This window comes from Teleopsis dalmanni, chromosome 2 (assembly GCF_002237135.1).
Source record: "Teleopsis dalmanni isolate 2A chromosome 2, ASM223713v2, whole genome shotgun sequence".
Classification (NCBI taxonomy): domain Eukaryota; kingdom Metazoa; phylum Arthropoda; class Insecta; order Diptera; family Diopsidae; genus Teleopsis; species Teleopsis dalmanni.
In genome coordinates, this window is record NC_051847.1 from 166,059,065 (window position 1) to 166,121,446 (window position 62,382).

Genomic DNA, 62,382 nt, shown 5'->3' on the forward strand with positions numbered 1-62,382 from the left:
ATGTTATTATTATAAGAATATTTCGCAAAATTAAGAACTATATCATATTTTTTTTTTATTAAGAAAATGCTATAATTTTCTTTCTAATTTCGTTATTAAATGTTAATTTTTTATATGTAAAGATACTATATAATATTTATAATTAGCCAGTATAATTATCTAGTCTCAGATTTTAATAATACATTCAACATATTTTTAGTTTATTATTTAAAAAAGACTCAATTTATGTTATATAAATATTATACTATTATGTACGCAAATACAATATATTGTTTCAAACAAATGCCTTTAATAAATATGTATGTTAAAAAGTTAAGCAAATGTTTTATTTTTAAATAAATTTGCATTAATAATGATGAATTATAAAACTGTAACATTGTGGGCCATTTCTACATACAGGGAAACTTTTTTAAAGGGCAAACCAGCATACATACAATTTAAGAGTCAATATTGTTTAACTTAAGTGATTTAAATTACGAACAACTTTTATAATTAATTCCCTTTATTTCGAGCACAGAAATTTTTTTACTTTGTTTAGTTCAAATTATTTTAAAAAAAAATTGACGTCAACTTATCTGCCAATACTGACTAAAAACTCACTGCAATCAATTATAAAACCCCTTTCACCACACTTCGTATTTCGATGTGCTAAATAAAATTAGTAGAAAATTTTTCGAAATATTTTTAATTAAAAAGTGTAAACAAAATTTTTTATTACATTTATTTATTCAAAAATTATTTGAAATGAAATTAAAAAAATATTTAACAAAACAGTAAACATATAAACATTTACTTTTTCTATATTAATTCTTTTTGTGAACGGTGATACTCTGTGCAAATTATTTAAATAATGGAATTATTTTACCAAATTTTATTTTATTCAATTTAATTTTTGTATATTTAGCAATTAAAACAGAACAATAACACAAAACTAAAGATGCATTATAATAAAATATATTATAAAATATAGTTATTGCCTCAAATGGTTTTTTTATTACTTATAAATTTACAAACTGCTTTTAATGTACTCGAATCTATTAAACATATTTTATTGTAAATTATAGATTTATATAATTTTGTGAACAGATTTAATTTATAGATAAACATAAGTTTTATTTTAACCAGTTTTCCTCATTAATATTACTAAACATATTTAATGTACTAAAATGAAAAATAGTAATAATCCTTTTGTGAAATGTATGCAATTTGACATAAGCTTGGTAAAATAACATGCATTGAATGTTATAAAAAATGAATTTTCTGAAAAATTTCTTACGTTATTCTCAGAGAGCAAAGAGTTTCTTTTCTTACACAGATATTCTTTGCTTGAAATAATACGTTCGAGTAAAGTCTGTGTAGTATTTTCAAATTTCGACAGGGATGTTACGCTCTCTCAGATGCTCTCATTTACTCGAAAATTTGCTGGTGGAACGCACTTGTGTATATACAGTGTTACTACGAGTAACTCGTGGAACAGACTTAATGTTCCAATGCTTTACAATTTCTTTATATTTTATGTCTCTTCTTAAATAATGTACATTTTTGCAATATGCTATTAAAAGATTGCGCCTAGTATATATTTAATAACTACAATCAACGTAATTCTATAATTATATATATCTGCAGTAAATACGTAAATATTTTGTAAAGAAATGTGTTAAATTTAGTAAGTCTGGTAGCACTAACGATAACATATTGTTTTGTTTTTAATTGGCTTGATTTTATCGCAAATTTTGTAAAAATATAACATTTGAAAAAGGAGTGAAATGGTACACCTAATATAAAAACAAACATTTAATATATGTAAATTTATTTGCATATATGTATCAGAGTTCAATAAGACTTTAAACAACAATCTATGTGATATTAATACAGTAATGTAGTATGAATAAAAAACGAGAGCGAAGACAAGCATTTTTAATAAATCTTCAATAATTGTTAATATGATTCCAGAAGAGCGGCAACTACAGAATATTACACCGATAAGCATAAATGTACGTGCTAATGATGATTTGCCACAAGTTAAAAATGGCGAAAGCATTGAAATAATTTCTTGCAATAGTTTCAAGCTCCTATCACCAGATATTACTTCAGGAAACAAAATGCAGCAAAGTTACAACAGTGCAAGTACAAATAATACAGACATCTGTATATTGGATACTAATGAGTCTCATTATGATAATAAACGTGATGCTACTCATCTTCAAACGATAGATACAAATGGTTTTACGGTTCTAAATGTCCCTACACGACATGGTTGTAGTTGTGCGTTTGATGAATCTACCGAGGTTTTATTTGAAAAATTTGAATACAATGAACCACCATGTTCAATATCTGGTACAGATTCGGATGTTGAAGTACTAAATGACTCTGATTGGTCTGCAGGTATCACACCTGTATTAGATGAATTAGAACATATTGATGTATCAGAAATATCTGAATCAATAAAGCAGCCTATAATAAATACAAGAAAATCATGCAGTTCTGCCTCTCTTAAATGTGAGGAATCCACAGATCATGATATTTCTATTGAAGAATTTAGTCGCAGCTCTATATCAGGATATGAACACTTGAATCGCTCACAGCTTTTGAATATAATACGTGATCAAGCTATACGAATACGACAATTGGAAATAAGTTTACAACGATATAATACAGTCCATCAAGATTTATATAAGCAAGTAGATGCACTGCGTCATATAGATATCGAAACAAGAGCCTCACCGGAAGTCAAAACATCAAAGACAATCAATTAAAATATTTTTTGCTGGAAAGGAGTTTATTCCTGCTTATTTTATTTAAAAGCAAAAATAAACAAAAATTATAATTTAATTATTGTTTTTATTTAAACTTTATTAATTTTCAAAATTCTAGTATACCGACAGTTATAGTATAATTCAAATATGAGTTTAACCAATCTGTACCATTTGCAGAACTATGTTTTCTTAAGCTGATGAAGAAATAATATCGGTGTACGTTTTAACCTTGGCAGCAATGCTCATGTCAACATACTTATCACCAATTGATACAATTAGCCCCCCAATAATAGCAGGGTCTACACGTGAAGTTATTTTTAAAGTTTGGTTTGGTTTCAAGAATGCCTAAAAACGAAGATTGAACGTTGTAAATTAAATTAAAAAAATCGTTATCTATCTTACTTTAAGGGCACCCTCCAATTGCTTGTTCTGTCCGGCATCAAGTGGTTTGGCAGAAACGACTTCACACACAACTTCTCCCCGATGTGCTGCCATTATTATTTTAAAGGCATTTGCAACTGTGTCTAACTTTTTAAGTCGTCTGTTGTCAGCCAAAAGACCGAGCAAGTTCCCAGTTGCTGGAGCCATACGCATTTTTTCAGCAGTTTGTTTTAGTGCTGTAGCCATTGCGTTTTTGTTAATAATAGGATTTGCCATTAGTTCACGAAAATTTTTATCACTCTTAAGTGTTACTTGAATGGCGCTCAAATCTTTTTCAACTTGCTCAAGCTGATTCAACTTAGTAGCGGCCGTATAGAGTGCGGTAGCATATCGACCCTCCAACCCAAATACTTGTACGGGAAGTTTGACCTTTTGAGTTGTGGAACTCAAACTACGAGTCTAAAATGAGAATGTATAATATATTTTTATCTATTATAATAGAAATTATTATAAATTTTCTTTTAACTGTTTCACAATTACATAACCCAAATGTTTCACACTTCGCAATAAACCACTTATCGGAAACGTAATTTAATTGGTGTCTCATATATTACATGAATTATATATATATATTAAATCAAATAAATATGAATATTCCTACCAAAACTGTTAATTTATTTATTGCTGCCATCGTACAATATCGTGGGCAAAAAAAATCGGTGCTGAAACTACGTAACGGCTTACGTGAATTTTAATGTTCACTGTTACGAGATATTTTAATTGACAAGAAACTGGGTTGCTATAAACAAACAAAAAGGGTACTATATAGCTACATATTCAAGCATACAAGAATTTATTGTGTTTTATATAGTAATATATTTCGTATATTAGAATATATCTTGAATTAAATTTTATTAAGTTTAAAGGTATAAGCAGGTACAAGCCTTAATGTATATTAGGCATGATAAGGATTTTAGAAAGGCCGTGATTTAATAACGGGTTTTGATATATTTCAACAAAAAATACTTTTTGAAGAAAAATTTATTTATTATAACATTTTAACATACATATTGAATACATGTGATCATACCACGATAATATTATATTACTCTCTTTTAGGGTTGGAGTATAAAAATTTGATACTACTTGCTAATCATATGTTTATAGCACATTCACACTGTCTCATTTAGGCACTTGCTCATTTATATTAATGAGAAACGTTCATATTATAGTGAGCTCATTTATGCAGTTGATAGAACTTTTATATGTCAAAAAAGCTATTAAAGAACTTTTGTTTTTTTACGAACGAACGTTTAGCTTTTATTTCCAACGTTATTTTTAGTATATTTCTATACGTATTGCGGCAAATCCGCTTTAACTTTTATTAGGAAAATTACTAATATGAAAAACATCTATGGAATTTAAAAGTTATTGCAACTTTATTTTGTTTATTAAATATCATTTAAAATTAACATTTCTTTTTTAGGAAAATGTGAAACTACTTTTTAGCATGTGGAAGTACTTTCAGTCGAATACCGTTCCTCCTGAAACTCCTATACACTGCTGGTCTTTCCTGATATAAAACAAAGAAACAATTAAATTAAAGTTAATTAATTAAATTAAATAAATAAAAAAAATTAGTAAAATTACAGTATTCAACCTCTTTTTATTGTATGAAATTAACATGTACGTATTAAAAAATAAACAGATTCAATGTATAAATGATCAAAAATCGAATCACAAATCTCATAAAAAATATGTGTGCTTAACCGGGCGACCCGTAATCGTCAAAGTCTTTCCTCCTATAATTCCTCTCGCGACTTTCCGACCAAGCGTTTCGGCATCTCTTCCTTTGCTGTGTCTGAAATTAAAAAAAAAGATTCAATTAAATCTCAAATCAATTTTTTAGATATCTATTGCATATTTAACTTATGGAAAAAAAAAACTTTATTAAATACTAGTACGTACTTCTTTTTGCCATCGACTTTTTGAATCTTTCTGAAATAAATCAACTTCACTTAAAAAAAGCTGCGTTTCAGCAAACAATGGTGTGGATTTTCTTTGCTGAAAATATACGGTCGACATGTGAAAGTGATCATGTGACATGATTGGCAACGCATTAATCATATCAGCTGTGTTTATTTGCAGAATTTTGTTTTGATTAATGTGAATAATTTTGGCATTAAAAGAAAAATTATAAAATCTGCTGAAATGATTGAAATATTAAATGTAGGTTTTTGTTTATTATTAACTTAAAACAATTAAAATTCTGTAGTAAACAATTGAAAATTGTAGATTTTTATAGAATCATTGAGCGATAGTGAAACTGACTTTACCATTCCCTTTTTAAACTCTAGTTCAAGTGTATTAAGCTAAGGGGATAAAGTGCATCAGCATGGAAATATTGGGACTTTCCCGATGAAGATTCTAGGAAAAAATTTTGACTTCAACAATATTCATATATATTTTTGTACCATATGGTAAATACAAACACCTTTTGCGAAATTTTGCGAGAATAATTGAAAGAGCTTGTGCTTATCTTATATCTATTGAACATTAATTTATAAGGTGGTCTAATACGGCAAAAATGGAAGCTATGAATATATTTCCATTCATAATTGGTTGCATAGACAGCACACTTATTTAAATAAGTGCCCCACGTTTTTTTGCTAATATTCGATCTTACTCATAAGTTGATTGCGTGAATTTCAACTTGGAAGATGCTCGGTTATGTGCCCATTGCCTCCGAAATTATGGTGTTGGACCCATATAGGTACACCAGCACCAGTGCGTGTCTCCATTCATTTTTGATCCATCTGTGTACCAAACCAAACGTTTTGGGTCAACCTGCGGACCTCCGTTTACTCACGTTGAGCGTGATAGTAGGTGTACCTACTATCAAATTTTCTACCAAACCAATGGAGTTTTGCTATATAGTTTCCAACGCACTGAGGTATTTAGTCAAGATAAACCTTGCTTATAAGGAATTTTAATTGGAGCGCATTAAGCGCAGCCGCAGATTAAATATATATGTGTAGAGTTGTCAACCCAATTATAGCCTCAAGTGCTACAGTTGGTCTAGTCCTTATAGCACCAGTCATTAAGAAACACGCAAGTCTTTGAAGCTTCGAGCAAACCGTAATGTTGTTGTTGTTGTAACCCGCCGGGACCTGAAAGCAGATAACATGAAAGGATTACAAGACGAATACATGAGATAAGGAATGGAAAAGGTGGGAGTAAGTGTTGGGATGAGGGAGGGGTGGAAATAATTTGAAACTAACCAGGATCCAGTCGAAGAAACCTAGCTACTTCAAGGGGACGAGTCCAAAGGTCGATTGGACTTAAATTTGTGTGTGCGTTGGGGCAAGAAAACAAATGGGCGACGTCGTGGGGCGTGGAGTTGCAGTTTGGGCACACATTAGGAATGGACGTGTTAATACGTGACAAGTAACTGCAAAGCACATGGCTATATCCTGATCTCAATTGAGATAGGACAGTTCTTGCCGTACGAGGAAGATTACGTTCATCCTGAGAAATATTAGGCGGAGGCCTATTGAAGACCTTGTTGGCGGTCAACCTAGGTCTCGAAGAAGATACTGCATCGGTGTGGAGTGCTATAAGTCCACGTTTGTATTCGACCTCACTGATGTAGGCTCCATTGCAATATTGTTCGATATGATTATTGAAGTTGGTAAGTGATCGACGGATGCAACGATCATCCGTCGAAAAGGACGGAAAGGAAAAGGATCGGTGAAAGAACGCTGCCGTGGGGAACACCTTGTTTTAATTTTCTGGCTTTCGACATCTTATCTCTAAAATCAACAAAAGATGATCTGCCTATGGGGTAATTGCAGAGCCATCGTTTGATGATGTCAGGGATAGATGTTTCAGCCAGATCATTTAGCATGGTGGAATGGGAGACTGTGTCAAATGCTCTCGCAAGATCTAGACCTAACAGCACCGTGCGTTCGCAAGGGCGACTTTGATTAAGTCCATTGGTAATTTGAGAAGTGATCTCACAAAGAGCAGAGGTGGTACTATGACGTTTTCTAAATCCATGCTGATGGGGAGCTAGGTGATTATAAGGCGAAATCTGTTTTAGGACTAACGACTTCAGAACTTTGGCTACTGGAGACAGGAGTGAGATTAGTCTATATGATTCAGCTAGGCCAGCCGGTTTGCCCCGTTTCAGCAATGGGATAATTCTACCAGTCTTCCATATATTAGGGATGATGTGAGAACAGATGGAGGTGTTCAAAATATGTGTCAGAACTGAAAGGCCAATGGGCCCGAGGTGCCTGAGCATGAGCATTGAAATGCCATCAGGCCCAAGCGCTTTTGAGGCTTTGGCGTGTCTGATCACGTTATTTACATCATCAGGGAAAAACAGCGTGGTGTCGCCGGAATGTGGTTTCCGAAAAGCGCGAGTCTGTCTGCGAATAGCATGGGAAGCAGAGGCATTGGGCACGAAAAGCTTACAAAATTGTTGTGCGCAATGCTTGGGATCTGGGAAGGTGATCCCATTAAAAGTTATCGCTTTATTATTAGGACGTGAAGGATTAGATAATGCTTTAATGGTAGTCCACAATTTACCATTTTGGGAGTCGCAGTTATCTAAATGTTCCTTCCATTTATTAAGGCGATGTTCGTCAACCAATTTACGGATGTTACTGTTCAGGATAGTCAACCGTAATAGATCCAGCCTGTGTAACATTTTGCCACCAGACTAGGCAACCATATGTCATGATAGGATGTACTACTGCCTGACAAAGTATTATTTTTGGATCGAGACTTTCAAGTTTTTACAGTACCGCGTTGCCCATAAAGCGTTTAGTGCTTGGTGTATAATTTATTTAAGTGCGTATTCCACGTGAGTTTACCATCAAGGATGACTCCTAGGTATTTTACTTTATTAGAAAGAGGAATATTACTGTTTTTTAAACATATAGAAAACAGTGTAAAAGGAATAACAACAGTTTTCTTTCGGGTTTATAAAGAGACACGCCAATATACGTCAAAGGTGTCCTACCATAATCTCAGATAGAGTGCTGCTATGTTTTCCAGACACTATGATTAGTAAGTTGTCTGCATACAAGATGGCGTCACAGATAATATTCTCCAGTAAGATTATGAGCTCATACACAAACATCAACCAGAGCAAAGGACACAACACTCCATTCTGTGAACAACTTTTTGCAGCCCCAACAGCTACAGCCGTCTTGCCTTAAGTTGATGTGATTCAAGGAAATATCGGAATCAATATTCCTGTTACTTAAAGCATTAATAATGGAATCATAACTTGTGTTGTCGAAAGCTCGCTCTATGTCTAGGCTTTTTCGATTTTGCAGGTTAAGTTATGCAAGTTATGCAAGGCCGATTTGGTAGATTACCCTTTAGAGTAAGTGAATTGAGTTTTGTGAAGAGGTTGACTTTTAGACAATTCTGTACGAATATAGAGATCTAAGAGTGTTTCCTTCTGTTTTCAGAAGGAAGAATAAGAGACTAATCGGTCTATACGATTTAGCATCACCGCTTGGTCTGTTACCATTTTTGGGTATAAATACCACGTTAACTTCTCTCCAAGATTTAGGTACGTACTTCTAGCATAGGTTTGCCCTAAAAAGTACCTTTATTGGATTGATGAAAACGTCTACGCCGTTCTGAATTAGTGACTGGAAGATACCATCACTTTCTGAGGACTTGAAAGTACTAAAAGAATTGACTGCCCATCTTAATTTATGTGTCAAATATAACACCAGATTGTGACTTCAATCGTTTGTGTGGTTGTTCATAGCTTAACGTGCGCCTATTTATGGATGCATCACATAAGATCGATCCAGGAAAGCTAGAAGGCCGACACAAAGTTTATCTGGATGAAATCTGAAATTGGAACACAATGAACACTTTTCTTTACAAGTATAGCAGTCTAAGTAATCCTATGTCATGTTTATATTATCAACTTACTCGATTAATGTGAAGGCCTCTTGCATGCCTACCGACTGTCAATGGCTCCTGGATGTGCGCTATGGCCAGCCCTTTTATGGCGAAGGTCCTGCACAAAGTAACCGATGCTCCCTTCGCATTGTACAGGTTTGTCTGTAGCACCCTTATGGTGCTCATTTTTATTGCATGTTTTTCAAAGATTCTTCGACTTCCTTCTGAAGCCGAGCTCATTCTTTTCAGCATTCCTCTAGCGTCGAGGATGCTGAATGGCGGCTCTACTGGTGGTTGAGACCTCACTTGGAATCACAGTAGACGACGATATTAACTGTGAGACCACTTGTTCCACGTTCTGTATCTTAGTGCTTATGTTTAGGTGTTTGCTTGGACCCCAATTTGACCTTTGTTGCAATCGCTGACACCACCATGAGCCATCCCATGCGAGGGAAGCAACTTTCAAACTCGGGTTTAACGTCATCCGAGACTAATCTAATCGCGGTCTCAATGATGGCTGTTCACTTTGTTCCCGGTTTAGGGGTACTTAGTTAAATCAAAAGCAACAAACCCAAAATTGATCTCCTTGGCCTGACTTGCTACTTGACTGAAAGTAGATCTGCTCGATCCCTGGGTCGAAGTATTTTGCTTGGGTTTCCTGCCAGCTGGTCTGGCCAGGTCCTCAGACAAAGCTCTTTTCGCTGCCGCTCGGAGTGAAAGCTTAGACACCATGTCTAGGGCCACATCCCCAGAATGTCCCTGGCTCATATAGGTCTTAAATCTCCTCTTCTGTAATGAGGTCAGTTTTATAAAACCCTTCTGGTCATGTAAGCTGCTCCCTTTCATGATGACATTGACAATGGTAGTCCCCGACTAGTCAAAAAACAGAAACAAACTCCATCAATATCAATTGAGGCAGCATCAGATATGTTATATAAGTTTCTATACTGCTAGCATCAGTATACTGTGGAAAAACATTTGCCACAGCGTGAAAGTCTTTGCAGATGAGTCCAACAGCGCCATCTACATTAAGATCCTGTTCGGCAACAGTAATATTTGATGCGATAAGGGTAGCATCATCCCCTTTTATCAAATTTTTGGATTTATCCATAAGATATCCCACGAATGTTAGGAGAGTATATGGTCACCGTCGGCAGAACCCATTTGCCGAAGGAAGAATAATTAGAAGCGTAGGTCTCCTGGTATCCGCACTTCGCTATTAAGGTCGTCACTAACCCTCCAACAAAGTTTTTACAGTCATAGCTGCTCCACCGTAGAATAGGGAAATTGTTTGGGTCTCATTCACACATGCATACATGTAATATATTTTAACAGTATTAAATGTTTATTAACATGTAATGTTCAACAAAATATAAAGCTTAATAATATATAATGCTTGACAATATTTGTTCGCACATGTGGCGATGAGCAGCCTGAAACTTTACTGAAACTAAACTGCTTCACTCCTTTTACCTGTTGCCCTGTCGCCTAAATACTATACTTATTTACCTAAATACCGCATCATAAATCTTTACTTAAGAATTAAACTAGTATAAAAACAAGACGAAAACTTTTCATACTTTTAGTCAAACTCCCTCTCCTACTAGTTGCCGGCGACTTCATAGCAGCAGAAGTATGACCTTACTATTCTGAGACCATCGATCCTACGAACAACTGCACTTCTATTAAAGGCTGATCGATTCACTGATGTACTTAATGAGCAGCACTAAAATGCAAAAACCCATCTACTCTACGAGACGCTTAAGTGTTAAAATAGGTATTCGAACTACGTCAATCAGCCCACACACAAAACCACACAAAAAATAAACTACCACAGAAACAATAACAAACAATACTACGCAAAAACATAGACTACATGGACAACACAAAACTATCTTAATCCTAAAGGTTGATCTTGGTTGTACACTTTGTTCTAGAATGTATAGTTTCAAATTTATAAATTTTAAGTCACTACCTACACTTAGCAGAAAAACTCTGCGTACAGAAAGTAAATTTTGTTTTAACAATAAAAAAATTATTAAATAAATAGATTTTTTAATCAATTTTATTTTTTATTTGTACTTTAATTCGTTATCTTCATTTTAAGCTAAAACTTATTTCTAACAGATTAGTAGAAAAATTATAATAATTAAAAATGTAAACAATCAGCGCTATCGGTGACAAAGTCTGCGTACAAGAGTTTAAAAAACGTCGAAATATATTATTTTTTAAAAGATTTTACGTTTTTAGTAACTTGTTGGATAAGCTTTCTTTTTTATGACCTCCATAAGTCGTTTTGGTATCGAATTGACCAGCTTTCATCGTTGCTTATTTTGCCCTATTCCGCGTCTCTTACGTTCTTTAGCATTTCTTTGAGGGTTATATTGTATTCACGTACACAACGCTCCAGTAAATCCTACAAATTTTCTATAGAATTCAAATATGACGATTATGTGACGTTTTGATTTACTTGGGCACATTTTAAAGCAACCAAAGCTTTACAACTTCTGCAGTGTGCTTTGGGTCGTTATCTTGTTGAAGTAAGTAATTATTCTGTAACCCCAACTTCTCGGCACTGCTCCTTAAATTGCATTTCAAAACATTTAAATAATCAACTTTATTCATTATCGACTCAATAAATTTCATTTTTCCCACTCCATTACTCTCCATACACCCCCGCACTATTACTCCTCCACTACCTTGTTTAATTGTTAAATACAAATCTTCATTATTAAAGGCAGTACCCGGGTTTCGCCATATAATCGTTCGACCTTCAATGCTAAAGAGACAAAATTTGCTTTCGTCTGAAAAAATTATGCGTTTCCAAAATTCTGGAGACTTATTTAAATACTCCCTTGCGAATGCTAAACGCTTCATTCTAATAGCTTTGGAGATAAGCGACTTGCTTCGTGCAAACCGGCCATTGTAGTGGTATTTTTTTAATATTTCGTGTACAGTATCCACGTGAATTTGCCTCTGGAATGTCTGGTCAATATATTTATATAACAAAATTCCAGTTAGACGAGGATTATCTTTCTCTGAATTAATAATGCTGCGGGTTTCTCTTGTTGACAGCGTGGATGGACGCCCAAATCTCACCTTCGAGGTCAATAACTCTGTTTAGCTATAGTTGTTCACTACTCTTTGGATAGAAGAATGTGACCGCTTAACGATTTGACCAATTTCGCGATACATTTTCCTTTTTTTCCATAGATCAATAATAATACTGCTCTCACTGATAATAATTTCTTTTCCTTTATTGGTCATTATAAATTTAATTACTTTTTTATCATTAAATTATAAAATAAGTGCGTGGGATTGTGTATAATGATATACTGGTTCAGTAAACATAAAGCACGCCAAAGTACCACTGTTAAAACTTCGGGAATTCCCCTTTATATGTTTTGTACACAGACTTTTTCTGCCGCCGATAGTGCTGATTTTTTACATTTTTAATTATTATAATTTTTCTACTAATGTGTTAGAAATAAGTTTTAGCTTAAAATAAAGTCAACGAATTAAAGTACAAACAAAAAATAAAATTGATTTAAAAAATTTATTTATTTAATAATTTTTTATATGTTGAAACAAAATTTACTTTTTGTACGCAGAGTTTTTCTGCTAAGTGTATAGTCTACAGCTTCCATAAGTACTACAGTGTACCAACCCTTGTAGTTGTAATAGTCAATTAATCCTGACTTCTGAGGATGCACTTTAATGTGACAACCATCTGAAACAAAAAAATGTACATAATTATTTCTATATCACTGATACATTATGGGAACCCCAATATATTAAAACCACTGATACAATCACAAATTGTTGTTTCATTTAAATGGCACTGGTTTAAATAAATTGACTAAATTAATTCCCAGACTTCAGTGCAATATTCTTTTAGAATTACGCATACATCTGATTTCGACACTTTGAAAAGATTGCCCACAGTTCTGCACTCCACGGATGAGCCACTGCAATGGAATTGGTTTGCGAATGTTAGAATTTTTTTTTTTTAAATTTTTGACCAAATCGCACAACTCATAAAAAGTGTCCATTGTTATTTTAAAATTTTCCTTGAAAAGTAATGCACCTTTTTGGAACTTCTACTTCTCAAAAAGTAGTTAATCGAAGCTGAAAACAAGTTTTCAGTTTATATCGTGTTAATATCGTTATATATTTTATCTACGTCCAACCTTTTTATTTCTTTTCAAATAAAATATATGTTGACAAATCAGCTGCTTGAAATGAGAAATATGAAATAAATAACAACGAATGTAAACGATTTCAAATCACTGATTTGAAATGAATCATTTAGGGCCAGCGTAAACGTACTATTACTGTCTCAATGCGTCTCAATGCGTCTCAATGTCTCAATGAATATAGCTCTTTTATTTATTTACATTTTACTTATAAAACATATGAAATATATATGAAATTTTTGCCGTTTCCCTTGTGGGAAATTTATTTTTAAGGGTTGCCTTCGGCATTTTTCGTCTTAAGGCTCAGTTAGTTGGTACGTGTCGTAAGAACTTAAGTCAAAGCGAAATGCACAACCAACTGAAATCTGCCAAATGTGATTTTTGATAGGAACAAAATAAACAAAAGCGGCTAACTTTATTTGTTTCGGTCCTACAAAAATCTATCACCCCGTTTACAGGAGCCGTAAAAGTTATTTTAAGACTTTAAAATCAATTTTAAGGTCGTATAAACACCCTAAACTGAATTTTGCTTAAAAGCACTTTAGCTTACTAAAAGGAGTTTAACATCACTATTCGTAAGAAACATCACTTTTAAACACCTTAAAAGCAGTTCAAGGTTTGAATTGTCAGCTATTAACAGTCAATAGGTACAAATAATTTGAATTTTATTACAAATAACACTTTGTCAACAGTATAATAACCAAAGAACTAAAAATATGGAGAAAAAGAGAAATAAAAAGAAAAAATTGGATAAAATAGGAAGAAAAATATTTAATTGAAATATTTACTGATAAAGAAATAATTAAATTGTTGGACGGAAAGAAATATAGAAAGGACACAATATATGAAATAGTGAGAAAGCGGAAAAACAGCGTGAATGGAAAACCAAGAAGCGTAAGCATAATGAAAATATGGTGCATAGTAGCAAAGAGGCGATTGAAACTGCATTTAAAAGCATAGTTGCACCCCACAATCTAAATTAATGAAAAACATTCTTTTTCTATTCTCTATTTTAAGGGGTATGGGATCGAATCAGCATAATACAAAGCAACTGAGCAGCAAAGGGCTAAGTTGGGGGCCTATTCCACGACTCAAAAATTACAATTTCAATGCTGAAGACAGCAGCCCTGTCACCAACCTAGGCTACTTAAGGCCACTCACTTACTGTAGCTGAATATTTAACTTATTAACAGCTCAAATAGAATAATAAACAGAACTGATCTTTTGTTGACCACACCTGCATGCCCACGGCTTTCGGGGGTGCCTAAAATCTCTAGAGCGCGCGTTACAGGTAGCGGATAAGGAATGCTTCCCAGATATGGGTGGTAGGAGGGAAATGAAATACCTCCCGCAGACCAAACAGACCGGAGATGGGAAACTTCGTTATCAAATTCCAGACATAATATACCCCTTAGTCCCAGGTTATGATCGGCGTTGCATACTTGGTGGACAGGAGGATACAGAAGAGAAGGCGGCGGAGAAATCAAACAAATCAACGACTTCTCTCAGACTTCAAAAGCAAGTTACTGTACGATAAAAACAATCCTTGAGCTCATCTCTCTTAAAACCACTGTTCTTTTTTGAAACCTAAATGTTTAATGACATAAAATCAAACATTAACGGAATATCTAATCCAAGTGGTAGCTACAATTATATACTAAATCTCCCTGCCATGGCAGCAAGTACAACGGTTTTGGAGGTGCAAAGTTCAAGTCACGAAACATTGATGAATGAAACCGAAACGATTCGAAGAAACCAAAACTAGACAGGTTTAGGAATAAAAGAAGACTTATATTTCGGAATATGGAATGTGCGAACATTAAATGTATGTGGAAAGCTGGAACAACTACGAAAAATACGTAAACAGTTTAAAGTTGATAGGTTGTCAATACAAGAATATTAATACAATACAATTCTGACAATGAAAGCCTCTTTTATACTCAGACAAAGAAGAAGGAGATATCCACCAAAGGGAGATTGGTATTCTTATGTCCTCAAGTATAGCTAAGTGCATACAGGAATGGCATCCTATCAGTGACAGATTGATAATACCAAAACTGAAAACTTGAACTCGTCGAATGGTTATTATTAATTGTTATACACCAACTGAAAAGGAAACAGATGACGTTAAAGATGAATTTTATAGTCAACTCGATGGAACCATAAATAAACAAATAACAAATAAAAATATGCATTCTTTCGGAAAGCTAAGTATCTCTAAAATCTTTAGCCAAACTCAAATTTGGTCTGGGAATGCTTTCAACTTCTCAATACCCTAGCATCGAGAAACTATGTTACTCTTATGTGGGTACCGGGAGATGAAGAGCTTGAGGGCAATGATATAGCAGACCTCCTAGCAAAAAAGGGTGCCTGTACTGCTTTCATTAGCTCAGAGCCCCTTTGCGGGGTAACAAATAGCTTCAGAAATAACTTATTATGTGAACGGGAGAAACAACAACTACTTGAACACTTGAGAGCCCAAACAGGCATGCTACAGTCAAGAAGATTCATTGATCCTGAACACATCAAAGTTGATGCTATCCTTGGCCTTAACAGAAACGATATTTAAATCCACACTGAACTTCTTATAGGACACTGTAGACTTAATTACTACATGAAAATTAAAGGTGGAAGCGGAATCTTAGTTCCAAATCAAGATTTATAAATAGTCTAGAATTGTTTTAGTTGGGCCTTATAGCACAATAGATCTATTGTTCATAGCCTATTGTTTAATAATAAAAATGGTACTGGTACTGCTACCTAAAATGACAATTGGCAGAGACTTCTCGAGCTATGGTCTTACATAAGCTTGATTGTAGACGGAACATTATTCATTCATAACCCACTTTATAAGATAAATTGGAAATCTCCAAATAGATCTGTGAAAAACCAAATAGACCACATCCTAATTAACAAAAAGTGGAAGTCACCGCTCCTAGATGTAAGAACCAAAAGGGGAGCAGATAATGGAAGCTACCATTACCTCGTACGAACAAACTTTAGAATAAAATTGACAGCCATTAAGAAAAAAAAAAACAAAAGACAAAATAAAAAACAAAAGACAAAAAAAACAACATAAACAAACTAAAAGACCTCCAGCATGCATGCCTAAGAGCCGCCTACGAAGCTATGAGAAGTACAAATAACAGCAATCAAAACGACATGGGAAAGTTGTTTTTGGCTATAACTCTTAATTTATCTTATGTCGCTTATAGTAACAAATAGAACAAATTAATAAGAATCTAATATAATATTTACTAAAATATATCCAAATAATTGTTTTTTTTTCTATTAATTAGTTATATGAGCGAATATGAATTTGCGGTTTTTACGGTGTACTCGGTATTGAGAGAATTTAAATTTGGAGGGTATTGGAGGTTAATTGACGATTAATTTCCTAATAATTGACTAGCAAATGTTAAAAGTGTAATATGATAGCGTAAGAAAACATATGTTTAGTTCCTCTTTCAATAATTTTTCTTTACTAAAAACTAGTGATGAAATTAAAATTTATTTATAATATGGATAATGATAATGGCCTTGATTTTGTACCAAATAAAGACGATGAGTTTGATATTGAAATGAAATGATTGTTGGAATAAACAAAACTTTCGACAGTGAAGACGTCAATGGCGAAGCGCCTGTAATAGAACTACAAAGTGCTGCTTAAGATGATTTTTATGGTAAAGATAGCACAGAATGGTATATTGAATGAAATGTTGGTGCTCTCGTACGCCAAAACAATGATATACGTTATAGTGGTCAAAGAAAATATTCTATTCCAATTCAGATGTTTAAAAAATTACTCACACCAAACACATTATACACATACACATTATCTCTAAAACGAACCGTTACAAAAAAGATTTAGTTTATAAATGGAATTTGGCTTGTTCTAATAAAAAACAAAAGGTTTAGAAAGTTGCTATTGAAACTAAATTAGATATTAGAATAAATACCATATTCAGAGCAGCTGTTTTTTAAACCAATCTGTACATAAATATAATTTATCTGGTTTGATAATAGATGAAACCTTCCGTTCGCAAAGTGATAAAGCTGCACAAAATTTATATCCCATATTCACACAATATCCTTTACAGAAGAATTATATACACAAATAGAGAAAAAGTCAGCTATACCACGTGAAGTGAATCAAATTAAAAATACTGTTATGATATATACATCATCGTAGAGTTCTGCTTGAAGGGAGCCAAACCACTGGCTATAATTGGGCTAACATTAGTTGCTATTGTTCAGTAGAAATCTATTTCATGTAACACATATTTAATCAAATATATTAATAAAGACAAAATATAAAAAGCCAGCATGCAAATGTTATTTTTCTACATTCCATACAATATTTTATCGATAGTTTTATTAGCAAAGTTAGACCAATGTATGAAAACCAATAGAACCGAAAGTAAAAAAAATTTTTTTAATGTATCGTATATAAATACATTAACTCCAAGTAAGTAATATTTACAATACATATGTAAAACGAAATATATGTATGCCAAGACTCATGAGGTACAAATGTAACTATCCGGACCACGTGCCCTATGTAGAGTTAAACAATTTTTAGTAGTGCAGATTATTCTTCGCCATAAAAGAATAGAATTATACGTGATGGGGCTCTAATTTTTATATTAAAAAAACATCCTTAAATTGTGTTTACAACAAAAAAAAAAATTATAATACACATGTTAGCTTCTTCAATGACAGTCTAAATAAATTTATAAAGCAGAATAGATTTCTAGAACTGAACAGTGGATTTTCGGTATTTTAAATTTCTTTTAGCATAAATAAAAATAATGCAAATCAATTATTAACAACCAACTTATAATTAGATTCTTCTAAATATATCTGATTCTCATATTCTACATCAATATATAGATCTGATACCCACATTTTATCCGCCAATATTATAACATTGAATTCTTAACAGATTTGAGTACTATTTAAATTTATTAAAAGTACAATTACAATATATTGTATTAATATCAGATTATTAAGTATACAGAAATCTATACGGACAAGTTGTTTCGCAACAGTTGTTAAAATATTGAAAAAAGTGTAATATACTATAAACTGTTTATTTTTGAAAAATATTTCCTAAAGTTAAAAGGTTTTTTTTAACATACATTTTCAATCTTAATTGTGTTTATAACTAAAGGAAAGTTATGTCGCAATTTATAAATTAAAAGCTGTGGTAAAAGAAAAGGATTGTGTGATTTAATATAAAGTAAATGGTCCTATTTACTTTTCATCTGAAAATAAAAAATTTTATATGAATATTTGTACTACACTTTACAATAATAAAGATCCTACCCTCATCTTCATCATCATCCCCTTCACCATCTTCATCGTCAAACATTTCTTCCTCATTATCATCATTATCCTCATCATCTTCCTCTTCTTGTTCAACCTATAATTAAGATTTATATACAATTGTTTAGGACGTATATAATTAGAATTTACCTCTACATCAGGTACCAAATAATATTGTAGGGGATTTGGCCAGAGGTCGTCTTTTATTAATTCTGCAATTTCATCATTAACAGGATCACTATTATCGGTAAACCAGTCAAAGAAAGTTTTATATTCGGAATTCCTCTTCTTTTTATTGTTAAATGGTTTTGATAATAGGTGTTTTAATAGATTCTTTCCTTCCTTCCAAGTGATAGTAGTACTTGTTGAAGAGGGACATTCGTTATTGTCCGCTGTATATATAAATTTATCATTTCTTAATAGTAATTATATAGTGACTGGCATATTTCACTTACAACCAGATCCAAGATGAAATTCTTTAGAAAGAACTTTATTTTCAAAATAAGGATTTTCTTCAAAATAAAAATGTATGCGATAACCAGATTTAATATCTTCAAACTCTTCAACCTCTAATTTGTTAAGAGCATGCAGGCATTCTTCTTCTTCTTCATCGAGAATACCAGAAATTTGTGGATGATTTATAAACTATAATCCAAAAGAATAATATATTTGTTTTAGCTACTAAATAGTGTATTTCTATCGTAAATTCGAAACACGTATATCACCCCGAAAAAAACAAAAAAATAAAATAAAACAAAACCGGCATAATAAAAAAAGATGGCAATGTAGCAGCAGAAATGCCATCTTTTGTGTGTGTACACAAAGCGCCACGCCGAGTACACACACAAACACATTTACATTGTAATAAAAGAAAAAACGTGCAGAATTATGTATATACAAGAAATAGAGAAAATTTGCAAATAAAATTTAAATTGAAATTAACAAAATTTTACTTGTAATATTATCTACTTATAGCACCTTTGTAGTTGGTACTTATAGTAAATAGTATGGGATAGAAAAATAATTTCATAATTGAGTAACGAACAACTTACCGCTGTTACCCAAAAATTAGGGATTCTTTTAACCAAGTCACTGCGTTTTTCGTAGCATGGCTTGCGAAGTTTGTTGTATTTTTGTTCAACTTTAAGGATTTCTTCACTAGCCTGCTCGTTTAACTCATCAATCTCATTCTGGCAAGCATCAATTTGTTCTAGTGCTTCTGCTTCCTCTTCATTATTTGTTACTGCATCGGCATCATTGGACAACTTGGGGCGCTTGCTAGGTACGCTCGACATATTTTATGAGGATTTTAATAAAATTTTAGATAATTTATAAATATTTGCGTAAAAACACAATTTTCACTATAAGTGTTGGTACAGTTGATTCTCTATAACTTAAACGAATAAAGCGCAATTTGCAATTTTCTCAATCTTTCCTTTTCCTAGAAAGAACCTCCGTCCTCGCACGACTGTTGCAAAGTGCTATCGAGAATGAATGCAAAGTACGATGTAAACCGGCAAATAAAAAGATTAATCATAATGCCAAAATGGCAGCAACAGCAGCTAGTGTTTTTCACACTATATTTATCTCTTACTAACATTAGCTAGCAACTTATTTTCTTTTTGTGTCTAAACGCAACACCAGGCGCCATTTTAAAATTTTCGTGTTTGGCGTTTGTTATTTTTTAACATCATTTTTATTTCGTAGAACTTAAGGTTTCATTATTTTAACAAATAATATGAAAACATATTAATTCTTATAAAAATATTTTATTTTTCCTATTAATCATATATTTAATACAGTTTAATGCTTTACTTGAAGAGAAACAAAAAGCCTACGTATATATATTCGTACACATATTCATTAGCAATTCAACTAAATTACCTGATTATCAAAACAAGTACGTAATATTTTGTTTTATATACTTTATTTTTTATTTTGAACGCAACAAGTTCATTTACAAGTTCAATAACAGTAAAGTATGTAGTTTGTTATATTCTAATAAATTTAATTTGTTAAATAATAAAATAATTAATAATATCCGCTGCTAAAATTCCATCAGTTTAAAATGCATTTAAAACTTTTCGTGAATACCTCTTTTTATAATAGGTTAATTCGTACACGTACATACAGTACAACTTAAGTAAACCATTATTTGAATTTCATAAGCTCGGTATCCCGTATTCATGAAATAGTAAGAAATGAAAATTTGAGAGAACAATGTGTCATTTTGTAATATCACGAATTGATTAAACTTTATTTTTTAAATTTTTTCAATTATATTTATTTTTACTTTTGTTAAACAGGTGATTTATTTTAATCCTTCACATAAAATATACCGCAAAATATTTTGCTCATACTTTTGTAACATATACAGTTTGTAAACATTGTGTTTGCAAAACGAAAAAATGTGATAAATGTTTATTAAATGCACAATAAAAACGATCTCATTTTGAAATACAAAAAATTAATTTTTTTCACCATAGTGAAAATTTTATAAAACGTTTAATAAATTAATAAATATAGTTAAAAACTTTTAACCACAAATAATAAATAAGTGCAATAAATAAATAAATAAATATAAATTTATATACATAATTTTTAATAGCTGGCAGTGCCGCGTTATTAAACTGACAGTTCAAACGCACGTCATCTCACTTTCTCTATACTATATTTTTCTCGTTCATACTACAAACACCATCACCATTGAGGTTGCAATCTTTTACTTTGGCCGCAAATTTTGATGTTATAGCGTAAACGTAGAATAGTGGAATTTTTAGTTAATCTTGTGTGAAACAAACGTCTATATATAATAAAAATGTCTACAGCAGATCATAAAATTGGTGTAAATACAAATTTACAAAAGCAAGATCTTGAAAATTTGGTAAGATACAAACTGAAAATATTGGAAAATAGTAATTCATGGTAGTAAAAGCAATGATTGATAAAAAATTTGTGAAAGTGGTGAGGGGAATGACGCTAAAACTAATGCCAGAATATAATTACGTTAATACAAAATTTCTTATAATATGTTATGTTTAATAAAAGTTTATAAAAAACGGATTTTGTGAATTAGTATATATTTAAATGTTTGATGATAAAAATAGGATATAAACCACATAAAAGGGCAGCACGTGGCCACTACAGCGTAGGGCTACGGCATATACTTTTCTTTCTACTACAAAAATCTGTTAATATATTTGGTGTAAATACCGTTTGTGAAGATCTATTAATCAACTTTTTTGACCACAAATATACAAACAACGAAGCAACGTTTTATATACGCTCCATCTGATGCAATACAAAAAACTAACCTCATTTCAACTTGTTTAATTGTTTCTACATGCAAAACATACAGTTTTACATTCTTTAGAAAATATAAACATTTAATCCATATATCTAAAAATGAATAAAATTTGTTCGGTCAAGTTTTCTTTCTTTGGTTTATGAAACAAAACTAGTAATTAATATAGTTAAAGGAAATAGGGTGCTGATTTATCTGTTGCATGTGCGGACGTGGCTTGTTTATAAGTTATAAATGTGTCTTAACACAACTACCATTTTATTTTAACAAAACTGTTTCTTGCTAAATTATTACCATTTATCTAATATTATAGGACGTTACCAGTCTAACACCATTGTCTCCGGAAGTCATTTCCAGGCAGGCTACCATAAATATTGGTACAATTGGGCATGTCGCGCATGGTAAATCAACTGTAGTAAAGGCTATTTCTGGTGTTCAAACTGTTCGTTTTAAGAATGAACTAGAGAGAAATATAACAATTAAGCTTGGTAAGTTAGAAATTATTTAGTTTTATTTCTTATGAACAAATGAAATGTTTGGTTATTTACTAAATATTATGACTGTTTTTATATTTATATTTATAATTATATTTGCATGCTTATAGAAATATATGTGATAAAGAATTTTTATATCAGTATATATTGGAAATGTTATATTTGCTGTTTTAGGTTAACATTAAATAGGTCTACTCATTGAATAATTATTGTTCATTATACATCAGTTCTTTTCGTTGGTTCGAAAGTCTGGCAAAAAAAACAACAAGTTACTGGCCTATACTGGCCGAAATGCACGCAAAACAACAACACTATTTCCTCTACCTCGGCCAGTATAGGTATACTGGCCAAACACATCGGCCAGTAAAAAATAGATGTTTTCAACGAATAAACGAACTATTGTAAATCTTTATTGAAAATTCCAACGAATATTGCAATCATATGTCAAATATCATTTCTACACAAAAATTCAAACAAAATTGAAAAATTTCATAAATTGAAAAATTTGGAAAAAAGAAAAAAAATTTTTTTTTTTTTTTTTTTTTTTTTTTTTTTTTTTTTTAAATTTTCATCATTTTTACCATTTCTTTAGTTCTGTATTCATAAAAGTAATATAATTCAATTTATATGAATTATTTTTATACAAAATGTAATTTGCTTTTTGCGAAAACATAACACTTGACAGATTGCAACAGTGATACCAATGTCTCGCGTAACCAATATAGGTCAGCATGCATTTTTTGCCATACTTGCGAACCAACGAAAAGGCCTATTTTTGCTTTTCTTTGTTCAACTAACTTATTTTCTAAATATATATTATATGTTGATATAATATATCCTTCTCTATAAGCATATTTTATTAATTATTAAATAACAGGCCAGTATATTATATTTAAATTTGAATTTTTTTATATCATTAAATTAATAACCTATCTCATATTCCAATAAATTTTTGCTATTCGTATGCACCACTTTACTTATTTGGTCATTATTAATATATATAAGCATTCAGGTATAATATTAAAGTTAATAAATAAACTATATTAACAGTTCGTACAGATTATAATTGATTTAATATAATTGAAGTGGGATCTCTTAGATAGATGTATTATTAATATAGAACAGTGAAATCCAAGAGTATGCTGTAGTGCGACCTATACTTATAATAGCGTTTTACCACTGAAACAACTGAATCTCGTTTTAAAATAATATTAAGTTGTAAATTTGTAACAGTAACTGGAGTCTAAAACAGAGTCGTTCATACAAACTAAATTTTTGAATTATGTTTGGGGCCCCTTATCAATCTCTTAATATTATTAATATTAATATACATAATTTTCTTAAAACATAGATATAATATCGGGAATCTATATCACTGAATAATTTTTGATAATGAAGAAAATGATATTCATTAACAATTTTTTTTTTTTAAGTTTATTAAGTTTGGCTTAGATGAAGCTTACTTATGTTTTAAAAATTAGTTATTTACGTTTTTCTTACTGATTTATTTCATTAAATATATTATATGTTTCTAAGAATAAATACACATTTTACATAGAAGGGAAACATTTCCAGAACTTATGTAGTCAGTTAATAGAGATTAAGCATTTATTGTCTTGATCTCAAATAGCTCATGTATAATGTTTTTTGTTCAGATTAAAAACTTTAATTATCAGATAGCATTCTTACAGACTGAAGAACATCGCTGTATCGATATGTTTTCGTGAAAATGATCATTAATATGTATACTTATATGGTCTTCGATAACTTCTTCATCGCATTACAATATGTTAATAAACTTCAGATAAGCTGTATTCAAAATAGTGTGAAGGGTGTGAAACTATTTTTTCAGGGCTTTAATGATGATTAAAAAAGATAATTATTAATATTAATTGGCATATAAGATTGGAAATAAAATTGAAATTATAACAAGTTAGTCAAAAAGGAATAACAATTATATATGAATACAATTAAATTGAATAAACTCTTGCACAAATTAGCTATTTTGTATATAAAAAAAAATGAAATCATTTAGAATTATATATGTTAAAAAAAAAAAAGTTTAATTTGAATTTATTACGACGGATAAGTATTTGGTGCTATACGTTCTGCAATTTCTTCATTCTCTCAAATGTCTTCAATAATTGCTGGTTTTTAGATGCATAATATAGATTGAAATTAATACAAGTCAAATGTAAAATTTCTTATTACGATGTTAGTATCTTTATATATCTTAATTAATTAGAATTCTTTTCCTATTTTTGTATACTCCAGCAATTAACGAATTTTTTATATTTTCCTCTTTATTTTTATTTATCAAAACGATACTAAAACGTGTCCACCACTGTGCGAAATTTGCAGAACGTATAGGCCAGAAAAATCTTGAAGCTTTATTAAAGTCGAGAGAATCACTGCGCGAATATGAAAAACGCGTGGAAGTCAAACTGCAGAAATTGCGAATGGAGAGAAATAGAAGTAGAAGCTTAAGTGTTGATATATCAAATTATGGCGATAATCCTAACCGAATTCATTCAACTAGCCCTAGCAGTGGGTATGAAAGTTTAAATGATACCATATCAAATTATAGTAATGATACTTACCAAGCAAAACCAATAACACGTGCTGGAAGAGATATGCGTGCAGTAAGATTAAGAAAAATACAGACTGAAAATGAAGAAAAAAATAAGCAAAAGTTAATTAACGTTTTCGAAATTAAAAAGGGCCAGAAACGACGATTGTCTGAATTATCTACTTGCAGTGGCGTTGACACAGATACTAGTTCTCCAATTAGTAAGCGTCATAAGATCGAAATCGCCATAAAGAAGGGAGAATATATTATTGAACGTATTCTGTCATTAGAATCAATCAATACTGAACCTGTATTTTTTGTAAAATGGTTAAACTATCCTCATAGCAAAAATACTTGGGAAACGTTCAAGAATCTTAGTGAATGTACATTATTGGAAAGTTTTATTGATGAACAATATAAATATTTTGAAATTGTAATTTCGAATTTATCGAAGGAAATTAAAGTAGAAATTGAGAGTAATGCACTTCGATTTGATATATCCGAAATAAATATTAATGAATTAGATGAGTATGAACCAATATTCATAAAAATTGATTTCATACTACTATCACAATTTCGACAAGCAGGTTCCAAATCTGTGAGAGAACAGGAAAAAATTCGAAAACGTCTTATTCACAACATGCTCTTAGAAAAATATTATATACGACGTAAACAGCAATTACTCAAATTGAAGGCATTTGAAGAGAATGTTAATTTAATAGAACCAAATGCTCCTATTACAGTTGAAAATAATGTGGATTTAGATGTTATTGATCCAGAATTTCATTATATAAAAGAAAGTTTTGCTGGCGAAGGTGTTAATGTGTCAACAGATCCTCCTATTAGCTGTAATTGTGACGGTGCTTGCATACCTGCAAATAAGTGCTGTGCACGTTTAGCTGGTAGTCTATTTGCATACGAAAAGAACGGTCGTCTACGTTTACCTCAAGGTCAGGCTATATACGAATGCAATAGCAAATGCGCATGCGATGAATTTTGTACAAATCGCGTCATTCAGCGTGGACGCCAAAATAAACTTTGCATATTCAAAACATCTAATGGTACAGGTTGGGGTGTTCGCACCGAACGTAAAATACTTAAAGGCGAATTTGTCTGTGAATATTTTGGGGAAATAATTACTACCGAGGAGGCTAATATACGCGGTAAAAATTACGATGCTATTGGGCGCACTTATTTGTTTGATTTAGATTACAATACCGCTGCAGAAAGTGTCTATACAATTGATGCGGCCACATACGGAAATATCTCGCATTTTATAAATCATTCCTGTGATCCAAATATAGGAGTATTTCCATTTTGGGCCAATAATTTGGATGTGAATATGCCACGTTTAGCATTTTTCGCTTTAAGACCGATTGCAGCCGGAGAGGAATTAAATTTTGATTACATTAGTGCAAATATAAGCGAAAATGAATATGAAAATTTATCAAGTGCAGAAAAAGTTTCATGCTGCTGTGGATCGCAGAAGTGTAGATTGTTATTATTCTAATAAATTTATTACAATTTAATGTTAAAACGTTCACTGCCTACAAAATAATGTTTTATTACTTAATGTTTAAGTCTATGTAAAGTCTATAAAATATTTTTTCTCTATAATGTACAAACTATATTGAAGTGATTATAAGACACAATGTAATATATTATTACATACAATTAATAGAGCTTGAATTATTGTTTGAAAACGATTTGTTTGTATTCGTTAATTTTAATAAACTTATAACACTTAAAATAAATAAGGGTAAAAATTGAAGTTATAAATGTACATGAACTTTATTTAAATGTTTTGTGAAATTTAAGAGAAATAATTTTTTTTCTCTTAATAATAAGGGACTTATTCATTAATTTTTTTATATTGTTCAAACTATTGCCAATATTAAGTTAGTCAATATGTTTGTAACCCAGTCAAGGAGATATCAAAGACAGCAGAACTATGCATATCTAGTCTTGAGCATCGTGGTGAGATGAATCAGTTCAGCTTAATTGAATAAAAATTAGTATTGAAACTTTAGAGGCATTCAAACAGATGAAATTTAAATATGAATGAATTGGTTGAGTATCATGTAGCGCGCATACCAAAATAAACTGGTGAATATGCTTATATTTTATTAAATATTAAAATATATTTCCATTTGGTTATACTTTTAAAAGTTTATTAAAGCTATTGCATTGAAGTGTATTGCATCTAGATAAATTAAGATTTTACGTTATATAGGTTCACCAACATTAATAAGTAATTTTATAAGCGTTGAATTTATCAGCTCCAAACAATCAAATTTTATAAAATTTATAGTTTATGCTTAAAATTAGATTTTAACATCTAGGATTTATAAGAATTATTAAACATAAACTAGACAGTCAGCTATATATAATTTATAACAAATATAATAGACTAATACCTTAATATCTGCATAAATTAAATTTTTTTTACCACAATCGTTATGTTAAATATATATTTTTGATTATGTATCATTTATTTTAAAGAAATTATAAAAATTCTTAAATATTTTTGTTTAAGGTTACGCAAATGCCAAAATTTATAAATGTGATAATCCAAAATGTCCACGACCTGCTTGCTTCGTTTCTGATGGCTCTAGTAAAGATGACAGCTTCCCTTGTGCGCGTCCAACCTGTTCTGGACGTTTTAAGCTTGTGCGTCATGTAAGTTTTGTTGATTGCCCTGGTCACGATATTCTCATGGCTACTATGTTGAACGGAGCTGCAGTTATGGATGCTGCTTTGTTACTTATTGCTGGTAAAACTTTCCATTAAGGGTCTATTAACTTTCATATAATAAATAAATATTATAGGTAATGAATCCTGCCCTCAACCACAAACGTCAGAGCATTTAGCTGCCATAGAGATTATGAAACTTAAACAAATTCTTATACTTCAAAATAAAATTGATTTAGTAAAAGAGAGTCAGGCTAAAGAGCAATATGATGAAATAACTAAATTTGTGCAAGGGACAGTGGCAGAAGGCGCACCAATTATACCTATTTCAGCTCAATTGAAATATAATATCGATGTAATTTAACTATAAATATGATTTTTGATGTAATTTATTATGTTTTTGTTAACTAGGTGCTATGCGAGTACATCGTTAATAAAATACCAGTCCCCGTTCGAGATTTTAATGCACCACCAAGATTAATTGTTATTCGTTCATTTGACGTAAATAAGCCTGGCTGCGAAGTAAATGATTTAAAAGGTGGTGTAGCTGGCGGTTCTATACTTTCAGGTGTGTTAAAAGTTGGTCAAGAGATTGAGGTACGACCTGGTGTTGTTACCAAGGATGGTGAAGGAAATATTACCTGCCGGCCTATATTCTCGCGCATTGTATCATTATATGCTGAACAAAATGAGTTACAGTACGCCGTACCTGGTGGACTTATCGGTGTTGGTACTAAAATAGACCCAACATTATGTCGCGCGGATCGTTTAGTTGGTCAAGTGTTGGGAGCTGTTGGGCATTTACCAGAAATTTACATTGAGCTGGAAATTTCTTATTATTTATTGCGAAGATTATTAGGTGTGCGTACTGAGGGCGATAGAAAAGGAGCACGTGTAGAAAAATTACAAAGGAATGAAATTCTTTTGGTAAACATCGGTTCCCTGAGTACAGGCGGTCGTATATCGGCAACAAAAGGAGATTTAGCAAAAATTGTTTTAACAACGCCTGTTTGCACAGAGAAGGGTGAAAAAATTGCATTAAGTCGTCGTGTAGAAAAGCATTGGCGGTAAGTTATAATTTGTAATGTAAATTATATCATTAAACTTATATATTTTTATTTGTTTAGTTTGATTGGTTGGGGACAAATCTTCGGAGGAAAAACAATACAACCTGTACTAGATAGTCAACCGACGAAAAAAAAAATCACAAATTCTGACTAACTTATTTTATTAACTATATATGTTTAATGAATTGTTTAAAAGAAGTACTGTTACTTCACCTAAAGTATATAGATTATATATGTAATTTTTGTACCAAAATATCCAATAGTGAATATACAATTTGGGAACAGAAAGTTTTGTTTTTAGTTTATAATTACATTATTTGAATTCAGATTTTATTAAAATATAACATTTCTATTCTCAAATAATTATGCAGTTGCGTTGTTATTACTTTCGTTGTTTTACATAATTAAAAAAAATAATTAACAGAAATAACAGTAAGATAGTTATCGGTTAATAAAAATGCTTCGAAAAATAACTAATGCAAATATTTGATATATTTTTTGATTGACATATATTATTCTTACAAATCTCAAAATATATTTATAAGGAAATTGGTATTAATACAACTAGTAGCATTATACTAATAAAATTTTATTTTACTAAATTAATCATTTAAAGACCAGTATTTCTATGTTTCCCTCTTTAACTAGCTAGTGAGGTCTAAGTGATTAGTGCTCTTTATTCTGCGTATTGAATCAAATAAGGTGACCAATTGTAAAACTTCTTTATTTATATGTTGAGTTTGTTTAAAAGCATAAACTGCAGCAATCGCTTTTATGACGTCTTGAAATTCTTTAAACGTTTCGCGTACGCTTAATTATAATGACATTACTTTAAGTGTTGCTTTCTCGCAACTGTGTCGTGTGTCCATACAGGTTTTAAAACTTAATTGTGAAAAATAATTTAATTTGTATTGATAAAACTAAGTACATGCCAATTAGTATAGTTCTTGTTTTTTTTTCTACCTACTCTTTTCTTCGTAGTTTGACATCTAGAGTCATGACTAAGTATTTTGTTGTATTAAGGTACAGTATTTGATACTACATGAAAATCTCTATCATTTATTTAAATGTGTTTTTAACCGGGCCCTGCGACTAAAGCTCACTTTAGCTCTAATATTTACCCGTTGTGATACCACGAGTTAGCGCTATTCAGATACAGACTAAAGGCCAGCGTAAGAACAATGCCAAAAACATGACTCTGCCATTCAAGTGAAAGTGGACCAACCAGATTAGTTTATGAACATGATCAAGTGTTTAATTTTACAGGATGACAGCTTTGGTGAGATCTTCTGCTAGCCAATGATGATGAAGTGTTTTGTCAACATTGATATCATAATGTTGAGCACGTTTTGCCTTGCCAGGGAGCATATCAGTACTCATAGTTGTCTTATTATTAATTGACTTTTTAAAATACAACTTGAAAAATAATAATTGAATACTTGTCCACGAACTCATAACTTGTACAATACATTCTGCCTTCTATCGTAAAACGCCAAAATAACTTATTTTGCTTTTTGAAACGAAAACTTCAAAAATAACTTATTTTTTAAGGCAAAAATGACACACACTATGTGCAACTTATGTCTACAAAGCAAATATTAGTAAAGATCTTATACATTGTGAATATGAAAAACGAATTTTATTTTAAATAGTTTTATATTATATTATAAATAATATGATTTCTAAAATCAAATATACAATATCAGTTTGGTGTGACGAAGTTTTAGTACCTAAAATATTACTTCATTCTTGTGTATATATAAAGAGACAACACTCATTTAAACACTATATTTGGTAAGAAATTAATATTAAAAGTAATAATATTCAGTTTGAACTCATGTCTGAGCTGAGCACAAATACATAATTAGGTATTCGACTAGAATAGGTTTGATAGATATATTAATTGTTATTTTTAAATAATAATACACTTAACTCACATTATAACAACTATTTAGAAAATATTTAGAAAATACTTATAAAAAATTACTTATTTACAATATTTATCGGCAGTAGCAGTATTTACGTAATTCGGGATCTCTTTCATAAATACAACGCGCCTGGTCACCATATTTATTGACGCGCGATATTTCTGAGAGTTTTGTGTAGGCATTAAAAGTTTGCAAGTCGTGCGACACACTGGCTTCAAATAAAGAATTTCCTGGACTTACAAGAATTTGTAACTGATAAAGTTCCTCACGCATGTGTGTGTCAGCACTCATATCTGCAACATAACCATCCTTATCTTTGCTACCTTTGTAATTCAGTACATCTTTATTAGGTTTTATATGCATAGCCCAGTTGATTTTAACTAGTTCAAGTGATGCACAAATATTCCGATATTTCATAGTTGCATTATTGATTGCGTTAACGATACTGTCTGCCATTTTCAGCAATTTGCCATTATTTCGTGTATTATTCATTAATATTGGAGTCCATTGTAGACAAGCGCACCAATGTGGTTCAATGTATGCATCAGCACATGAACGATTTTCTGGTATTATATCGAATAGAGATATAGCACGTTTACTTGCCAACTCAGAAATATGAATAGCAGGAGTATTTTTGATTTCCTCTTCATAACTTTTCAAAATTGGGTTTTGGATTTCATCATTATATACTAAACTACCAGGAACTGATTCAAATTTCGTTTGCTGTGCATATAATTTTTGCATTTCTAGAAAACGATTGAATTTTATATATTATATACTGTTGTATTCTTTAAAATATCTATAGGTAAATACTTACTGAGCAGATGTTTTAACGTGGCATGAACATCAAATGGTGTGGTTAATTTGTCAGCATTTTTAACAAAATTTTCATACGGTTTTGGATAACGTTGCTTAAACGACTCTGGAAAAGCAAAGCTAAAATATGGTAGTCTCTCCTCTTGCTTGCCTTGTAAAGTAGCGCGTACAGAATCGAATCTATATATTAATTAATGATTTAATTAATTGAACAAGTTTATTAATTTAATATATATTTTAACAAGACTGTTTTTGTGTACAATATTTTTATAAAACCTAAAAGGCAACTTTAATGGTAAAGCACTATTAATGTTTTAAAGCTATTACTCTACTAAAACGATAAGTATCTGGTGGCTATTCTGGATCTAAAGTTGAATTTGGAGGCAAATGTGCCAGAGATGTTTGAAAAGTTTCTGTTTTTGTACATTTTTGTACTATTATGAAATAGATTTTATAAAGATAGATCTGCTTTCATACACGGTTGTTGCGTTTGGTGTGGATTAAGCTGATGTTATGACTGGATAAAACTTGCTATTTAGTTGTGGCGTGAAAGCCCAAGAAATTTCATTTTAAAGCAGCTGCAATAATTGATTGATTGAAAATATATATATTGATACAAATATTCATTGTAAAAAAAATAAATATGTATATATATATATATATATATATATATAATAAAATGATAAATAAATAAATATATAGTATATTAATTATCCATAACAGATAGGTATAATAGTTGTTTAAATTTGAATATGCAATTGCGCGCCAATTACCTAAATATCATATTCAGTTATTTGGGTATTAAATATTTTATTATTTTTCCAGAAATGAAATAATTTCTTTAACAACGGTTTTTCCAGGCCTTAAAATATTTGTTTAACAAGGTCCTTTTAGACATTAAAATATAATATTTATTTATTTTAAAACAAAAGGATCAGTTAAAAATAGAATGTAAACTAAAGGAAAAGGAAGTTATAGATAATTAAGGTAGCGAAGGATAAGGTTAAAGTTATACAAAATGGAAGTGTATACCTAAGAGAAAAACCCAAACTAATTAAGAATAATTTTTAAACTATTTAGTATGTAAGATTTAGCATTTAAGAACCAAAATTATAGAAAATAAATGAGTTGCACATTTGTTGCAGAAGCGAAAAGACGTGTATTTTATTGCAGAGTTCAACATTTGTTGTATAATCGAATAGTCGTAGTTTTAATCAATAGAATAAAATAGTATTTTGAATGGTTGGAGATTAAGAGATAAGGTTATCATAAATGGATTTCCGATTTAATAGTAATTCTATATATTACTATGCGAATATTCAATTTAAATAATTGATATTTATCTTTTGAACCAAAATAACAAAATACGTTAACTTTAATCGACAAAGTTGACAAACAAATATATATTTTTTTAATTCTGGTAAAGATATTGGTTAAAAGTTTAATAAAGTTGAAATATCAGGATTATAAATTAACAGTGGACATGAATATCGAACTTAATTATTATGGATTTGTAAATCGTGATTGGAACTGCAGGTTCAATCACTGGAGAAACTGGTTTTTTTAACGAACCAATAATACATGGTATCAAGTCACTTTCACATAATTGAAAAATTTATCCGATTTATACCACTAAAGAATTCTATTTCTTTTTAATAGAAAATTTACCTATTGCCATGATCAGCCATAAAAATTAATATGGTATTCTTGAGTAAATACTTTTCACGTAAGTTATGTAACCAATTGACAACGTCATCATCAGCAGCTCCAATCAAATTAATTGAGTCATGTGACAATCCACCATGAAAACTAAATACAAATCTTGGAGAGTCTGTATATTTAGACATAAACTAAAACAAAAAACTTTATAACGCATGCATTAATTATGAAAAAAAAAAAATTCACATGTTTGGTATAATTCAACATCACAACATGATCTTGTTGATATCCAATACAATGCTCCTTACTAGAACTCAAAATGTTACTTGATTCTAAGTAATATGTGCGTAAATAGTGATCAACTGGCTGTTCATTGAAGCCTTTCATGCGATATGTAAATGTTCCAATATTGGGAACATCTTCATTGAAAGAGGTAACATATCCGTTATTAGCATAGTCCTATCAATTACAAAATAAGGGTACATGTTTTTTCATATTTCCAAGTTACTTAAAAAATTTATAGTTACCTTCCAAATCATTGGATAAATATTAACATAATTAGAATTATACATGCGCTTACGAGTTTCAGGCAATTCAAGTTCATTGTAACCAGTAAGTAAAGGTATTAAAGCTTGTGGAGTACCATCCCCAACAATATTGTACCCATTAAGAACTATAGATTGCAATTGATGCTTTAGAAAATCATACGTTTTTGGGAGCTTGCGGATAAATGCATTTCGACTTAGAGAATCAAAACCGTATATAAGCACATTGTAATAGATAGACGAGTCATCTGATGAAAGTGGCAAATTGCGCCGTATTACTGTATCTCGTATGCCAAAAGCCATTCCGTACCAACTGGGAGTGGATAAATATATATTAATTTCAAAACAATGAATAAAAACCTATAAAAACCTTTGTCCATTGTCTGCTTTACACGCGACCTTAACAAAATCAGAATTGTGTAACACATAAGGTTCCTTAGTTTTAGTTGTTTCCCCATATTTATTTCTGTAGTCATCTTTGCGTATAATATCACTATAACTGCATACCACCTCACCATGTGTAGCTAAAATTTCAGGTTTTACAAAACAGATTGACTTCTATATAAGAGAAAAAATATTTAAAAAAAATTATTTTTTGAAATATCGAATGAATACCTCACACATAACCCAATCATCCAATGGATTGCCACAGTTAATATGCTCCACGTCATGATAAAATTTTATTATATCTGGATTATCTATTGGTAAGTGCGGATGGCGACATACTACTTGGTTTATAAGCGAGCCGACAGATCGTTCAATGATCAATCTTTAAAATAAAATAAACTTACAGTATATTGTACATAAATATGGTATTATATATTTTAATAAAAAATTACCTTTTGGTATTGTTATTTAAATCATTACGTTCACGGAATATGAGTAGAAGTAATATTGTTGATATAAATGTTAAAGCCAAGATTTTTAAACGATAACGATAGATTTGACGTACTTTACCATACATTTTCATTACTTTATTTACCTGTTTTAGAGATATACAGAATAAATTTATTTATTTTGAAATAAAATTGATAAATACATTATTTGAATATTTTATATATTGAAAATGTAATTTTTGTCAACGAATACTTAAAAATAAAATTTTCCAATTCTGTTAATATACCTAATAATATTTTCAATTCACTTAAAATAATTGTTATTATAAAATCATAACGTGTTTCGATGTTAATCATTTAAAATTTTCAACAAATTGTGTTAATTAAAAAAGAGATGGTTATTGGAAATTTTATAAAATTGACACAAAAAAAGAATCGAATCATTTAGCGGCGAAGTTCCATATCGAATTTAAAAAGAAATTAGTTATACTCGCAATACTGATACTGATATCTTTATTTACTGAGAAAACATTCTGTTTGATGAGACATCGATATGCGAATAGTTCAAGAGTTAACCTACTGCCTGCCTGTCTATATATACTGCCAATAAAAATAAAATTTAAATGAATAGAAGTAAAACGTTTTCTAAATATTGTAATATGGTATATATGTTAATGATTTATTGTTTATAGTACCACATACAACCACATTCAGTTATCCTATTTTCGGTAGTTTTAGCTTAGAAAATTGATATTGACGAATCGATGAGTATTATAATAATTCACAGGCTTTCAGATTTAGCATAGGCAGATAGTAATGTGGATTTAATGATCTTTTTAATTTTTTGAACTATTGTTATACATGTAAATATGTATATAAATGTATATGTCATATAAATATATAGTGCATATATGGTTTATTTCATGTAGAAGCTAATATATTCCTATCTTTCGCCTTTAAAATTCTTTGTTAATTATTGAATCTGGATGTGTCGAACGTACAACCGTACTTTCGTTTATTGGATCGCTTGTACAGCTTTATAATAACGTTTACTACTATACATATATATCCTGTTAGTATACTCCAATAATTTTTTTGAAAGGAACTAGTAAATGTATAATAATAAGCTATTATATTAGTTTATTTAAGATTCTGATTTTGTTACAATTCCGGACTTAAAAAAATTTCAGAGTACTTTTTTTTATATAAATGTTAATTACGTTTCAAAAATTCAGAAAATTTAGAGATAAATAATTTTATGGTAAGGTGCAAGTCATTTGTTTAATGCAAATTATTTGTTGTTATTTGTCATACATTTGACTTCTTTACTGCATTGATATAGACAGCACAGACATTATTCATAGGTGTCGTACCTATAGACAAATATGTGTTATTACTTGAGTTTTCTTATGCGTTAATGTGTTAATATTAAGATACAATTACATGGTTTTTAAGATGCTGTTGTACTATTTTAGGTGGTATATTGATCTAAAACATCGTATTTGTAGTCCCTAAATTTACTGAGCAATCTTTATTTTACGTTCAGATGCTGTATAAAAGTGCTCAAGTGCACTTACTCAACTAGCCTCAACATAATAATAATAGTTTTAAATTAATAAATAAATGTAGCTACTAATAGTAGTAGATATAGAGAGCACCATGTTAGAAAGATAGGAGTGGGCTGCTGTGTACATTGCAAATCATACATATGAACATAGTAATTAATTCTAAAGAATTTGTCGAACTAAAACAATTTATATACAGAAATAATTATTTCTGCAGACCAACTTTTCCTAAATATAGTCACACATAGATCAATTAAAAAGTAGATTATCATAAATTAATTATCATGTAGAACATCTAAAACATATATGTGGAAAATAAGCTTAGAGCGGTAGTACTTCGTGAAGCCAATTCAAATGTTTTGTAAGTTATTAGATTAGGTTAATAAGAATAAAACTTAAAGCGTTACAATACGTGTTTAATTTTTGTTTGAGATTTTGCGCTCATAAAATGTGCGCTAAGATAGTTCTAGCACTTACCCAAAAAGATATTGAGGTTTACGTGACAAATCGTATCCCACTCTCGTACACAAACCGCTCGATAAATAGCGAAATACGTATTTATAAGCATCTAAATCTATAGAAAAGCTTGTCGTACCATAATGCGAGCAATCACATCATATCATTTCCCGGGTAAAGAAGACATGAGGTTATCTTTTGTGGTTAAAGGGTAATCCTTATCATCAAAGCAACGATAAGTTAGAGGAAATATATGAAGAATAATCGTTATTTTGTCGGTATATCTCCAGCACATATGGACTTCAGATGTAGACACTTAGGAAGAAAAGTACTTTATTTATACTTTATAAATAAAGTACTAAAATAAGGAAAAAATTATAATGGGTCAAATATGGCTCATTTTATAGACAGAGCAAATGTGATTAAATAGAAAATGATCGAATTAAGATAATCTATATAAATGTATAAATGTTAATATATTTTAAATAAAAATATTAGCAGTAAGTAACATAATACATATACTTTATAAACTAAATATTTGAAATACTATATACAGGCACACGCAAAATGGACTGGAAACAAATATTAAGGACGTCCATTACAAAGACAGTAAAATATTGATTATTCGATAATATATATCTATGATAAAAATTGTAATGTGAAAAAAAATTAATAATTAAATGTAGCACGGCATTGTGTGTTAACTTGCGAGTTCATAGTTCAAATCTGACAAGGTTCAATGAATGGCATTCCAAAAATCCAAAAATAATATGCGATTTGTTAAATCAAAGACCACTGATGATGGTAATTTGATGGGATCCACAACAGCTACATGGTTTGAAAAAATTTACATGGTTTGACTAGAAATTAAAAAAATTGTTGGATTTAAAGATTTTCTTACTATTACCCCCTTTTCTTTTCAAAATGATTTCTTTTCATAGGATAAAAGTAATTTTTAATAAGAAATTTCTTATTTATTAAATTCGTTTGATGCACACAGGCTATCCTATATGTCACATATACTCTGCAAAAAATTAGTGTCTGTGAATTTTGGAACTTTGCCGGTGGCGCGGTGACGACGTTAATGTAAATATTAGATTTAAATTATTTTATTTTATATAATATACTACTTGATTTTGAATGTAAATACTAGCTAAGGTTTATTAAAATTACAAGTTGACTATTTTAATTAAATTATACTTGTACAAAAATGGGACGATAAAACGAACAACTCTCCAACATATCATTTGCTTTTTAAAACTTCTTGCAGGAAATTATAACATTTTTAGTCATTTTAAAATAAATAAATATATTTATATTTTATGTGACTTGATTAATTAAATAATCAAGTCACATAAATTAAACTTTAATAAAAAACTCTGTAAAATCAAAAATCAAGTAGTTTGGGACTTACAAATAATAAAGCCGAATTTTGGCCATGTGCGATTTCCAAAGTAAATGGTATACACTTTTTCTGACGCGAAATATACACAAATATAACCAACTATAGAACTGTGTATCTATATTATTTTATCACAAATTTAAAAAATTCTAAATTTGAATTTATGTGTATATATAAAATTTTTAATTGTAATCATTTCAGTTTGCGTGAATTCGAGTTCAATACGGAATGCAACAACCAAAACAAATCAAAATGTTACGTTTGAAGAGAGCGAGTGTACAGACGGAGGCATCTTTTTGATTACGTATGTTGTATAGATGTTACACTTTCAAATCACAGCAATAATTTTCACCATCCCCTTACTTTAAATGTATCGATACACCAAAATATATATAATATTCATATAGTGGGAGCTATTTAAAATTTTCCTTCTGAACTAGGCAAAAAATAAGTTATAATAACGTAATTGTACAATTTTAGAGCGATTCCGATTTCCTGTACAAGCGAATTTAAGAATTAGTTTTAGTAGAATCGAGTATTCGGAGTACATTTTTCCTATAAGTTATCTATCGATATAGTTTTCTTCTGGAGATAACGAGATTTAAAGTTAAGAAATCTAAAGAATCAAAACGAAATGCTTTAAATAAGTAATTTTGAAAGTTACATGAATTTCTTTCAAAATAACTCAACGATATTAAAGTACTTTTCTTCCAAAGTGAGAATTCCAAAAGCGGTATCAATTGTTCTTAGACATTACGAAAAAAAGTGACTACTTCTGGTTAACTCTATTATTAAAATAAATATCAAGAATAGTTTAGCTGAGAAAATCAAGGCATAGATTGAAATATTTCAAAAATTCCAAATCGTCGGTTAACTAACGTACTCTCAGAAACCGACAAAGAAAACCTGCTGCCCGAATATAATTGTTTGAACGGAGTAATTCGACTTTTACAATTTAAATCGATACTGTATAAAATAAGACAGTCTCAAAAGAGTTCAACTCATATGAACGGGTGCTACTATATGATATAAGAATGCTCTCATCTGCAGCTCCAAATCCAAATTTGATTAATGTTAGGCTTTCGAAAGGAGAGAAAATATCTATAATGTATCAAATATATGTATGTTTTCTAACAGTTACAATTGATATTCAAAAACCTAAAGTACTGATCCAATGTTATAATTTACCACTATTTAGTTACGCAGCGGTCAACTGCAAGGCTTGAACCAGATGAGTAGACTGATTTGGTCAGCATCATTTTATCAACAACAAAAAGCTAAAGGCATAGAACTCAATATGTGTGACGTGCAAAGCAGAGCATCCAGCTAGTTCTTATGGCTCCTTTTACAACTACAATAACACAAAAAATAGATTTAGACAGATTTTAAAGACTAATAGAATAAATTTTAGCAGAACTACTTTAAAAATGCCTTTTACACAAATAACAAAACAGCTTTAGCTAATACTTCATTATTCCAACGTTATTAGTGTTGTCAACAGAATGTTTTGCTGATTTAACAAACTTATTTAAGCAACAATTACAACAAACTTGCAATGATGCAGTCAATAATTAATACAAAGGTGTATACATGGAAATGAAATCCCTTAATGTAAACAAAGGGTCAACTTCGTTATTGTCTTCTTGTATTTCCGCTAAATATTCTGCTATTGCAAGAAACCTTAATAATATCAACAATGGACTGGAGTGCGCTTAACTGTGGTATGTATAGAAATAAGAAAATTCCTCATTATCATATCTTTGTAGACATTAACAACAATAGATTTTGTAGATGTTAAATCACTACTATAAGACGAAGGTTCTATATTAATTGCTGGCGACGTAAACGCGTTCAATTGAAGATGAATTAAACAATGCTCGAACACGCATCATTGACATAAGCATCACAATGAACTTGAAACATAATACACATCTTCGGGTGATGCACAACCTCCCCTCTGATCACTATCTAGTGTTACAAAGTTCAGCAATGCCAATAATATAGTTACGAACTGGAATCAATACAAAGAAATATTTTGTATTGAATTTTCCAACCCAAATAAATAATTTACAAGAATAGTACAATGTATTAAGGAATTCTATACAAAACGCAAAAAGCTTGTCTTTAGTTACGCAAAATATAAATGTACTTCGGATATTAAAATCATCATCAGGAAGAAACAACATCAACAAATTCAAATTAAAAAAAATGCAATTTAGAACCAGTAGCCGTGGACAAATATACAAATGAAAGCAAAAGGGCTAAACAATCAGCAAATTCAAACTGAACTCTAGATCGTTAATCTATAAACTGAACTTTTTAGTTAATCTATAAACTGGTAACAAGACGATCTAGATGCTAAGCAAACACTTTTGGCTGAATTTAAAAACTATAATTTCTGCAATTCAAGGCTCACTGAGGCAGTAAGTTAGTGAGTTGCTATACAAAACAAGATAAAGCAGAGGGTTTTGGAGATTATCTAGAATATAATTTAATATGATGTTACTAATGTATCTGCATTGGAGATATTACAAGGGTCCCACTTACCTTTAATTATATTAATTATAATTAATTATAATATATATATAAACAATTGACCTAACAATTAAAAAAATATAGACATTATCTTTGTTTGATGATGTTACTCGTACTTGCATTTTCCATCACGATGAAAGCGCTAAGTTCATCACAAACAATTTACAAACACACAGACGAAATGTCAAATTTGAACAAGTGGAAAATCAAAGTGTATATAGAAAAACCCAAAGCCACATATTATCACCAGGAAACGAAGTCTATGTCCAAGAAAACAAGCCTTTTATGCTAAATCTTGTCAAATGCTTGGAATAATATTATGTAAAGCTTTTCTATCAATTTTGTCGACTGTATGAATTTGTTACATGATCCTATGTTTGGCCTGTAACTTAAATTGTTGTTTAGGAATTTGGCAATTTATTTCTATAGTTTTTTTTAACAAGTCTAATAAGACTATTTAAAACACTAAAGTCGGGAACAGATTAATTAGTCTTTATGATGAATTGTATTCTAGTGGATTTTTAGGTTTCCGAATCATTACAAAGGTGGATAATTGTGTTAAACAGTGAAAAACTTTTTTCTTTATTCGATATTTGCGGGATTATCAGTTGGAACATTTATTGCATGCCTCGAAAAATTTTGTATGTATATAGCTTGGAATATGAAATGGATGAGTTTGTTTTTATGTGTTTACTATAATTGCTTCACATCCGTAGACATCTTGAAGTTTGTTGATTCAATTATTAATTGGTTTTCACAAGAAATGTTCCACACTTTTAGTAGCTGTTAATTACAAGCAGGGAAGCTCTTTAAAATCACGAGATGTGCTGTTGTTTTACATATAATTTAAGGATACTGGTAGCTGTATCCAACAAAATCTTTTTGTTTCTCGGGTACCTGTTTGTCTATTAAATTTTTTGCATTTTTTGCAAAATTTTCAGTTAGGTCCTGCTGTCAAACAGCATATAAGACTATGTCGAATCGTATCACAAGATACAGGCCAACCAATATAGTACGCCAACCATAGTATAGTGTGACTTTGGTTTCAAGAGATTGTTGATTCTAAGGACGTATATCGGAGTTTTTTATGTCATTTTAATTACTGTCTCACAATAGTAATAATACATAGCATCCTACTTAGTAAAATTGTTAAAGTATATATATTTATAGGATTATTAGGATATTAATGATATATAAATGATATATAAAATTGTAATTCTTTAGTTTCTTATTTATTTTCTACACTACACTATATTTATTATATACTAAGTACATATTAATAATTATTTTGTTGTGCATTTTCTAAATGTCATAAAAGTTCGTTATCACTCTTTTGTTTATTTATGCTTAAACCAAATTCAACTATAACAGATACAAAATATATAATGCCAACAGTTATAAAATATGTACCATAAACAGTGTATTGACCTTTAGCGCTAAGTGCGAATCCAGATTCAGATACTACTACTATTGTTAGAATAGTTTGTAGTAACAAAGCTATAAATGTATTTATTCCGAATACCAATCCATAACTATCTTCTTCCAAATAGCGAGCAACTTCAGCACTGAAAAATATACAAAATTGCTGTTATGATTTTTTTAAAATTTAAATTCAATTTTTCCAAACATTACTAATCATTTTTTAATATATAAGTATAATTAAGAGATCAAAATTTATTAAACTCATTTAACATTTACCTTGCTACAGTAATAGTAAACGCGTACAATACTCCAAATATAATAAAACCCACGTAAGATATATAGATATTTTGCGTTAAACAGCACATTAATATGGCGCCACCTTCCAATGCAGATAATAACGCTAGCAGCAGAAGACTTGCACGGGGCTTAAAACGGCCGGCATGTATATATCCTGCAGCTAAAGCTGTTAGTGCTGCGAATGCTGTTAAAACTGCATCTACCGCACCATTCCAAGCAATCTGTAATATGTTTTTAGCACGATTTTTCTTATTCAATTTTAAGTTAAACTAACCGAAGGTTCAGGTTCTATATCTTTCCACAAAACCTGTACGTAGGATATAACTTGAAAATAACCGCAAAATCCCATCGCGTACCACAAACTCCACTGCAAAACTTTTATATTTGTATAGGCATTATAAAAATGCTGCCACAGTAACCGTGTTGGTGATATTAAACTCTGCCTTTCGCTGATATTGCTTCCTTGCGATTTCGTGTCCTCCAATTCCCTGCTATCGATGCTGTTACTGTAATTATCATAATTGTCTGTAACAGATTTAATTTTGTCTTCAATTTTCTCTTCCTTACGGTGAAAGTATAAACTTCTTTCCACTTTCGGCAACCCGAAAGCCCAAACTGTAGCAATTATTTGAGCTAAAAGATATTAAATTATATATGTTAAATAATATATAATTAAATCAAATTTACTTGCAAGTGTTATGTAGTTAAGTTCTTTGTAGTTCATTAATTCGAAGTTAATTAAAAGTTGTGCAGATATACCAGCTACCAACTTTCCCGCAAACATTGCAGCTCTTGTATGGGAGGTTACGCGTGGATAGTACTTTTTGTCTACTTTTGCATATATATAAGTGTAATAAGCTACTTCCGATGCCATATAAGTACCGTAGAAAAATTCTAATATTTGTAGTGCCTCCAATGAGGTTGTCCAAATAAGCATACTCCATATTATAATACCGGTGACGCCAATTGTTATAATTAGTGGTTTATATCTGTAGTCATATGTTTAATGCGTTTGGTTAATAACATTATCAACATAACATTTGCTTTTAATTTATTTAAGGCTATCGTATCTTGTTGGAATCAAAATATCGCACTTAAGATTATTTTAGGAAAATGTTTGGTCAGTTTTATATAGAATGTAATATTCTTAGACATTAGGCATATCCACAGGAAATACATATCGATAAAGTATAGAAATGATATACCATACAATTAAGAATGTGATTTAAAATTAGACACAAAAAGATTTCGATAAGGTATAGTTCACTTAAATATATTGGAGTGGTTTTAATTATTAGCTGATTAAAATGTTTAATTACTACTGTTAGAAATACGAATATGTAATTTATACTACTGTACAAGATAATTATATAAAATAGAATACAGATAATAAAATCTGTTTTGAATTTAATTAATAAAATAATTTTTATTAACAACAAATTTATCAGTCATTTATCATTCGGTATAAATTCAGCGATCAAAAAATTTTTAAATGTCAACAATTAATAGAACGTACATATAGCATTTATTTTGTTTAAGTAAAATACAATATATCCTTAATTTTAAAAAATCCATTATTAATTATAGTTCAAGACAATGTACAACAACTAAAACAATTAACTTTTTTTTTATCTTCACTATCTACAGTATTTATTTTTACTTACCTCAAAAAATCAGTAATAAGAAACACAATAACCTGTTGTGCTAGATAGGAATAAGTACCCACAGGATAAACTTCACGGTTTACCTAAAATTGTTTTAAATAATATAATTTCCTAAAAGTAAAAATTTGTGTTCAAAATGTTCAGAAATTTCATTCAAGTAGAGTTTCATTTTTAAAACAATTTTTTATATCGTTTATATCAATTTACCTGATCTTGTGTTACGTTACGCCATTCTCCCAATAAAAATTCTGTTATGTATGGCTCGGACGGACGCAATTCTCTTATAAACCCAAAAACACACAGTAAACAAGAAATTTTTAGCCATTCTTTCATAACTTAAACTTGATACGATTGCAAAAAGCACAATCCAACCGATCTACTCAAATTATTGCTAAAAACTAAAATCCTATTGAGAACCAAATTTAATAGAACTAAAAACAAATTTGAAATATATATTTATCGTGGTGAAATAATTTTAATTTAAGAGCTTTCGTTCTCTAAAATTTTTGAGCAATTAACCCATAGTAAACTAGTACAAAAGATACTTCAATGCTTAACCAGCAAATATCAGTAACAAGAAGTTTCTTCCAATATGAAATTTGCAAAATGTTATCAATTCCAAAAGTTCCAGAAATGGTTCTGGAGGGGATCAAGAAATAAAAATAATAGTATGGGATGATATATTTTTAAAATAAATCATCGTACATGGTGCCTAAAAAATAACGACCAAAGAGATACTATTATAAATCAATTTTTTAATTTGAATTTTAAAGTGCCGTCTTTCCAAACTTAGAAGGTTTGGTATGGTACTCGAAATATATTAATTTAATATTTAATATTATAAATTTAATATTAAATATTAAATTTAATATTAAATATTAAATTTAATATTAAATATTAATATTAAATATTAAATATTAATATTAATATTTAATATTAAATTTAGTATCTCAAAAAACGAGAAAGGAAATAAACCTGTAAGGCACAATATAAGAAGTAACATTGTTTGTATGAACATTCCAAAGGAACGGTTGTTCTGCGAATGTAACAAGCGGGAGAACAAATCTTTAACCAAACTGTAGAATTTAGCATTCTTCACTGCTTGGCGACGACCGGTACATTTTGTTTCAAAACGTTTGTGAACTAATATATACATGTACTTTTGTTTGTTTCTAAAAATGAAAAATAATGGTATAACGATAACACATGTACCATTTTAATATCATTGTTACACATGGGTTAATATCGAATGAAAGGCATGTGCATGTTACAATTCTTTGCTGAACGCATATGTATGCAATATTGCATGTCTATCTAAGAACAGATATAGTATTTATTTACATGGAAAATGACTCTCACTTATTTTTACTAGTATTCAGATGTATTCATTTATTATAAACTATAAAAATATATTGTTTTATTATCCACAAATGATTTAAACTCGTTATCATCATTTAATATGGAGCACGGTTGTAAAATGTAAGCATGTTGTTAAATTTTACTATTGATAAACTTTATATTTTTTAACTGCAAACGTTAGATAATTCTTGGATGCGCCTTAGACACACTTGACTGATACTCGATTCATATGTTTTTAATATTTGACAGTTGTATTGTGTGTGTTTTATGGTTTATTTTCGTTTTCAGTTTGAGTGAAGCTTTTTAAAGCTTTCTTTAAAAAGCTCGAGGCAAAATTCGTTATTGGAGTAAAGCAGGTCCGATATTAAATATTCAACTAAACAATTAAAGTTCTCGTTTTTTGATTTTCTCCTTCATTTTGTACGTTATTAAATTAATTTAAATTGTTTTTCATTGCATTCATTAATTTCCTTAAGGAATACGTAACAATATACACAATTTAATTATTAAAAAAATTTAATTATTTAATTGTTTAAAACCGATATTTTAATATAAGAATTATTGACTGAAGACATATGTAATTATTAATTAATTGTATTTAAGACAAGCAAAAAAAACTGAAGATAATATAACTTAAAAATCCATTAAACACTAAAATGGTAATCACTAGCGTTCAACGACTATGCAAAAGAAACGACTGTTTTCTGAGTTATAAATCTACTTGCCCAATACTTTTTGCCTAACTTAATATTTGTGTCTTAAACCTAATAAAAAAAAAAGAATATTGGAATATTATTTTCAAATGTATGCCACAGTTAATGACAATAAAAAAGCACTTTTCTTTCTTTTAAAAAAAACGCACAATAACGCGTACTTAACAATTTTGTATATAAAGTTTCAGTGGATTAAGTAAAAAGTATGAAGTATTAAAAAACAATAAAACATCGACTAAAATTTATACTAAAACTTAATTTTGTCTCTGTTACTTGTGTTATTAATTTGTTATATACTCGGGCAAATCCAATGACAACGATCCGCATATACACGGCGTTGGAGTTTTTATAAGCTCATTTTACTTATTTAGTCGGCTATATCGAAGCGCATAATCACAGCTCGATATAATGCAAACGTTAGGAAAAATTATCTTAGTTCCATGCTATGCCCCACCGAATTAAGCGAATATGACAAGAAGGAAAATTTCTATGGTAAAATTAACAACACTTTAAGAAGAGTTAATAAAAATGATATATGATTTCTGATGGGCGATTTTAACGCCTGCGTCGGTGACGATAATATTGGCTTTGAAAACATTATGGGTACAGCTCTGAAATACTGAATGAAAATGGGGAAATGTTTTTAGAAACTTTTGCTCAACACAATTTAGTGGTTCTAGGCTCACATTTTCTATATAAATTACATCATAAAATCACGTGACATTCTAGAGATAAACAAAGTAAAACAAAGTGCAAAACACAGCTCTTTAGTAAAAAAAGTTAAACAGCGAATCAGAAATAATAAACGTACCTTTTTCAACAACTTGGCAACAGAAACCGAATGCGTAACTTGAATACGAAGCATGAAAACCGTTTTTTAGCATATACGGGTAAAAAATCAATCGAAACCAACCTATAAAAATAAAAACGACAAAATATTCACCACATCTGAAGAAGAGCTAGCCACATGGAAAAAGAATTTACTCGCCGTCCAACCATTGCGCGCTCTTCGAGATCTATTTCCACCGAAACACTTAGTTTAGACGAACTTTAAAAAGCCGTACACCAACTAAAAAATGGGAAGATAGCCGGAATGGACGAACTATACCTAAACTATACCGCAACGCTGAAAAGAAACTGTAACAGTCAATATCCCTAAGAAGCGTTATTTGAAAGTTTGCAACTGGAGATGAATGGCTCTTACACCTGCAGTTAATAAAATTTTCAACAAGATTATACTTAACCGCATACAAGTATTCAATGAATCGTTTACTAAGAAAGGAGTAAGCAGGTCATCTATGCACTGAACATGTTAACAACCTACGACTTATTATCAATTGAATACAAAAGAGTTCTCATGAAAATTATAAACTTTAATACGATGTAATACGATGATTCAAAAGCAAAAGTTTCACATGCAGGAAAAATAAGCGAACCTGTTTCTACGTTAACGGGAGTAAACCTCTTATCACCATTATTGTTTGCAGTAACAATAGACGCAACGCTCAAAGTTTCCACTACAGCTAATCGCCGAATTTCATGGCGAATTAGCAAACACCTAGAAAATTTAGACTATGCCGACAACATATGCTAACCAAAATGGACGTCATAATGAATCCAGGAGTATTTATCGAACTACGTATCAACATTAACAAAACAAAAGTTTTGACAATAAAACTCAATAATTCACCAACTTTCTACGTTCATGGCAACCAAATTCAAAACGTAAGCGAATTCTGCTATCTTGGGAGCATAATCTCAGAGGAAGGTGGTTAATCCGAGAATGTAGCATACCATACCCATAAAATCAGAGTTGCGTTTGTTTCATTATGTAACGCATATCGGTCTAATTCATTGCCTTCCAAAACAAAAGTACACATTTTTTAATGCATGTATAAAATCGATTCTGGTATGTATGGGTGCGAGACATGGCTTGTAAACTCAAGCACTAAGCAAAGACTGTGACCTTTACTAACAGGTGTTTGCGAAACATCTTGAGAATCTGGTGACCAAGGATGATAAGAAATAAAGATCTATTATAAATATATAATAACTGAACAAGAAAATATAAATAATGAAATAAAACGACGAAAGTATAGTTGACTTGGATACATTTTGAGGAAACTTTATGATGAAAAATGTCACACAGCGCTTGAATCGAATCCACGGGTAAGACATAAAAGACGAGGGAGACCGAAGATTACATGGTAGTGTACTGTTTTCAATGAAACTGTAAAAATATTTAGCGATTTACGACATAAAGCATCTGACATACAACGATGGAGATTCTATGTTAACAATGTTCCTAATGAAATTCAACTAATAATAAATTAATTTTAAATAAAACAATCAAAATGTAATTTTTCAGAAATGTGATTTTTGCATTAGTCAAACGAGTAAAATCCCTTGCTAAATCCGAACAAAATTAGTTGTCAGGTGAAATATCTAGTTTACCAAATACGACATGTTTACGACATATGTCTAAGTGTTATGAAATTTCAACAGAACATCAGCAATGGATTTTTCTTACTAAGGCATGTAAAGTTTAAAAACTTGTGCTGTATTTCGAAATATATCATTTACTAATTCTTATATTCTGGAACGATTATTTTGTTAACATCATTTATTTTACTATTACTATTCATTTTACTATTCATTTACTGTTGAAAAGTAAATGAATTTGGAGTATTCAATATTTTTGTAGTATTACTTACTCTAACGATCTGTTGAGGAATCTAAAAGTTTTTGCTTAATAAATATGTTCTATTATTAGATACACCCTTTATACAACTAATCGCTATCATTGAAGTTAATCTATTTATGTTATAATATTTCGAATTTGTAATTTAGTTTACTAAATTAGAACTATTCTAATCATTACAACTAAACTAATCGCTATCATTGAAATTAATCTTTTATGTGTTATAATATTTCGAATTTGAAATTTGGTTTACTAAAAATGTTCTATTAAAAACCACAATAATTTTATTTATATTTATATTTATTTATATAACTATAACAAGGGATATTTGTGATCATTATGATATTTAATAAATAAAAAACTTTTTATTTGTATTTTCTAAAATGCATTTATTTTTTTACAAATTTAAACAAAATTACTATATACAAATTTATTAGTGTAAAAACGAATCATTTAATATTAATGCATTAATAAATGAATTGACATTTGATATTTTTTCCGACTTAGTTTGTTGCACAATCACTCAGGCAAATGTAACAGTTTCATTCTAACAAATTATTACAATAATTTAATTTATTGCGTTTTTTATTTTTTTTAATATACAAAATAAATAAATTATATTACTACATTGTTTATTATTTTTGGTAAATTGTTCTTTGCTATTTCATATTAAATAGTATTAATAAATATAAAAATTGGCCGCATATCGTTTAAGTGAATTTCATACGTATGTGAAGAAACTAACATTTCCACAACCTTTAAATTTATCCAGCCGTTTTTAAGATTTTGTTATTGTTGTACTCCATTCAATTCATTGCCGGATAAAAACTCAATTGCTGCTGAATTTATGCAGTAACGCTTCCGCGTAGGCTTCGGGCCATCTTCAAACACATGCCCCATATGTGCATTACAACGAGAGCAACGTACCTCTGTGCGTATGCGTTCTGGATGTTTAATTAGTAGTAAAATATTACCCCCTTTTAGTTTTATTTTTTGCACAAGTGATTTATATATATAGTATATATTGTTTTTTTTTTTATAATGTTAATATAATTAAATAAATTGATGTATTTTTGGCGTTGTTTATAACAAATTGTGATAGTTGAATTGGTTTTTAATTTAATTATTACGAGTTATTACGAGTAATAAAGATTTTAATAAAAGTAATTTCAAAAAAATTATGATAGTTTTTGAGAACAAAACATATAGTACAAAATAATAGTAAAACGAAAAAAAAATATATATAATTATAAAGAAGAAGTGAAAACAAGTAAAACACAAATTAATATAGAATAAAAAGTTTAAAGTGAAGTTTAAATCGATTATAATGAAATGATTTTAAAGATTATAAGCGAAATGAAGGAGTTCAACCCAAGCGAATAATGTAAAAGCGAAATGAACATAAGAGCGAAAGAGTGAAAGAGTGAAAGAGCGAAAGAGATAAAAAATAATCAGTTAAATAACAGTGAAAATTATAAAATGAAATGAATTGAACGTAGTCGAGTATAAAAAGGTGGCATCAGCAACATTTTAAAATATATTATTATATATAATGTTACATACCGGTTAAGTTAATTTTATTTGTAAATATGTAAATAATGAATGAAGCATTGCGATATTTTTAAAGCGAATTGCATTGCATGTTGGTTATATTACGTATGAAATAATTTCAGTCATAATTTAGTTTTTAATATGAATAAATATGTTCATAATTATCAAATATTTTTAAATAAGTTGTTTTTCATATATGTTTACAATTGAAATAACATACAAATTTGTATATAAATAATGTAATTAAATGTGATTTTGTGTGTATATGTAAGTTAGACCCCCGTACAGGCACATATAAGAAGCGAAAAAGAGAAATAGAAAAAAATATATAAAAAATTTTATTATTGATATTGTAGAATATTTATAACCTTAATAAGTTTTAAGTAGATTTAGCATAATTTTAGCTTAAATAGCTTTCAGATTAATTTCAATTTACACAAAGTACAAGTCTTTATCTAGAACAGTAAAAAAACATTCAATGCATTTAAAATAAAGGAAGCAAAAAAAATCGCAGCATCATGTCTTTAGCAAAAGGCATTTACACAGGGGAATTAAATGTTTACTACAAAAAAAAATCTCATTCTCATTTATTTAGTAAGCAACTCATGTGAAATTTGAATACAACATTAGTTTATATATTATATAGCTGCAATGGGAAAAAATATTTCACAAGATTTGAATATGTATTCGCCTAGTCGGGTTCCTTTAAGGTAAAATTGTTTTGAAAGGTTTGAGTCAATTACTTTCATTAGAAAAACATTTGATCTTGCTTTTGGTAGTTTTAAAATATTAATAATGATTAACAAGATATTGTGTCAAGAATAACGGAATCAATTCTTGAAGTTCGTACATCAATTTTGATTAAAATTTTACAAAATCAACACCAAAGAGGTAAACCTTAACACTAGCTATGCGAAAAGCAAAAAATATATATTCAAAACTCCAGAATGTTGTAGTTCTCTTTCTATTATACTGGTATTTTATTAAAACTTCTATAAGGGAGACAGACTTCTGGATTTGTGGAGAGAAAAAAGGGAATAATATATCTCATTATTTTTGTTAATATTTCAATACAAAGCATGAGTTACTAACAAAAATGTATGAATTGTTTATTAGTGTACGTAAATAGATTTTATTATTGCTTTGTAAACATATAGTAAATCAAAACTAATTTAAGAATCAAGCATTGGACAGGGAAACACACCCATGTCACGGCATAAAATTTTAGAAAAGTAATAATTTTGTTTGGGTTAGGTTTGATTAAAACGGTGGTGTTAAAATTAAACTTATATCTATTAACCGCATTACATTATCTTTTAAACACTCGAAGGATGTAAAACAATTCGAATTTTAGTCATTAGGCTTTAATAAAGCCTAAGAAGCTTTTTGGCTGCATATAGGTCTGTAGCTGATTAGGATTTTTTACAAAGTAAGGTACTAGCAGTTTTTGTCTAGTAGACGTTAAGGGAAGATTCCTAGCATGGTTTTCTAACTGGCAATGCTTCATCAGTTGAGTATACAGACCGATATATGAGAAAATAGGACTGATATATTTACTAGACATCTTTATGAGATTGCCTGATGTTTTTCTTATTCAATAATAAGTGTCAAGTTTCGTATATGTCTGTATTTTGTTGTATTAAATTGCGCAATACAAAATAAATTGGAACAACTTGCCTTTTGATGACGCTAGTGGTATGTCTCAATCTTTCAGATGTTTCAAACGTGCTCCTGGAGCATCCTATTGAACTATATCGATATCTCGTTCTGAGACGTTAATAGTTTCGACTGAACTCTCGCACTTAACTGTCTAATAGTATAAATATATTATAAGTTGATAATTTATATGTAAATTCACAACTATAATATAAACTTGACTAAAAAATTCGATAAACAGTAGCTATGAATTATTCAAAATATTATAAAATTAAGTATAAGACAAACAATTATAATCGTGGACTAAAGAAAACGAAAATAAATGTTGTTGTATAAAATAACTTCAGTATAATAACTAAGTGAAATTTGAGTATAAATTATTCCACAATAAGGCAAGCTTTTAGTTTTTGGTATTATTTTGGTATTCTTAATAATTATTCTACAATATACTAAGATGAAATAAAATTTTATAATTGTCGATATATTTACCACCTGTTAGTATATGATATATATTTTATTTGAGAAATCTATATAAAAAAATCTCTTACACAATTTCGTTTTTATTGTGTTAGTGAAAAATTTATCCACAAGTTTTGGTATTTATATTTTAATAAAAAAATGTATGTCTAGTAGTTTAGGTATTTATTCAATAAAGCGTTCCAACCACATTTTAAATGTTATGTATGAGATGAGAATTTTTGCATCTTTGATGGGAAAAAAATAGAATTAAAAAGTAAAACTGTAAATATCAAAATTCAAAATAAAAAAGTAGTTTATATTGAACTATTTCTAAATCTTTAATTTATATTGAGCAATTTAAAATTTATACCAACATATTATTATTTTTTTTTTAATATAAAATTCTATAAATTTATAAGCCTTTACCTCATATTCGATAAAAAGCAAAATACGTTTATAACGTATTTAAAAAATCAAAGCGTATACTTATTATGTAATCATTCGGTTCAGCGTATATATTTAATTTATTTTAAAAAATTTTATATTTTAGATTTTTAAAATTTTTATTATTTGTAGAATAATATTATTAATTATAATTGCATTCAAAAAAGGAAATCTGGCCATAATAACTTAAATTGGAAACACGTTTATAACAAAGCTCTTAGCACCAAATATATTTTAGACCTTTTTTTAAACTATTGTATATTTAGTATAAACAAATTAAAATTAATTGAATAAAATTTTAAATAAATACATATCAAGATGTAGGTTATGAAATGTTTTTTAAAATGTAACTTTGAAACAATTCCACCGAATGTTTACACAATTATTTCGCAATTAAATAAAAGTTATACTATATTATATTATTTGATCATTTTATTTTATTATAACAACTTAACTCATTTAAATAGTACACAAAAATCAAATGTTAAAAACGGATTCGATATTCTTTGATTATTTATACAATAACAAAATACATATATATATTTTTAATAAAATTTAAATTCAAATAAATTTACTAAAACCAAACTTATTTTTTTGTTTGCACTGCGGACGGTTTCATTGGTATGAAATCGATTGAAGCCGAATTGATACAATATCGCAGATGCTTTGGCGGTGGACCGTCATCGAATACGTGACCCATATGTGCTGAACACTTTGAACATCGCACTTCAGTGCGTACCATGCCTAACATTTTTGAAATAACTACTATTGTTTATTATAATAAATATAACAATTTAAGGTTGTTTGTTTTTGTTTTCAAGATTTCGTTTAAAATTGAAATTTTTCGATTTCGATTTTATTATGCAATTTTGAATTTATTAGGTTTGTGGTTAAAGAGCAATAATTTATATGTAAAAAAAATAAGAAAAAGAGGATTTATTAGTAGCAAATTCAGTATTTACAATAAAACACAAATTAACGTTCTAACAGCATTTTACTACAAATATTGAAAATTCTGAGATTTATTATAGCAAAGATATAACAATTAACATTAAAAAAGACTACATATAAAGTCGACTAATTATTCCGCTCTACAAAATGCATTCAAATTAGTATTTTTATTTCATTTTCGTTCATTATTTAATATAATATATAAATATATCATACAACAAAAAAGCAAATTTAAAGATTATATCAGGTCTTTCAAAAATTACTTCAGATGTAAGTAGATTTATTTTTAATAAGCTGAAGAAAATAGAATTTTCCACTTAAAAGGATACTGTTGTAGTTCTAGCCAATTTAGCTAAGCAAAGTATTTTTGAAAAGGTGGAATATTCAAAATTTCACACTTACCATATTTAAAGAAATATACAATATACTGCATTTTTTATAAAATATTTAATTATTTAGTGATTTAAACGCAATCATATATCATATATATATATATATGTTAAGAATAGAAATATACAATTGCATTCAATATATTATATATTTATTGTAATTTTGCATAAAACTACAAATCAATATAAGTGTATTATTATATGTATTATAAAATGTACTATTATAAATAGTTTTGATTTTTTATGAAAATAAGCATATAAGACCTTTCATATGATCCCAATGTGGTAGCATTTTGTTGTATAATACTATAATAATACGAATAGTTTGTATAAAAACGAACTATGTAATCATTTCGCACTCTAACATTTTTGCAAAAACTAAATTATCTTGCAGAGATGATTACACTTAATTGAACAGTATTATTTTTAATGAACAAATCCATGTAGCTTTCTATTTTTATTATTACAGTACAGTATTAGTATTACAGTACCACCTTGATTATCTACTTTTATTTATTGATTATTTCATGTAATGGATATAAAATAATTTAACATATTAAAATTTAAAGATATTATTTTAAATTAAAAAGTTGCAATTGTCATTTCCCTAAATATTAACTAAATATCAATCAATCAGAAATATAAGTTTCTGTGGCGTTCTATTACCTATTATTGTAATGTTCAGATATCAAATCTTTCCACTTCTTAATAAAAACACTACTACTGAAGGTCTTCTAAAAATGGAATACATCAGTCGATATGTTTGAAAGACCATTGTTAATATGCATTACAATTATCCCTTAATTAAACATTTTTTAAAAAGCAACAAACAAAGCAAAATAAGATATTGGACAAAAGTGACATAAATGCAAATAATAAAGGACATCAACTTCAGTGTCACACAATGCATCTACTATACCAAAAATATTTTAAGTTTTTATTATTTCTCCAGCCACATACGAGTGTTTATCAAAAAACATAAGCTTAATTTTTTTGTTTTGTTAAATTTCAATTAAAAACTATTTTTCATATAAATAATTTTTGCACGAGTAAAATTGGATTTGCGCTTTCAGATTTTAAAGCATATACTGCTTAAAATAAATAACTACAATCAAAGAGATTTTTACGTACATTTAACATACTTTCAATACACTGAAAAATAAACTGAGGTAAAATTTAGTTTAAAAATGTGTGAAAGTGTATGATGTAAATCAGTGCTGTTCAAGGCAAGGTCCACGGGCCACAACTACGTAAATTTTCTCTTGATAAATTTGGTAAAATTACAATTATTTTATTGGGACCATGTCCCAAAGAAATTCAAATTAATTAATTTATTCATTTAACATTATCACTGTATCTCCAAAACAAACCATGGCCGTATGTACTTGTTTCTGCGGCCCTCAAATCTGAACAGTAACTTGAATTGGCCCGCGAAAGTACAGTCCTGATCTAAATTATGCCAATTCTATTCAGTGTAAGATTAACAGTTCATTTCAAAAACTTTCGTTTTGGTTAAAATAGTCGAAAAGAAAAAGTCATTCATTCAATACTGAATGATTTTCGATTTTAATATTAAAAGTTTATTTCTTTACAAATCTATCTTTATTTAAAAAGATTTTAAAAAATTCAAAATTGTAATAAATTATAAATTATTTTATGTAATAAAATTTTCTGAACAAAGAGCAATTATGGTTACTAGTTTCAAACTATTGTATATATGTTGTTTAATAAAATGCAATCTCTACACATCTATTATATTCGAATACAGAAAAAGGAGAACAACTATGCTTACTAGCATTAAAAGCATTAAAAAATACTCTTTTCATAAACACTTTTAGGTATTTAAGAATTTTTTTTCTATATTAGAAAAATGTAAGGATTTTTAAAGGCACTTTTATAAAAACCTTTAAGTTTTTTTCAGTTTCACTTTGACTTTTTTTTAAATTCGAATTTTAATTAATTTTTATTCTCAAGTGCTAAGCAAATCCAATTTTAAGCCAGTATACACTGTATATTTATGTATCATAAAACGAGAAGATACTGTGGTGGACAAAAAGTCCAAAGTCAAAAAGATTATCAAACTTCTCATAACATTTATAAAAAACTAAAAGCAATTTTAAACAGTATACAAAAGCAGCAAATATATTTGCTATTTAAACATGAGTTTACCTGGTATACTTGCATCGCGGTGTAATGATATTTTGCCTTTATCTAGAACATCGTTGAACGCAGGCCAGCCACAGCCGGAATCGTATTTGGTATCAGAACTGAACAGGTCCTGATGGCAAACTATACATTGATAGACTCCTTTTTCGTTGTGTTTATTATAGCAACCTAAATAAATAAAAAAATTATATGAAAATCGAAAGATATATATTTTTTTCAGTTACCGGTAAAAGGTCTTTCAGTGGCTGCTTCCTGGGTAACTTGATATTGTAAAGGTGTTAGACGCTTTTTAAGCTCCTCCTTGTTGATTGCTACTTTTTCACTTTTATTTTCCATATTTTCTAAATTGTTTATTTTTTTGGCTGTTTTGATTAGAGAGTTATCTGCGTTGCTAGTTGTGTTTGCTGGTTTGAATTTTCCTGAGTCTAAAATATAAAATTTTAAAGTTTTGGATTAACACAAACCACAAACATTTTTTATAAAATACTAGTATATAGATTACAATTTTTAGAGATTACTAGTATTTTTTAAAATATAAAACTTGATGTTCTATATCGTTGAGGGCACATAATCAGTAACCTTATCTATAGACGTAGATAATAGAAGAAAAAAAAGTATATTGTGATAAATCTCATAACATTTATAGCGGTTTTTATTGTGACTATAAATAATGTGCTTTTATTGCAACATTTTAAACATAAAGAACATGTATTTCTTCTTTTATTAGGAGAAAAATTGCGAACTAAATGACATGCATATATTTTACTATACTACAATATATACTACTATATAAACTATTCGAATAATGCAATACAATCATACAAATCTTTAGTATTATTAATTGCAATATTTTAGTATCAATATACTAAAATACTTGTTTATATTAACAAAAAAATGCTAATGGTACTTGGTAAAATCTTGCATTGTAGTTAAATAATTTATTAACACTTATAGCTAAAACAAGATAAGTTCACAACTCTACAGTGCCCTATTATTTGCCTCTGCGCTATAAACCGTTCCAATCTCTGTAACTTTTCATTCATTATAATTCATTATTTTTTTATTTAATTTTTTGCTTAAAGTTGCCTAAAATGTGTACACAAAACAATATGTACGGCAATAATATCTTGCTAAAAAGTGAACTCAAAGTTAAAAAATAAGTTAAAAAAAATCTAAGATCATATACAATTTACCAAACTATATAAACTGGTAATTATGCCATTAATTCGATATGGCATTGAACTTAGGAGTACTGTCTCCAAATCCAACACTCAAATTATTCAAAGGCAACAATCAAAAATATTAAACATTATAGTCCATGTTGGTTGGTATATACCAAACAACAAAATTCATAAAAACTTAGGCGTTGATCTAATAGCAGAGGTGATAAAGACGGCTAGTGCAAAGCACATAACTCGAGAACTTGAGAAGACTCAAACGCTCATTTCCAACAGAGTTGCTAAATAATATGTTCTAGTGTGAAAATTGTTACATATGTTTTTAACTTACTCATTGAAAAAAATTGTATTTGTTAAATATGGTATTGATTCAATATTACGTATAATCTTTGTATACTAAAACATTCTTCCAATTACTTATTGTCATTTTCTGTAAGACAGATGTAATTATACCAAACTGAGATGATTATTATACATATATATTATAGTTTCGAATTTATAACTCCTGCATATATAAAAACAAATAAAAAATTAAATAAAAAGTTAAAAGCTATTAATCATTATTTGATATTTTATTTTTGGTGTTTAAGTTCGTAATAGACTTATAATTTTATTAAAATATAAATAAAATATGAAATAATTATATTCAGTTTAATTGTAACTTCTGGGAGGATTACGTTGCAACAGAACTTTACAGTTTTCAATTGTGTTGATTCAAAGAAAATTCATGCAAAATGATAAATCTGACATTTTTGGGAATCTATGAATTTTTAAAATTTATAAAGAATATAAATAGCTAAATGAAATGGGTATTTTAAATAAATCCATTAATATTAAAAAAATTTTTTTCTTTTGAGAATATCGGCAGAATTTGCTAAATGAACATTTTGCCTACCTTGAAATATAATACATAAAAAACCCCAATTTATGGGTTTCGTCTCTGACAGCAAAAACCCTAACAAAGACTTTAAAAATCATTATGAATTTGAAAAATATTTCTAAAAATATTTCAAAAAAAGTACTTTCTTTTCGATTTTCTTTTCGATTTACGAACGTGCAGTTACAATTACTAAAGTCGCGAACTTTTGCTTTAAAAAAAATTCTGTTGCTTAAACAAAATAATTCTGAGTTTAAAATTAATAACTGAGTTTATGTTATAATGTTAATTATAATCGGGAGCATAAAGAACCGACTAAATATGAGTCAATTCCTATCTTATAAATAATATTAAACTAACATTTTTAAAAAATTTTTATCAAAATCTAATTGAAATTACAAACAAAATTATAAAAGAGATATACAAATTTTAGTGCAATATATAAATTTTTCCAAAACTTAAATATTGCTGTGCAAAATGAATTTGTGGTATATAAACATATGTATACACATATTTATTATATACATGTATACAAACATGTGCAGCAACATATACGGCAACTGAAGTGTGTCGACGCATGCAATTAGAAAATCCGTTACTGAAAATATAAATCAATGTTTAATTTGAAAAAGTTTGCGGAACATTAAAAAGAAATTAATTAATAACAAAAGCTTCTCGTTTTGTATGGAGTGCAACCTAATCGCAAACGAAACTGCGTGTATACATTTTTTATGCTCTCTTAGGATTAATGATATCAATGTAAAACCTTTTGTCACAATTTAAATTTACTGCCAAGAAATTAGGAATTCTTAAAAAGTAGATAGTTTTAATATAGACACATTCTCGCCAGTAAAGTTATGCCATTGTGTATATTTCTTGCTAAATTTTCTGAAGAAGAATCCTTCCTTTGTCGGAAAGATTCAGACAGAATCATTTCTAACTACATATTTTTATACCTATTCAGTTGTTGATTTGTATTGTTACGAATTTCATCAGAGTAGCAATGAAATGTTTAAATATTATTTAAACATTATGTCAATGGATATTTTTTTTAGAAAGAAGTTAGTGTGTTGGAATTTGTTTTGAGTAAAGAAATTGGCTCCTAGGAAATCTAGTTCTTTTCAATACAATTAATAAAATTACTAAAGTTTCTCCAATTTTTAAAGTTCGTTTTATTTTTATAAAATCCTGAGATACGAATAAACACGCAGGCGAAAACGTAACATTTGGTGTCAGAAGTGGGATTTTATAAAAATGGTGAAATTGGAAGAATTAACTGTGGTTCAACTAAAAAAACAGTTAGAGAAAGTGGGACTGGGCACAGGTGGTGCGAAAACAGAACTGCAATTGAGACTTCGTGAGGCGTTGGAGGCTAATGGCATTAATGTAGAAGAACACGAGTTCCTCGAAGAAAAACCTGACAAGAATAGTGAAATTATGGCAATCATGAACTTAATGATGCAGAAGCTGGAACAAAATTCTGAAGAACAGGCGCACAGTTTACGTAAGTTGGAAGAAAAGCTGGAAAAAAATTCAGAGGAACAGGCGCACAGTTTACGTAAGTTGGAAGAAAAGTTGGAACAAAAGTCTGATGAAATCACGCAGAAATTAGAACAAAATTCTGCTGAATTAAAGATTGAGTTGCAACAAGTTCAGGAAAGATGCTCGAAGAGAATAGACCAGACTGATCTGAATGTCCAGACCTTAAAAGATGAGATAGCTCAGTTGAAAAGCCAAGTTGAAAATATGCAACTAAGTGGGTCGACTTCAGCCATTGTTCGTGAAATTGGTGGCGTTAAACTAAAACCACCGACGTTTGATGGAACCGTAACCTTTGAAGTCTTCAAATTACAATTTGAAACAACAGCTGCAACAAATCATTGGACTGTTGATGAGAAAACAGCGGCTCTAATTGTGGCATTAAAAGGTAATGCGGCAGATGTTTTACAGCAAATTCCACCCGAGGAACGTAAAAACTATCAAGTGGTAATGGACACATTGAAGCGTAAATATGGTAACGATTTTATGACTCCATTGCATAGAGTAGAACTGAAAGCTAGAGTCCAGCGTGTTGGGGAGAGTCTTCAAGAATACTCTGCTGATGTTGAACGATTGTGTAATTTGGCATACGTTGGTAACTCTAGTGATTTTATGGAGAAGAGTAAAATTGACAGTTTCATAGACGGAATACGTGATCCAGAAACCAAGCGACAGGTAGTAATGTTCCCGAAGAAGACATACTCTGAAACAGTCAGCTGCGCATTGACGTACGAAGCTGCCGGTATTATGTGTCGTCCTACAGCAAAAATACGGAAAATAGAAACTGATGCGGATGACCTGGTAGAAGTAATTCGTCAGATGAAAGTTGCCGTAGTTAGAAATGGCAACAAGTTTAATGGAAGATGTTTTGTCTGCGATAGATTTGGACATATGGCGCGAGACTGTCGTCAACATCGGAAACGGTCACGATCAAGCTCTCCATCGGAAAAGAAACATCACGATAGCAATTCTAACGGGGCTAATAAGCCTTCGTTAAACTAGCGAGAGTCAGTTCGAAGGGGCATGAACTGACTTCAGTAAATGATTGCTCCATCATCCTCGTTTCACAGTTAAAGCGGGTACCCAATAGCCTAACCATCGATGGAAAAATTAACAATATGCCGTTTATTTTGACTTTGGACACAGGTGCTTCACATTCGATAATAAAAGGAGGCCTACAAAAGAATTGTACATCATTGGCTGGTCTAAAACTTCGAACAGCAATGGGGGAAGAGGCGCCAATACTAGGAAAGGTCATGAAACGAATCACTTTAGGTGGCTATGAATTTCAACATGAATTCATGGTCGCCGATATCACCGATGACGTGATTATTGGTATAGATTTTATGATCACGCATGGAATTACACTGGACTTAAGTAGAAAAATGTTACGATACATGGATATCGAATGTCCACTAAATACTGGATATCAGCGTAGTAGCAGTGTAAGACAGATCCGGTTGTGTCAAAATCAGAAAATACCAGCGAATTCAGAGGCGATTGTATGGGCAAAAATAAATGGAGGGGAAAGGACAAGTAAGTTGTGGGTCGTTGAAGCCGTAAGAAAAATCCGAATGAACGACATCTTACTGGGGAAAACATTAGTAGAGCCAAAAGTAGATGGTAGCATACCTGTCCGACTCTTGAATTTATCTGGTACATCAAAGTTTATAAAAAAAGGGGCAATAATTGGTGAATGTCAAGAGGTTTCAGCTGTGGTTAATTGTAGTGAAAATTCCGAAATAATGAAAAAAGAAACCATTGCAGAAAAGGAGGATACAATGGTGCAAGTGCTAAGTTGGACTAAGGAACTCAATGCACGTCAGAAAAGAAGTGCGATGCAGGTCATACGGAATAATTGGCCAATTTTTGCGCTCAAGGGAAGAACTTCTATTGTAAAACACGAAATTAACACTGGTGATTCTAAACCAATTCGTCAGGCGCCTCGAAGAGTTCCACTGGCAAAAAGAGATGAGGTAACCAGTCTAGTTGCGGGTATGCAAAAAGAAGGTGTTATTGAGTCATCGGCAAGTCCATGGAGTTCGCCGGTGGTACTTGTAAAGAAGAAAGATGGAAGTACACGGTTCTGCGTAGATTATCGTAAGCTGAATGATGTTACAAAGAAGGACAGCTATCCACTACCAAGAATCGACGATACTCTCGACACTTTATCTGGTGCACAATGGTTCTCAACTCTTGATCTACGAAGCGGCTATTGGCAGGTAGAACTTAAAGAAGAAGACAAAGAGAAGACTGCATTTAGTGTCGGTGATGGTTTGTGGCAATTCACGGTTATGCCGTTTGGACTCTGCAATGCTCCGGCCACGTTTGAACGTCTCATGGAGCGCGTCTTAAAAGGACTAACCTGGAAATCTTGTTTAGTCTACCTTGACGATATAATTGTAATGGGTAAAGACTTCGACGATCATCTCGAAAAGTTGAAGGAAGTATTCGAGCGAATACAAGCTGCTGGTTTGAAGCTGAATTCAAAGAAGTGCTCACTTTTCAAACGTGAAGTCAAATATCTTGGTCACAAAGTAACCCCAGAAGGCGT

General features: G+C 29.9%; 6 protein-coding genes across 13 annotated transcripts; 1 reads left to right on the forward strand and 5 right to left on the reverse strand.

Annotated features, from left to right (window-relative positions):
• Positions 1-2,769: 2,769 nt before the first annotated feature.
• LOC119680867 (ATP synthase subunit O, mitochondrial) lies at positions 2,770-3,911 on the reverse strand. The gene is made up of 3 exons (XM_038093873.1): positions 3,799-3,911; positions 3,159-3,596; positions 2,770-3,101 (listed from the first exon to the last, which is right to left on the reverse strand). Exons 1-3 carry the CDS (start codon positions 3,826-3,828, stop codon positions 2,946-2,948), a joined length of 624 nt encoding a protein of 207 aa, XP_037949801.1. The 5' UTR covers positions 3,829-3,911; the 3' UTR covers positions 2,770-2,945.
• Positions 3,912-18,344: 14,433 nt separating this feature from the next.
• LOC119679804 (protein SET) lies at positions 18,345-20,236 on the reverse strand. The gene is made up of 5 exons (XM_038092352.1): positions 19,648-20,236; positions 19,051-19,240; positions 18,746-18,987; positions 18,596-18,692; positions 18,345-18,534 (listed from the first exon to the last, which is right to left on the reverse strand). The coding sequence occupies exons 1-5, from the start codon at positions 19,888-19,890 to the stop codon at positions 18,524-18,526; spliced, it is 783 nt and encodes a 260-aa protein (XP_037948280.1). The 5' UTR covers positions 19,891-20,236; the 3' UTR covers positions 18,345-18,523.
• A 989-nt stretch (positions 20,237-21,225) lies between these two features.
• On the forward strand, positions 21,226-29,178 carry LOC119678354 (eukaryotic translation initiation factor 2 subunit 3). Of its 2 annotated transcripts, XM_038090139.1 has the most exons (6): positions 21,282-21,479; positions 22,213-22,387; positions 27,499-27,735; positions 27,791-28,008; positions 28,065-28,720; positions 28,781-29,178. In XM_038090139.1, exons 1-6 carry the CDS (start codon positions 21,414-21,416, stop codon positions 28,872-28,874), a joined length of 1,446 nt encoding a protein of 481 aa, XP_037946067.1. In that variant the 5' UTR covers positions 21,282-21,413; the 3' UTR covers positions 28,875-29,178. The 2 variants fall into 2 exon arrangements, with proteins under 2 accessions (XP_037946066.1, XP_037946067.1); XM_038090138.1 differs by lacking the exons at positions 27,499-27,735; positions 27,791-28,008; positions 28,065-28,720; positions 28,781-29,178 and adding an exon at positions 24,755-26,652 and having other exon boundaries at positions 21,226-21,479.
• A 1,252-nt stretch (positions 29,179-30,430) lies between these two features.
• Positions 30,431-38,261, reverse strand: LOC119679522. 2 transcript variants are annotated; one of them, XM_038091920.1, is made up of 10 exons: positions 37,940-38,261; positions 36,547-36,883; positions 34,508-34,650; positions 34,284-34,437; positions 34,039-34,226; positions 33,651-33,981; positions 33,370-33,582; positions 33,133-33,314; positions 31,466-31,644; positions 30,431-31,394 (listed from the first exon to the last, which is right to left on the reverse strand). In XM_038091920.1, exons 3-10 carry the CDS (start codon positions 34,636-34,638, stop codon positions 30,721-30,723), a joined length of 2,052 nt encoding a protein of 683 aa, XP_037947848.1. In that variant the 5' UTR covers positions 34,639-34,650; positions 36,547-36,883; positions 37,940-38,261; the 3' UTR covers positions 30,431-30,720. The 2 variants fall into 2 exon arrangements, with proteins under 2 accessions (XP_037947848.1, XP_037947847.1); XM_038091919.1 differs by lacking the exon at positions 36,547-36,883.
• A 3,441-nt stretch (positions 38,262-41,702) lies between these two features.
• On the reverse strand, positions 41,703-45,571 carry LOC119677644 (thiamine transporter 1). Of its 2 annotated transcripts, XM_038089088.1 has the most exons (7): positions 45,348-45,571; positions 44,053-44,251; positions 43,846-43,928; positions 42,869-43,170; positions 42,456-42,814; positions 42,161-42,402; positions 41,703-42,027 (listed from the first exon to the last, which is right to left on the reverse strand). In XM_038089088.1, the coding sequence occupies exons 2-7, from the start codon at positions 44,176-44,178 to the stop codon at positions 41,772-41,774; spliced, it is 1,368 nt and encodes a 455-aa protein (XP_037945016.1). In that variant the 5' UTR covers positions 44,179-44,251; positions 45,348-45,571; the 3' UTR covers positions 41,703-41,771. The 2 variants fall into 2 exon arrangements, with proteins under 2 accessions (XP_037945016.1, XP_037945015.1); XM_038089087.1 differs by lacking the exon at positions 45,348-45,571 and having other exon boundaries at positions 44,053-44,276.
• Positions 45,572-49,238: 3,667 nt separating this feature from the next.
• LOC119677645 (methionine-R-sulfoxide reductase B1) lies at positions 49,239-56,680 on the reverse strand. 5 transcript variants are annotated; one of them, XM_038089093.1, is made up of 3 exons: positions 56,459-56,679; positions 56,238-56,402; positions 49,239-49,562 (listed from the first exon to the last, which is right to left on the reverse strand). In XM_038089093.1, the coding sequence occupies exons 1-3, from the start codon at positions 56,568-56,570 to the stop codon at positions 49,408-49,410; spliced, it is 432 nt and encodes a 143-aa protein (XP_037945021.1). In that variant the 5' UTR covers positions 56,571-56,679; the 3' UTR covers positions 49,239-49,407. The 5 variants fall into 5 exon arrangements, with proteins under 5 accessions (XP_037945021.1, XP_037945017.1, XP_037945019.1 ...); XM_038089089.1 differs by having other exon boundaries at positions 49,239-49,595; XM_038089091.1 differs by lacking the exon at positions 49,239-49,562 and adding an exon at positions 53,247-53,490 and having other exon boundaries at positions 56,459-56,680.
• Positions 56,681-62,382: the final 5,702 nt, after the last annotated feature.

Excerpts from the sequence above, each read along its gene's own strand:
- LOC119677644 (XM_038089088.1), bottom strand. The coding sequence starts at position 44,178 with ATGAAAGAATGGCTAAAAATTTCTTGTTTACTGTGTGTTTTTGGGTTT. Across the intron at positions 43,171-43,845 it reads CTTATTACTGATTTTTTGAG|ATATAAACCACTAATTATAA; the intron begins GTAAGTAAAAAT and ends ATATGACTACAG. Across the intron at positions 42,403-42,455 it reads ATATAGAACCTGAACCTTCG|ATTGCTTGGAATGGTGCGGT; the intron begins GTTAGTTTAACT and ends AACATATTACAG.
- LOC119677645 (XM_038089089.1), bottom strand. The coding sequence starts at position 56,570 with ATGGAAAATAAAAGTGAAAAAGTAGCAATCAACAAGGAGGAGCTTAAA. Across the intron at positions 56,403-56,458 it reads CACTGAAAGACCTTTTACCG|GTTGCTATAATAAACACAAC; the intron begins GTAACTGAAAAA and ends TTATTTATTTAG. Across the intron at positions 49,596-56,237 it reads CCGCGATGCAAGTATACCAG|GGGGTAATATTTTACTACTA; the intron begins GTAAACTCATGT and ends TAAAACTAAAAG.
- LOC119679522 (XM_038091919.1), bottom strand. The coding sequence starts at position 34,638 with ATGAAAATGTATGGTAAAGTACGTCAAATCTATCGTTATCGTTTAAAA. Across the intron at positions 33,583-33,650 it reads TTTATCCAATGATTTGGAAG|GACTATGCTAATAACGGATA; the intron begins GTAACTATAAAT and ends TGTAATTGATAG. Across the intron at positions 33,315-33,369 it reads TGTTGAATTATACCAAACAT|TTTATGTCTAAATATACAGA; the intron begins GTGAATTTTTTT and ends TTTTTGTTTTAG.
- LOC119678354 (XM_038090138.1), top strand. The coding sequence starts at position 21,414 with ATGTCTACAGCAGATCATAAAATTGGTGTAAATACAAATTTACAAAAG. Across the intron at positions 21,480-22,212 it reads AGCAAGATCTTGAAAATTTG|GACGTTACCAGTCTAACACC; the intron begins GTAAGATACAAA and ends CTAATATTATAG. Across the intron at positions 22,388-24,754 it reads AAATATAACAATTAAGCTTG|AACGTATAGGCCAGAAAAAT; the intron begins GTAAGTTAGAAA and ends CGAAATTTGCAG.
- LOC119680867 (XM_038093873.1), bottom strand. The coding sequence starts at position 3,828 with ATGGCAGCAATAAATAAATTAACAGTTTTG. Across the intron at positions 3,597-3,798 it reads TAAATAAATTAACAGTTTTG|ACTCGTAGTTTGAGTTCCAC; the intron begins GTAGGAATATTC and ends TTCTCATTTTAG. Across the intron at positions 3,102-3,158 it reads AATTGGAGGGTGCCCTTAAA|GCATTCTTGAAACCAAACCA; the intron begins GTAAGATAGATA and ends CTTCGTTTTTAG.
- LOC119679804 (XM_038092352.1), bottom strand. The coding sequence starts at position 19,890 with ATGTCGAGCGTACCTAGCAAGCGCCCCAAGTTGTCCAATGATGCCGAT. Across the intron at positions 19,241-19,647 it reads CTAATTTTTGGGTAACAGCG|TTTATAAATCATCCACAAAT; the intron begins GTAAGTTGTTCG and ends TTTGGATTATAG. Across the intron at positions 18,693-18,745 it reads ATTTGGTACCTGATGTAGAG|GTTGAACAAGAAGAGGAAGA; the intron begins GTAAATTCTAAT and ends TCTTAATTATAG.